The 72,089-nt window shown below is 44.4% G+C and overlaps 4 protein-coding genes across 5 annotated transcripts in view; 1 reads left to right on the top strand and 3 right to left on the bottom strand.

The window, feature by feature from the left end:
- LOC144720517 (testican-3-like) overlaps positions 1–15,788 on the top strand; it is a 221,832-nt gene extending 206,044 nt beyond the window's left edge. For both annotated transcript variants that reach the window (XM_078597284.1, XM_078597285.1), the window contains exons 7-11: positions 7,269–7,400; positions 11,789–12,040; positions 13,496–13,549; positions 14,612–14,749; positions 15,422–15,788. In XM_078597284.1, coding sequence (XP_078453410.1) covers positions 7,269–7,400; positions 11,789–12,040; positions 13,496–13,549; positions 14,612–14,749; positions 15,422–15,741 — 896 coding nt within the window. In that variant the 3' untranslated portion in view covers positions 15,742–15,788. The remainder of the gene's footprint in view (positions 1–7,268; positions 7,401–11,788; positions 12,041–13,495; positions 13,550–14,611; positions 14,750–15,421) is intronic.
- A 23,957-nt stretch (positions 15,789–39,745) lies between these two features.
- LOC144720516 (uncharacterized) lies at positions 39,746–49,010 on the bottom strand. Its single transcript, XM_078597283.1, has 4 exons — positions 48,935–49,010; positions 47,383–47,455; positions 46,459–46,531; positions 39,746–42,755 (listed from the first exon to the last, which is right to left on the bottom strand). The coding sequence occupies exon 4, from the start codon at positions 42,743–42,745 to the stop codon at positions 41,285–41,287; it is 1,461 nt and encodes a 486-aa protein (XP_078453409.1). The 5' UTR covers positions 42,746–42,755; positions 46,459–46,531; positions 47,383–47,455; positions 48,935–49,010; the 3' UTR covers positions 39,746–41,284.
- Positions 49,011–56,263: 7,253 nt separating this feature from the next.
- On the bottom strand, positions 56,264–65,856 carry LOC144720514 (uncharacterized). Its single transcript, XM_078597282.1, has 3 exons — positions 65,786–65,856; positions 65,431–65,497; positions 56,264–59,034 (listed from the first exon to the last, which is right to left on the bottom strand). Exon 3 carries the CDS (start codon positions 59,022–59,024, stop codon positions 56,688–56,690), a length of 2,337 nt encoding a protein of 778 aa, XP_078453408.1. The 5' UTR covers positions 59,025–59,034; positions 65,431–65,497; positions 65,786–65,856; the 3' UTR covers positions 56,264–56,687.
- A 3,310-nt stretch (positions 65,857–69,166) lies between these two features.
- On the bottom strand, positions 69,167–70,195 carry LOC144720743 (uncharacterized; the record flags this gene model as incomplete). The annotated part of the gene is made up of 1 exon (XM_078597771.1): positions 69,167–70,195. A coding segment is annotated over one exon (897 nt), but the record flags the coding sequence as incomplete, so codon positions are not given.
- Between the last annotated feature and the right edge of the window lie 1,894 nt (positions 70,196–72,089).

Genomic DNA, 72,089 nt, shown 5'->3' with positions numbered 1-72,089 from the left:
TCTCGACGCCGTATTTAACAACGCCGTTACAAGCAGACACCCGCATGGAAGCCGCGTCAATTTATCACGCACACAACCGGACAAACACACTCCGCAAACCAGCGAGTTAAAAAAAAAACACCCGCGATCGCAACCCGGCACACGCAAGATGGGTGAAGTTATTATTATTTTTCTTGGGGCCGGGTGCTTGTCATGTCACGACTCGCCTGGCAAACTGTGAATAGCGGAGGGCGGCAAGGTGGAGCACTGGAACAGCCCGAAGAATCTTTCATGGTGAACACGGCCTGCTCTTGCGAACCCATCCACCTCTCGCGCTCGAGCAGAAGGCTGGAACTCCCCCTCTGCAGGCGTTGATGTCGGCGGGAGCGGAATTTCGGCAGCAGGAGCGGCGTTTTGGCGGGAACCGCGCCCCGACCAGCCCTCGAGTTGGCGGGAACCGCGCCCCGACCAGCCCTCGAGTTGGCGGGAGCGGCGTTTTGGCGGGAACCGCGCCACGATCAGCCGCCGAGTTGGCGGCCCCACCGCGTGGCCCGCATGCCTGGGCCTCCCCCCGCCAGCCCCCGCAGAGACGACGGTGTCCTCTCCCCGCGGCTCCATCGCTCCGTTCCCGATGGCGGCGAAGCAGCGGTGCGATGCCAGTCCCGCCGCTCCGCGTGCAGCGCCATCTCTCTCTCTCTGTCACCGGGGCTGCCATCCCCGGGGCTGTCCGAAGGATGGTCGTCACACCATCCCGGTCGTACGAAGGCGTCCAGATGAGTTTTGTCTTTGTTTTTCATGTGCCCATTTTACTTCCCTAGGATAACACCTAGCAATATTTATATTTCCACAACTTCTGACGCCAAATGTAGTAGGTTCGAATTAGGTGCACACACACGCAGCTTGGAGGCAACACTATTTATTAAACGGTAAGTAATATAACACTGTACATAAGGTGGTGAGCACCTTCCTCAACTCACTAACACTCTGGAACACGACACAGACTGGACCAGGCAGGCAACGGCCTGCCTGGCCCAGGACGACGACTCGGGACTTGACGACCGATGATGTCTTCACTTTGGAGTACAGTACAACAGCCTTGCTCTGCGTTCACACCACGCTTATATCTGCTTTGGCGTGGCCGGCTCCGCCCAGGCGTGGCTGGCTCTCTCCAGGCCACGCCTCCCTTCCCAGGACACGCCTCACTTCCCCCACCTCTGGGAAGGTCCGGATCCCTCCAGCACGTGACCCCCCAGGCACCCCCTTGGGGCCCCCAGCCCTCGTACGGGCCAACACAGTAGTGACCGTTCTATGTCACTACAAACTTAACCCTTCGTGATTAAACGGGTACCGCTACATGGGAACTTAACAGCAGTTGCTTCATAGAAAGACTCATCCCCCATCATAGGAATGTGGATTTCCACTACAGAATGACGGAGGGCTGAACACAGTAGGTCAGTACTCACCTATCTGTTCAGTATATAAAAATGGCTCCAAAGAAGATCCTAATAATTATATAAGAATCTCTATTCTTTCACCAGTTACTAAATTATTCGAAAAAATACTCAAATCACAAATAAACTGCTGCCTAAAAAACAATATTTCCTGCACAGTAAAGTGTTATTTTCGAGAGGATTCCTGCACCACCACAGCAATGGTTGATGTATTATTTCATTTTCTCTTCAGTAACCTGGATAAGGGTCACTACTGCTGTGCACCATTCCTTGACTTGTCAAAAACCTTTGACACTGCTGATAATGATATTCTACTCACAAGACTCTATTGACCAAGTTGGTCTTTTGAGAACGGCCTGATAGGTAACTCTTAAACCACAAATATAAAAAGAACAAAGGGTGTTCCACAAGGTTCCGTGCTCAGTCCAATTCTGTTCTCCTTATATTTAAATAATCTTGGACTAAACTTAAATCACTCTGAACTAAATCTCTGTGCTGATGACACTTTCATGCCAGCATCGGGTAAATCTCCAAAAAAAGTCAAACAAAGGCTCCAACACGAGTTCTACTTAAATCAGTATCAATTGTCATCATTAAAATTGCGCCTAAATCAATACAAAATGAAGATCACGTAATTTTTTTCAAACCAAAATCCAGTTTCATGCCCTTCGCCGATTACGGATATTAGAAACAACATTATTGAACAAACGAAGTGCCTTAAGTACTTGGGTTTACTGATTGATTAAACACTTACATTTCAACCTCATATTGATCACATCTCAAATAAAATTAAATTTAAACTGGGGTTTTATACGGAAACAAACATTGTTTATCCATTTGTTTGTACCTGCAAATTGATTAAGCTATCATTCCACCACTGTTGACTACATTGACACGGCTTACAGAGCAGCTACAAATGAAACACGAAACAGACTACACCCGCTTTATCATTCAATCGTTTATTTGCACTGGATGTACCATACAGGACTCACCGTTGAGACCTCTACCTACAATTAAATCTCATATCACTAAATGCAAGAATAAAACTACATTATACCCTATTCATTCATAATATCCTTATTGGCAAATCTGCACGATACTTAGTTAACTTAAATGTCAAACCCAAGAAACCTAAGACGTCTATTTAATTGCTTTTTAACTTTTCCAAGAACAAGAATATATAACAAAGCCTTTGCCATTGCAGCACCAACGCTTTGTATGTATGTTGAACTTCTTTTACACCGTACTAGGTAGGCATCAGTATGGGTTGCTTTCCTGTAGACAGAATGGCTCTTTCATTGTTGTTTAGAGCTGGTCAGCCATGTGGCCAGATGACAAACGTGTCATCCACGTACCTCTTCCATCTGGCCACATGGCCGACCAGCTCTGAACCAATTCTTCAACCACATCAATTCCATACACCCAGCTATCAAATTCACCATGGAGGTAGAAAAGGATGGCAATCTACCCTTCTTGGATGTCCTATTCGAAAAGAGACCATATGGCTCAATGAGCCATTCTGTCTACAGGAAAGCAACCCATACTGATGCCTACCTAAAACCTGATTCCCACCACCATCCATCCCAGAATAATTCCCTCATCAAAACTCTGCACCATAGAACTCAATGTATCTCCGACCATTAACACTTAACCATTGAACTCAGACACGTACACCAAGCTCTCAAGGCGAATGGATATTCTGACTACACAATCCGCAAAGCCATCACCCCTACCATGAGGAAGGAGCCATATGATGATCCTATCAAAACCATCACCTTGCCATACATATGTAATGCGGGCGTAAACGGCCTCGCGGATATGACGTAACGGGGGGAGGGGTTAGGTCACGTGGGGGAGAGGGGAAAGCTCTTACGGGCGGTAACCGGAAGAGACGGGAGGAGAGTGTAAGAATAAAGACGGGAGGAGTCCACGCAGGGCAGAGAGTGGAGAGTGGCGCGATCGCCACAGGACGGGACTCGGCACCGTTGGCCAGCGGTGTCCGGGCACGGGGGAGACGGAGAGCAGCGGTGGGGCTGCAGAGAGAGCAGCTGAGAGACTGCACAAAGGCGGAGAGGCTAAGAGGGAAGCCAGCAGCGGAGCTGCATCGGGAGCGGGGAGAAAAGGCTACGTGAGCGACGGCAGCTGTCAAGCTGCCAAGTGGAAGGCTCTGAGCGAGGGCCGTGTGGGACAAAGTTGTAAGAACCCAAATAAAGGACAACGGAGACAGACAGTGAAAGAGTCCTTTATTACACATAGCAGGGGTAATAAAAAATATTTCCAAAATCATGTTTCTCCATCTATGTGACTTTACCAAAAGAACCAAAGAATATGAATTCTTGCAAGCACGAAAGTTTTAAGTCATGTATCGATAGTTACATTTTAATATGCAATTCTTTTTTTTATAAACTGTGTGCATGTGTTGGTGTGGTCTGGGACTGTGTTGTTGTTGTTGTTTTGTTGCCTTTCCCAAGCTTGGGGAATTGGTGTACTTATGCAGTTTTAAACTTATATACTTTATCTATAATATGTATTTTATTTTAGTAATTTGCTATCTTTTCTTATACTTTGCACTCCAACACTTTGTTGTATTGTGTTGTAACTTTCTGACCCACCCCTACTGGACATTTGTGAAAAAGAACTTCATAGCTCATCGGATTTCTCAAGGATAAATAAAGGTTCTGATTCTGATCCACGATCACTTAAACAAAAAAACATTCTGTCCTGTGGGCTTGTCAATATAAGCATGGCCACCGACTGTTTTCATCCATTCCATTTATTTTGCATGCCTCCGACAGTGATGACCAGCTTTTGTTTTCCTGCTCGTTTTTGCTTAATCAAGTGAACCAAAATGAATGAAGAAAACATTACACGAGTATTTGAGCAAGTATGAAATCATACAATGCCGTTAGAACTAATCAGGAAAATAAGTGAGCTTTAATTAATAATGCAGATGCTTTTTCTAAGCCTCAGGCTGAATTATTGAAACTTGTGTCGACCGCGGCGCCTCGAGTTGTGCTCCCATTGCAAGTTAATGATCTTCCAGCCACGCAGGGCCTGATGAATTTAATAGACTGTGGGAACAGTTCAGGGTTGAGGTCATGTTTGCTGTTGGGAGCTGGAATGATCAGCTGATTCTGTGTCGCCCCGCATCGATATGAACCCAACACCAAATTAAACAGCCAACCTGGGGTGACGATGTATTAACACTTTTCATTCTTGCGCCATCGCCCACTTTAAATCCTTCTTTGAGAAAGAAGTCTCCCATGGGTGCATATTGTGGATCATCGAGATGCATGGGGCTCGATTCATGTGTCGTTGAAGAACCTCACTTTTTGAATCAGAATCAGATTCATTATTTATACTGGATGAGTTTTGAAGCTCTTTTTCGCACTTTATTGATCGCCAGCATTGCCGTAAATGTCAACGGCCATTTTGTCACGAGTTCAAAATTATCATGATTGTCATCATTTAATATTTAAACCGCACCATCCATACCAGACATGTCCAGCTGCCAGAACAAACTGGTGTTTCAATTAATTACTCATTCAGGAAGTTAATTGCAGACTGAATACAATGTTCATAAACAATTCTATATAGACAACATGCAAATGTAAATCTGTCCTATAGAGCTCACTTGTTTTTTTTAAATAAAAGAGTGGTTTTGAAGATGATGATTTTGGCTGCATTTGGGTACTTTCTACTTCGTCGTAGATTTCTGTAAAGCTCATTATAAGCCGTAAATATTTACCCGTTTACTGCTCCATGAGCACACTTTCTCTAAATTTGAGTCAAGTTTAAAACAACTGGTTTGAACGAACATGCCAATTCTACAAATATTGTGGAGCAACATATGGAATACACATATGCTCCCAGCAAAACAGGTCTATATGATTAACCATTTTGCAGAAAAATGATGAAGGGAAGGGAGTTCTTGGTGTGTGTGAGTTAGAGAGAGCTACATTTGGATTAGAATATATGCTTAATCATGGCTGGAGATCTAACGTGGAGACATATCTTAATCTGCGCTTGACAGATTCCACTATGTAAAAGAGTACAGTTTTTTATACTTTTGTAGCATGTGCAATTACTGAGGCACACACACTGTTCGACAGAAGCAATTATTTTAATAAACAACTCACTGATCACCGGGTTCTAAACTGTCAAGTATGGCTATGCTGTCCTATACTGGTTACTATGTGTGTGTGAGTTAGCTAGCGAACGGGTCTGTAAATCACACGCTACAGAACCCACGACTTCTAGTTAACTCTACGCGAAGACGAAGAGCGGACCCCTGAAGAACGTAGCGCGAGTCCTCTTGCATCGATCCCCCAACACGAGCCCTGAATCCCCTCGGCGCTCCCCCTTTATCCCCTGCCGCCCTTGGCCACGCCCCCTCTCTGTGTCCCGACCTGAGCTCCCCGCTCCCAGTCACGTGTCCTCTCATCCTCCAATGGAGGTTCCCGGTGCTCCGTGCCCCTCCAGCCCTGTGGCTGGTGCAACAGCGTAGAGACCACATTATGTGTCTCTACACTTTCATACATAATTGATTTTAATTGATGCCAAGTGGAACGATGTGTTTTGTGCAGGGAGGTTAAATAAACAGTATGAGCAAATGGAGCATGGTGCATGTGAGGTCAGCGCCTGGTTTAAAATCGCGTGACACTAATTTGGCGCGCAGCAGGGATAAAGTAATGAATATCAATTTGGTCGTTCTGAAAATGTCATTCCTCGGGCATTTTAGGCGGATTTCCTTTTCATTACCTGCCACACAACATTAAATGTGACACACTGACAAGCACAACACTGTACACTCACCACACACAACGACAAAGTCCATTCATAGTATAGCCTACATATTCTGCTTAGACAAGTTCTGGCAGTGAAGAACACCTATTTTACGGCTGGTATTGCCCAGGAGAGCGGGTGGTGTGGCCAATGCCACACCCGGACCGCCACTGTCTTCCCAGTCCTGCTCCATAAACACAGCACTAGGTACTTATTTGAGGCCGAGTTGACCTTGGGAAGGCCAAGAACCAGTTCAGATAAATACGGGACTTAAACTAACTTCACAGGGTTCATAGCATAGTGAAAACCCCAATCTACACCACCGCTCCCCACACTGATCACACACTCACAAAAGTGTACACACCCATACGCACAACATTCACGTCTCACACACAAACACATACCACAGAAAAAACAGTCAATGGCTTTGGTAATTGAAGGGGAAGTGTTAACAGACATTTCCTCGGCTACCTTTTGAAGTGTGATTAAAACATTCCAAATTCAACACCTGAGAAATTGAAACTCGCAGATTCTGGCTCGTTGGGCTCTGATCGATTTCAGGATGTAATGGTCCTTAGAAATGTCAAAGGTCATTCACTTAACAACCGGTTGAGCCTATCTTCTCCTGGGGGCCAATAACAATTGACAGCCCTGCTTTCACGCTGCACAAAGTCAAAATATGGACATAGACTGGTGTCTTTCTCTTCTTGTCCGTGCATTTGAGGCGATTATGCCTTGCATCCAAGCTAGGTGATGGTGGTGCACATTTTCAAATACCCTGCCTTAAAAGTGTTCACACTGTGACAATTAAAAGCATATATTTTGTTATCCAACGAGCTAGAATAAACCAAATTAAGTGTAGAAATTAAATGTAATACGATACGCACTACACGGTTTAATCACAGGCTGGATTCCCCGGATTCAAACCTCTAATCTCATGGGTACTGGCTCATTGCTCTGAGCCCCCAGACCATCTCAAGGCCATTCTCATCAGAACCGTATTCTTCTCTGCCCCCCTTTCCCCGACGAAAACAATTTATCTCCCCTCACCAGACGTGTGCTCGGACCGTGAGCTGACGGACATGGCGTCACGCCTCAAGGACTGGTTCCGTGTTCTGCACCAGCAAGCGGTCACCAATGCAGCGAGAGAAACTGGGGGCCACGCGCAGCCCACGGACCCCACCGGTGAGTGCCTGTGGGGGGGGGAGGGGGGTGTTGGGGGAGAAGGGGAGTGGGGAAGGTACAACTAAATCCTTATCCATAAGGGCAAGAGGATGAATAGGTAAAGGCATCACATCAAACAGTGGCATCGTTTGGTTCGCATGGGCCCTGGTGCAAGACATAAAATGGGTCTTCCTGTATGCCTCGCCTCCCTTCTACGTACCGCAGTGCCAGTGCCCCTCCAGCCTGTGGGCATTGGCGCAGTTGCACAGCCTGCACACTCCACTGATTGTCAAAGTGTCTTTATTTTCAATGTAGTGTGGGGTGGCATTCATCTCCGTCGGTGGCCCTGAGCGAGCATCGGAGATCACACATGCCTATCAACAAGGGCCAGTCTCTCCATAAGGGAATCGCTCTTGACGTTCCCAAAAGTAGTACTTATTTGATTGAGCCTGTGGAAATGATGCATTGAGTAAATTTCTGAATTTAAATTGAACTTGAGATCTTTCCGATTGAGAGTTCAGAAGTAAATACAACAGGAGAGTCTAATTTGCAAGTGACCTTGTGCAGGTGACAAGTGGAGTGCAGACAACACGAAAATATACCTGCAGTGGGGTATTTTGGAAAATTATAATAAAATTATAATGTATGCAATCCCTCCATTCACATGAGTGTAAAAAGAGTAGAAACATTGTAGTTTTGCGCGAATGGCTCAATGCAACGAAATATGTATGAACTAAGTTTAAATGAATCTGCATTTAATGTATTGTAAATTTTGACATGTTGAATGCTCAGTGATCTAAATGCAAAAATCTTTTTTCCTTGATTATTTTGTGTTTTCTTAATGTCTCATTTACCTAAAATGTTAAAAGCTGTCATGTGCTAATTATGATTCACTCAAAAATAACACCAAAGCACAAAATTACATTTCTACCGAGGCTGAAATTTATTCCAGGACATAAAAAAACAAATATACACACTCTCTTCAAGATTAAAGTAACAAGCTGACAGCCAGTATATTAAGCGAGACTATGCTTTGTAACAAAATAAAATTGTATTGCCTGGAGCTCAGGGTCAGCACATAGCCTGTTCAACCCTCTCTGATAATTTTTCACATGTTATACATTTTTATTTGTGGGTTGTTGTGAGCTGATGTCATGACGTCTCGTGTCTGTAGGTTAACCTAAAGTCTGGAACTCTCAATTATCTTGTACCACCCTCATCCATACCTCAATATATGCCAAGTAGCCTCTCCACAACCCACCCAACAAACTATGCACTACATTTCCATGCACTAGCCTGCCCACTACCCACCCACCGCATAACCCAATCATTACAAACGACCCTAGTCACTACCTACCTACCAACCACCTTCGCAACTACTCATACACGACTTTACCCACTACCCATCACTCTGTCCACTACCGACCTACCACCCTACACACTAACCATCCACCACATTATATACCAACTTCAAGACACCACTCACCACCACCAAACACACATACCAATCATTCTACTCACAACCTATAAACCATTTTATCCACTGGCTACCCACTACTTTAACTTCTGCCTATCTGCCACATATAACACTACCCCTGCACATAATTATTAATGCACCACTTTATCCAGTACGGAATTAGCTAATGCCCAAGTTATAAGCCAGACACTCGCATAATAGATAATATGCCCAATCCGTTTTCTTATTATATAAACGTGATGCTAATACTGCATAGCTTTATGGCATTAACCTCAACGTGCCTTGGATTAAAACGATCATATGCGTTGATTATGGCAGTTTTGTTTCTTCCATGCAGCAATGCCTATTTTGCAAGAAACGGTTATATTTTTCTTCTTGGTTCTTTCGGTAAAGTCACGTAGAAGGGAAGTAATAAAATAATAAAAATAAAACATAATAAAACAATTCTCACGACGTTTCGGCCACAACGCAAGCAGCCGTCCTCAGGCGAAGAATGAGAACATTATCAAGCTAGGAGCTTATATAGGTGTTGCGAGGAGGAGCGCCTTAACAAAAGAATGTGCATATGAAGAGGCATTTAGCATACCAATGGACAATGCGTAGGAGGTGGGCGGAGGGGTTTCAAAGTCCCATTATGCCCATGCATTATGCAGGATCAACAGCACCACGGGGGGGCGCAAGGAACAGCGTTAATAAAGGAAAGGAATGCTAGTGATATGTAGCTGCATTTACCAAACAACCACGTAGAAAACCAAAGCAAAAACTACATAAAAAACTAAAATATAAACTGAAACTTACTATACTCTACAATAAGCTGAGTTACTAACAACAAATAATAAATTACAATTCTACGTCGTAAGAAGTATATAATATACTTCCATCTAAACTTTATTCTCTTAGTATATACAGTACGACGTAGAATTGTAATTTATTATTTGTTGTTAGTAACTCAGCTTATTGTAGAGTATAGTAAGTTTCAGTTTATATTTTAGTTTTTTATGTAGTTTTTGCTTTGGTTTTCTACGTGGTTGTTTGGTAAATGCAGCTACATATCACTAGCATTCCTTTCCTTTATTAACGCTGTTCCTTGCGCCCCCCCGTGGTGCTGTTGATCCTGCATAATGCATGGGCATAATGGGACTTTGAAACCCCTCCGCCCACCTCCTACGCATTGTCCATTGGTATGCTAAATTCCTCTTCATATGCACATTCTTTTGTTAAGGCGCTCCTCCTCGCAACACCTATATAAGCTCCTAGCTTGATAATGTTCTCATTCTTCGCCTGAGGACGGCTGCTTGCGTTGTGGCCGAAACGTCGTGAGAATTGTTTTATTATGTTTTATTTTTATTATTTTATTACTTCCCTTCTACGTGACTTTACCGAAAGAACCAAGAAGATGAATCCCTGCAGTCACGAAAGCTTTAAATCGAAACGGTTATATTCTTTGGGTTTTTCGGTAAAGTCACGTAGATAGGTTCAAACAAAATAACAAAAAATAACACATTTTATTTTTTTTGAACCTATCAATGTGAATTTACCAAAAGACCCAAAGAATATGAATTCCTGCAGTCACAAAAGCTTTAAGTCAAGCGACGGTTATAATTTAACAAGAAGACAGAGAGGAAATTGTACAACGAAACTAATCACTGGACACAAAATACAAAAGTGACTTTTGTAAAGGCTGGCTATTTCTCACTGCTTCTTCAAATAGAGCAGGAAATTAGATTTTTTTTATCAATACACACAGATTTGCTAATGTTATGCATCGTGGTGTTGTGCAGATGATGATCGCCATAATGAAGGAAGGTGACGTTAGCAGGCACACAGTGTCAGCCCATCGTTCACCATGCCATTGGAAACAGTAACACGAGCAAACAAACCCATGGTCTATAACACATCACAGCTGCCATCACTAATTACCAAGCATTTAATTTTATGTAACCATGTGGAATGGGTCCTGCAATGTGTGGCATTATGGGCATTTCGTTAATTACTCTGCGTAGGGAAATAACACTTCATCCCAAGCATTGATTCCAAAGTGAGTCAAACACCAACCTTCGTGTTAGCCTCAGAAATGCAAGTCCTTTGCCGGATGTGACATTTCAGGCGCTTCCCTTTCATTGAAATCAATAATTACACTATATAACACAATTTTTGTTCCTGGGTACTAAGTGTTATTTCTTAATTGCTTATGCCTAAAAAGTATTTAAAATGGATATTATTCCCCACAAGCTTTGCTTTTGTGACCAGGACTGTATGTGAACGAAAAAACACAAATTCACCCATTTTTTCATTGAAAATAGGTAAATTTCTAAATATCACTGTCCTGGTCACAAAAGCAAAGTTTGTGGGGAATAAGCCATTTTCTGTACGTTTGAGGCATAAGGAATTAGGAAATAACACTTACTACCCAGGAACAAAAATGTTTTTGTTACACAGTGTTATAATTAAACATGCATCCCCAATCATGACCGTTCCATTTTGTTGTTGTTGCAATACACATTGTAGTTTTTGTTGTAGCGCACCACACACCACTCTGTGCCATTGACCGAAAACCGAGCCAACATGAGCATCGCTTGGAGCAATGCTGCAGATCCACCTCGTGTCATAGGGTTTCCTAATGCAGAATCATCTGTATATAAGCACCTCTTAGAAGCCATACCATGTGTGGTTATGTTCGAAGTAGTGTGCTTGTATATCAGTAGTTGCCCTTTGCCTCGGCATCCCCACAAAGCAATACCTGTATGTTTTGTGAATGTGAGAACTTTCCTTATATGAGTTCACAAAACAACTGATGCCACAAGATCTCACCAATGCGTTCTACCCACTGCAAGATTCTAGCAGCTACTGCACTTTAGATAACTGACCTCCGAGATGTGCCCTTATCAAGGTGTGCTTATATCCACCTACTACTGTTCCCATACCCGCGCAGCCTTCGACACCAGCATGCTGCCCATCTGCCGGGACCACGTCGGGTGGATGTTCAACCGATTGGACTCCAACCACGACCTCTTCCTGGACCAGGGTGAGCTCAGCACCATGGGCCTTGGCCGCGGGGTCGCGGGTGGCCTGGAGTCGCCCGAGAGACACGAGCCCTGCCTCTCCACCTTCCTGGACAAGTGCGATACCTACAGCGACAGCCTGCTCTCCAACAACGAGTGGTGCTTTTGTTTCCAGCGCCAAAGTAAGTGTTGGTTGCTCATCGCCCTCTTGCCGCTGCCCAGTGTCAGTTTTTCAATCAGCCCGTGTCTAATCGCTACTGGACAAAGGCTTTCCCTATCGTTTCCCACTTTCATCACTGCCGTGCTGTTGCCTAAGTCAGTAGGTGTGCCAATGACTACAGTGGCTGCAGTGTGTTATGTCAGAATCTGGTGTGACTGTAATGAGTCTTGCCGATAACACTATGTAATACAATGTTTGTTCCTGGGTAGTAAGTGTTATTTCGTAATTGCTTATGCCTAAAAAGTATAGCAAATGGCTATTACTCTTTGTTTTTTTCGGTAAAGTCATGTAGGTAAAAAATAAAATAAATGAAAACAACTAAATTTAATCACGACGTTTCGGGCGCAACACAAGCGTCCGTCATCAGGTGGGAAAGCATGGTAGTAGGCCATGCATGGCCTACTGCCTACTGCCATGCATGGCAGCAGGCCAAGCATGGTAGTAGGCCATGCATGGCCTACTGCCTACTGCCATGCATGGCAGCAGGCCATGCTTTCCCACCTGATGACGGACGCTTGTGTTGCGCCCGAAACGTCGTGATTTAATTTAGTTGTTTTCATTTATTTTATTTTTTACCTACATGACTTTACCGAAAAAACCAAAGAGTATGAATCCTTGCAGTCACGAATGCTTCAAATAAAAAAAAATGGCTATTGTTCCCCACAAACGTTGCTTTTGTGACCAGGACAGTGATATTTTGAAATGTATCTATTTTCAATGAGAAAACAGGCGAATTTGTGTCTTTTCGTTCACAAAGTCAGAAAAAAACAACATATGAATAACATTTTACATGTATTTATACTAAAGTAATACAAAAATGACTACAAAAGATTTAGAAATGAGTAGTTTTTCGAGATTTACAATTATACTGTAAATCACTTTCACGAATCAGCCCCCAAATGTAGTCTCCCAGCAAAATGTTGCTGTAATACAGTGTTATCTTTGTGGCTGTGGCGCGTTGCTCCACGAGTTGTTGTGACTGTTATGTGGTGTGCCAGTGCCTGGCGTGGGTATCGCGTTTCATGCCAATGATCGATGTGGTTGTGGTGAATGTTGCCAATACCTATGGCAGTATTGTGGTGTGCCAGCAGCTACTGTAAATGTGCGGTCTGTTGTACCAACATCTGTTGTGGCTGCAGTATGTATCACTATGATCTGGCATGGCTCTAGTTTATTTTGGCAACAATTTCTGTGTCCGTGTCTGTGAGGGTTCCTCCAGTGTTCCATGCCACTCTCAGGTGTAGCTGTGGCAACTTGTGCCAAAGCCCGGTGGGGCTCTCTCTTGCCAGTATTCAGAGGCGTGTTGTGCCAATGCATTGTGTTCAGTGAGTGTGGACGGACACATGGCAATGCAGGTAAATAAGTGGACCCAACTTAGTGAGCGGTCGTGTTTAAATGTCCTTCTCTTGCTTTCCAGAGCCCCCGTGCCATGCGGAGAAAGAAAAACTTCAACATAGCAAGAAGCTCGTGGGTAGGACAATGCATTCACATTACAATTGCGATGATGATTGGCTGCCTGCTGTGGCATGCAATGAAGATTAAATGCTTAAATGAAGCATGTCTAGTGTTTTTTTTAATTTGAGGCCTATATTACATTCATCAAATGTAATTTGTCTTCAATTGAGTCATATTAATATTAATTCCAATGAATACTTTATTATCAGCCGCACTTGTCAAAAATGGATACGTAATGTAAATGTTCTAATATTAATTAAAAGTTTTAAATGGATCATTCTAAAGCACATGCTGAACAGTGACATTGTGGAGATTTATGTATAATGGTCGTATTGGCAACTTAATCGAATGCGCGGGAATGTTTCATTTTACGTTAAGTACATGTATGGGTTTACACATGCCCACAACGCATTCACTGCTGGGTGACAACCGCCACCCGTGCCCCCCTCTCATTTATTCTTAGTTACTCTCAATGTCACTTCTCAGCATTTGTTCCTACTCATTTGTCACTTGTTCCCCTTTGCTTGCCTCATCATCCTCCCGATACACTCATGTATATTCATGTAACTATTCTCATCCCTGTGTCATAATGCAAAACTCATGCATAGACAACCTGCAAGAAGAAAGGCACGGCACTGCCACGCGCTGCAGAGTGGCAGTGCGAATTGTTTACTGTCCGCAACCTCATAAATGTCGTGCCTCTCAATGACGGCATGTTGCTCGGCATGTGGAGCGCGTGCCCATCTGTAACGCAGGCGGATTTCTGTATGCGGAAGGGGCAATGGCCCCATTGTACTTCCAGCTCCCAAAGTATTCTAATTTTAATCTGATGGTCAGCAATGTTTAATACTCGTGAATTTTTCCATCTTTGAGTGACCACAGCGCGATGGTCTCATCACACCTTACTTGGGTCTAGTCTTTCTCTTCGCAGCAATCTCACTGTATCGCACAAATGTGTCCAATTTGGTCTCCAGAGTCTCTAGTCTCGTCCCTCCTCACGACGGTTTTTTCGGACCTCGTCTGTTGCCTGGGTCTGCACGTCCCCGTGTGTGACAGCCCGGTGTGACTTGTGCCACAGGCGGGTTCATACCCACGTGCGACGAGCAGGGCTACTACGGACCCAAGCAGTGCCATGGCAGCACAGGCCAATGCTGGTGCGTGGACCAGTATGGCAAGGAGACCCCGGGCACTCGCTTGCATGGGGAGCCCAGCTGTGGTACGTTTGATAAGGCTGTCTCTTTTTTTCCCAACAATAACAGGCGACTAATGTGCCCTGCCAAAGCGGTGGAGGTGGGTTTTACAATCGGGTAACAGTCAGTGAGAGTATTTGTACCAGTGGCTTGTTGACTAATGCTTTAACTTTCTCCCCAGTGTAACAGACAGCCTTTTCAGTTTGTTCCCACTTTTCAATCCTGATATTTAAAGCACCTCACAGATCGACTCTTGCACCACAACATGCACAGGTGTTCACCTTGGTCTGTCTGACTTTTCTATCTGGAGAACTGGAGCAACATCATTCCAGATCTTGTGACTTTAAAAAAACTAAGATGTCCTTGTAATTTTCACCGTTTCTAGACCCAAGATGTCAGGTATAAATCATAGTCTCTCTGTTCCCCTCTTCTAATGTCCCCTATATCATACAGCATCTTTAGATGCGATTACATTTAGATGTTCTCTAAACAAAAAAAATATCCTGTACTGAGCTTTCACATCTTAGCCCATTCGATTTACCACAGTTTGATATTCGTTTACACCTTGAGGCTTTCAAAAAATGTTTCCAGAAGCATGTAATCAAGGAATTCCTCGTATTGTGAGCATTGCAGAGCAATTTTCATCATCACGTCAAAATTGTACGTTATCATATTCTCACTCGGTGCAATATTGTCAGGTGAAAGAAAGACAGAGGAGATCACGGCGAGTGAGGAAGAGGAAGAGGTGGAAGGCTCTGGCGACCTGGGCAGCGGGGATGTGGCGGAATGGACGGATGATGACGATGAAGATGACGACGATGATGATGATGATGTCGACGGCAACGAAGATGATAGAAATGAGAAAGAAAATGAAGGAGTGGGTGGAAAACCAGAGGCCGAGGATCTGACCAAGATGAAAGTGGCTGGGCGGGAGAGAGAGCAAGAAAAGGAGGTGGAAGTGGAACCAGAGGAAGACCCAGATGATGAGGATGAGAGTGATGATGGCTACGTGTGGTAGATGAGCTGGGTCTAGATGTGGCGGGTGGGGGGAAGCAGCGGAGGGATGGGGGTTCAGGCGGGCAGGGCTACGTACAGTGGTAGGGGCAACATGGAAACCTTGCTTGAACACGGGCTTTGGTTGGGGAAGGGGCACAGATGAAACCCCTGCTGTTCGATGATTAATCCTGAAACACGAGCTGTCCTGGAGGCTCACCAGAGAAAGAGTTCCACACCAATCTCTAAACTCGTAGTTTGGTCGAATATTGAATACAAATTATAACACTCACATTTGATCTCCTGACACAATAAACTAAACTAACCTTTTTATTTTACCAGATTAGGTCCACTGAGCTATATAGCTCTTTTTCAGAAGCGACCTGTCCACAAATGATAGCTCAACTAAGTGGCTTATCGTGTGGAAATTTATAGCAGCCAAATACTCTAAACGCATGTTTTTGAATGTGGAGGGGAAAACAGGAGGACACGGATAAAAATCCACGCGGCCACGGGGAGAACATGAAAACTCGAAATGTCAAAGCGTCAGGGTTGGGATCGCTCCCACGACCTTTCTGTATACCAGGCGTGGTAGTTAACATCTCACCACCACGGTGCCCCACTTACAATGGGATAGGGTTTTGATCAAAAATAAATCCACCTCAGACGTACCATGACTTATTTACCAATTGTTTGCCATTATAATAATGGAAAAAAGTTTGGCCCAATACATTTTTATTTGAATTAAGGGTAAACATGATGTGAACCAATTTCTATGTGACATTAATTCGATAATGTATCATTCATGCGACTTGGTTTTACCTGTGTTGTGTGCAGTACCACAAGACAACACGGATGATAATATATTTTCATCTCTCTTCCATGATTTAGGAAAAAAATCTCCCATGATGTCTAATGGAAATTATTGACAATTGAACTAAAGAAATTACACACAGTGGGTTTGTTGTTCTATCAGGGTAATGTACGTTCATCACGAAGCAATCAGGGTAATGTACATTCATTCGCACCTTTGATTTGCACGGTTGGCTGTGTACGGTGCGAAAGAAGTTCAACATACATGAAGCAACCAACTTTGATAGTTTCAGTTGGTAGCACCATGGTCTCTGCTGTGATGTAAATCCAGGTCATATGCGCAGAGTAGGTGAAAGTTCAATCATCGTGTGGTTAAATATGACTTTAAAATATTGAGTGTTTTCACTCAGAGGAAGAGAAAACCCAACATTCATCATTTGTCAGTGGGGTAAAATTAAAAGTGACCCTAGGTCCTTATGTTTTGTCACTGGCGTGATGTTGTCGGAGAGATGTTTCTAGCTGCCTGTGAAAAGAGAGTTTGTAATGGAATTTTTGAGATGGGCAATTCCCCCATCACACGGTTTGTGATGCATCAAGAATAGCCCTCAGTGGCCACTGGTTACTCAGCTGCGTTTTGAGATTCACATATAGGGGCAACACTTCGCACACACTTACACTGCCCTCTGCGGGAAGGTGTGGAGAAAGCAGACACAAATATCCCACCAATCCTCATTTGATACCCAAACATCGCACCTGCTGTCTTTGACATTCTCCGAAGACACTGGTGTAACCATCAACCACATCATAACATCAAGAGGGTAATGTGCACATCTCCTTAATATATTGAAATAAAAAACAGCCACATTTCGATTGTGGCCATGCAACCAAATTATGGAGCATATAGTAAACAACTGTAGTCTGCGCTCCTTCAACGGAGGGATCGCATAACTACACGAACTCCTGAAGCACTATCGTGGCGAGCAGATCTCGACATTAGCATTTAGCTCCTGAACATATTTCCATCATTCGCAAGAGTATCATGTATTTTGATCTTGACTATAATTACCATTATAAAAAAACAACACCCATTGATTTTAGTATACCCTTCGGAGCAGAAAAATATACAATGGGTTAAACTTTTCAATCGCTGTGTGATGTAACCAAATGGACATGTTTCATTTACACGCTTCACCTTAATGGTAAGTTTTAAAAATTCTAAGCAAATAGAAAAGATAATACTAATCAACGGGGAAATATTTAACACTTCCAGTTTATTATTCCGTTGAAACAAAACTACATTTAAATTATAAGTTGCAAAGTTACTTTGCTCCGATATAAAATTTAAACATCAGTAAACCCTTAGGACATAATATAATCAGCACAATGCAATAACAGAGACAGCTTAATTCAGAAAAGGTGTCCCATTTGAGTCTTGTTTTTTTTCATAGATACAGTATGCACTCCCTCTCTCACTTATCAGACAGTGCACTTCCTCCACTACCCACACACGCCAGAGTTACCAAGCACCACATGCGCAATCCAGCAGGGGATTGTAGAATATATAGAGGTCATCAGAGCAGAGCTGAGGCCAAACCCAGCATTGACCACGGGGGAACTGAACACGTGCTGCAGATATGACCGCGACTTCCATAAGAAACTGCTCATTGCTTCATGTTCGTTCTTTAATTTACGATATCAATTGCATATATATACAGCGTATATATTTTATTTTCTGGGTATTGAGATTAATAAAAAGGAAATTACTGGGAAGGCTGTGAATATTATTCAGCTTTTTTGACTTTTTTGGATATTTCCTGTGGTGTTTTAGGGTTATTCACATGCTATCATAAATTTGTGCATTTTAAAACACTTTTCTGGCTGCTTTATCAGTAAGTGTACTTTTGTATTTCTAATTCTTACATGGAAGGGCATTCATGTGTCTCTGTAAGGTCTTGCTTAAAGGGAAACACTCAGTTCTTTTCTTTGCCTTTTGGGAAAAGACTCACTGCAAACACAGATGGCTTTTTAAAGATTAATATGCAATTTCCCAGGCAGGAGAAAACATTTCCCGATATTGGGTGTCACAGTACTGAATACAAAATTATCGGGCCATAAACATGTGCATTTTAAATGTAAAATGTAACAAGACATTCATGGCTCCAGTAGAGCTACTCAGTTGTTACAGAGTGTGCATACTGCTCTTATTTTCAGGGCACTTTATTTCTGCATGCACATTTTTTTTCACTTGGTTTACGCATGAAAAACCAAGTCACTATTAATATACTGTGCAAAACTGCCCCCAACATTTTGAGTGACCCTATGAAACTATATGAATTTAAATTGTTATTTTTCTCGAGAGCTGGGACTGTCACATGAATATAAACGTGTGATATTCAAACACTTAGCTTCTTTATAGACGTCGGTTTTTGTTTCAGGAAATGGAAACAACTGGCAGCTTTCCCTGGATGGAGACTCCCTTTTAATGTCATGCCAAGCTTTGGGTTTGCGGAATGTCTGCTGTCAAAAACTAAAGGCTCAAATTAATGTGTTTTGGTGGCTATTAATAATGTAAGTAGCTGCATAGTATGCTCGTAAATGTATCTAAAGAGAAAAAAACATGTAGTCCTTGAATCTCGTTAACATTATCGTTTGCTAGATTTTGGAATTGAACGACTGTGCGTGCGTTTGAGCCCTTTCACTCCATTCTGCATGGTGTTTAGCTATATAGCCATCTGTGTATGTATCCATCTCCTTACTATTCAATAGCTAAACATATATAGTAAAATAAACATTGGTCGGGCGTTTGGTTTAAACATTATTGTGTTCTTGGCCACTTTGTACGCAGAAATATGTTTTGATTAATGCTTTGGTGTGTTGTGCTGCGTAACAGCGGGTATTCTGACATCAGTGCCACATAACACTCCACAACTACAAAATTAAAACGCCTCCCCGACTTCATTGACATTGTCTTTTAAAAGGAAACATACCAGAGGGTTTACGGCTTCACTAGCATTTTTTATCACAGCGTTAAGCTGTCAAATATTTTGGCCTTTGGATATATGTGAATACAGTGGACGGATCCTAGGAATTTCATGGTAGGATGAGGTAAATAACTTGTATGTTGGAAATTAGAAGCAAGAAAGAATTGTCGATATGATCAGCAGGTCTTTCTTTGTAAAAGGTTTCAGTTTGGTGTTTTAACATCTTAACACCTGTTTGTTCCCAGAAAAAAGGGGAAAACCTATTCTCATGATCAGTAGGTTGTTATGGGTGGAACACGTGTATAGGATGGTGGAAGGCAGGCCACGGTAATAATTATAGTGATAATTAGGCATGCACCGATTCAGTGCCCCAATAGAATTGATGTCATGTTTGTATCGTCTCATTTATGTCATACTCATACATTCCTTCCTCAAGTAAAGAATTACATTTGAGGGGGAGTCCTGGAGCATCTAGAAAAGATGATTTTGTTCAAAGAATGCAGAATTATAGGATGAAAACATTAATACATTGATTGTGCAGCCATATGTTGGATAGAAAATACAATAACAACTATTAAAAGTGGATTGCAATGTTGCGATGAATTTCATGGACTATTTTAACCAGCAGCCTCATCATCAACATGTGCATGTCCCTCGGGGCGTAACACTCCCCACGAGCCGCCACCAGGCAATCCTATCCTGCGCTAGCCGCCATGCTGAATGCAAGCGAAGGCCGTGTTGTCAAAGTTCAGCCTCAATCGTGTGTGTCCATGTCAGCCATGGTCTGCCCTGGTGGCGCCTCCAGTCCCGTGGTGGGCCGTCAATGATCTTGCGCAGGGCTCTGGCGTGATCTGTTGATACGTCCGCCCGGGCAACGTGTCCGAAGATCCTAAGTTTTCTGGCTCTGACCGTTTTATGCACTGCTGGGCATCCTGTGCGAAGACGGACCTCGGCATTGGTGATGTGTTCACTGAAGTGGATGAGGACTATTGAGGAGTATCCGTCACAGGCACCACTGGTCGAAGGGATCCAGCTTCCTACTCAGGGACGTTGTCATTGACCATGCCTCTGAACCATACAGTAGTACGGGATGTATGCATCGATGTCTGTCGAGCTGTTTCATGCACTCGTGTGGGGGCCGACGCCCACCTCCCCGCTCCCCGTGAGCGGCGCGACGTCCACCCCCTCCACTCCCCCCTCCTCCTCGGCCACTTCTCGCCGGGCCCCCGACGATCGGGTGATCGGCCCCCCTGCACCAGCGCCCGCTCTGATGGACATGGCTCGCTGGCTGGCTCACCACCGCCTGGGAGTGATCCCACACTCCCCACGTACACCACCACCCCACACAAAGGCGAGCGCTAAAAATAGCCGTATGACTATGCACACCTATCCTCCGGTGGATCAGCCTTAATCCGCTGTGCAAACAGATGGTAATGCTACGCGAAAAAGTAGATGACCTGCGGCAGGACCCTGGGTGCACTTCTCGCCGTTGAGGCTATTTTGTGCAAAGACGCGCCTCACGCGCCTCACGCCCACATCACTCGCAAATTGTAGCGGCCGTAGAGATGGTACTCTGCGCGCAAACGGCAGCGAGTGGATTTAGCACACCCCGACCCCCACCTTAATCACTCACGCGCACACTCGAACAAAAGCCCGCGTAAACAATGACGGTCGTATAGATGGTAATCTACGCGCACCTCACACTCCAACCTTTTCCAAAAAATGATATTAAGAATAATACATCTGCCAATATTTTTTACTAATAATTAATCACGGTGACGCTTGGGGCACAAAGGGGGTGATGCGAACCCCCTCCCCTCAAACAGCAGCTGCCTTTCACACTCGTCACCAGGCAACGAAGTAGCCATAAAAGGTAATTTTAAAAAAACCTTGGTACAGTACACAATAAAAAAAACTAGTATCTTGCACTAAAGACGAATTACCTAAATTATCAATGGAAGGTGTATATCGGATTAATTGATAATTGGTTTTTTACCCTTTTATCTGGCAACAAAATTGACACCTATTTTACAAGGAGTCATGTTTGCATTGGCAACAATACCTGTGGTCGGAATGCAAACAAAAAGACACAACTTTGATAATGTATGCACTGTCCTTGAAATTGATTTCGTCCACACCCGAGACAGCTTTTCTTAGAGCCTAGTCTCACATGGTGTAGGACTAGATGACGCCAAAAGGCACACAACTCAAAGACAATGCACCATCAGAGTATGAGAGCTCGGTTGGGCATTTACACCATTGGAACCTCCTTTGCCAGTAGCAAAATATGATCATTGGTTTTTTATCCTTTTATCTGGCAACAAAACTGACACCTTTTTTACAAGGAGTCATGTTTGCATTGACCACAATACCTGCGGTCGGAATGCAAACAAAAAACACGACTGATAATGTATGCACTGTCCTTGAAATTGATTTCACTTTTAAATATGGGACCTAGTTCAGCAGTACTCCGTAACGCATTGGCTCGAACCTGGCCATGCTGTTAATTAATCACTGCAATGCACGGACACACGATGCCCTCTCGTGGACAAATCTATGGTTGCAGATTTTATTTGGTGAAGCTACCTTGGAAGCGGTACACGAACCCAGTTACCGTCAAGATAAAACTCCACACATTCGTCAATATCCATGATCCTTAAAAAAAACACATCACGTACAGGCAATATTTCGGGGACGACCTTCCTTCCCGTGCTTGGCCTCGTCCTATGACCAAAATGGACGCCCACTGAATAACCTAACCAAAATGGACGACAGCTAAATAACTTAACCAGCATGGATGCCCCCTAAATAACTTTGCTAAAATGGACGCCCGCTAAATAACCTAACCAACAATTACGCTGTTTATATGTGCGTATTGAAGTCGGGTCGGTAGTTCGGGGTAATGAGATGCGCCCGGGCATCGACACCGTATCAGTGAACGCGGTGCCACCAAGGAATGTTAAACCCTGTGTTGATGCGCTAACGTGTCGCTACCACGCGGTACAACTACAGTGCCACCGCGAGTTTATTTATACTGGAGGGATCCGATTTGCTTTAAAGCCCTTTTTTCACAGATGTCTAGTATGGGCGGGTTAGAACGTTTTACAACAATAAACAATACAAAAACACGATAGCAGTGCAAAAGGCCAGCTGTGGCACTGTGTGTTGTCTTTGCGGGGGGGTCCTCGATGGGTCCAGAGCATTGGCGGCTCATGACATTTTCACTAGGTGGGGCTGTTGTGAGTGACCTCTGAAAATATGGTGTTCTAATTAAGAAAAACCTCATCACGTTATTGGCCTTCCCGTGAAAGTGATATAACGTGGCTGGCGTCTTGTGCTGGTCAATAATGCACACTTCCACCAGATGGCAGACGGAACCAGGTATTGAATACATTGTAACCACGTATTGAATACCTCGTGCTACTGAAAATATCCACCAGAGGACAACACACAAAACGTCCAGCGCTGGTAAAAGTTGATAAACGAAACTCCGAGACCAAATCTTTCTTTCATCACGGATTTTTAAGCAACGTACTATTGCAGCGACGTCCCAAGCTGGCCTACAAGTTTAAAACATTGAAGATTTAGTGAAAATCGTTGCTGAGATCAATACCATAAACAGTAAGATTTGTTATTTCCGAGAAACACTCTATATGTATTATTTTCCCATTCATGACGGGAAAAACACGTGAATGGTCGGTAATTTGACGGGCATTTCTAGACAGATTTCGACGGTCTGAGTGAAGGGTATGTAAAAACAGATACCCCTCTCCACAATTGCATGCAATTCTCGGACGACAAACGGCCGGAAATGCTTGAAAATTTACACTGATAAAGCGTATATGTTTTTTAGGGTTAGGGTTGTGGAACGTTACACAGAATCCTGCATATTATTTGCTGATGTGGGCGGGGCAAGCACCTCAATGGGTGCAGCGATAGCACATTAACATAAGCACATTACCCATAGTTGCTATGGCAGCCACACACGATATAACCGAAAACAAAAAAACCTCGGGCTAGGGGTCCCTGTGTTGGCGACAACGAGACAAGCGGAATGTGGTAGACGTTGTTTATGGGTCGGTCTCTCTATTAATGATATTACCGCCATCCCCCACACAGATTTATAGGCCAAGTCACTCTGAGCTGGAGGCCTTACATGTGTTTTCCTAATATACAAGGTTCAATGTTGATCGAAAATGTGGCGGTCCTCAGCAGAAGTATGGGAATGGCCACAGTTAAGGGAGGTGGGGAGGGGTGGAACAGCAGAGTCGCAGTCACGTGATTTACGCTGGTGATTGCCGCACAACCCCTCCCCATCGGAAGTGTATCAGGGAGCTAGGGCCCGAAGCGGGCGTAAACCAAGAAGAGGAGGAACAGGGCATGAGTGGGATAGTTTGGAGGAGGACGCGCTGGAAAGTGTGGACGAACTTTATGGGGTTTTGTGCCACTGCGCCATGCACACCAGGTAGAGCCACCCCAGAAACTTAATTTATGCCCAGCCAAACCCAAGGTGAGAGATTAAATGTTACACAATCTGTGTCATCTTAAATTTCGATTTAAAGCTTTCGTGACTGCAGGGATTCATATTCTTGGTTCTGTCGGTAAAGTCACGTAGAAGGGAAGTAATAAAATAATAAAAATAAAATCATGAGAGATTCGTTCATGAGGCGATCCACATATACAAACACAGAGACAATTTTAACCGAGAAGATGGATTCTGGCTTAGCAATCATTGGAAGGACGTAATAAACCATTTCGGATCTTAACTGATTGTGTTCACGTTTACGGTGACTTTCAGACCGCGTTCCACTCACTGGCATTGTATTCTCCGCAGGGAATGGATTCTTTGCTCCGCTGCAAGTTTTCCCACCACGACTCACCCATTGACACGACGGTCAATGGTACAGCATATAATAACAAATAGTATAACATTTATATGCTTAATACAATGTACAAAGTAATATATAGTATCGTAATTGTATAGTAAACATATAGCAGTGTGATACACATTAGGGTGGGTAGAATAATACATAGTGTTATATTGAAATGTATAAGGTTAGGTGGTTTATAGCAATACAGTATATAATTTAATGTTGGGTTTATCTATGGTAGTATATAGTACGGTGTATGCTCGTGTGATGTAAGAGAATACAGTTTAGATGGAAGCATATTATATAATTTTTACGACGTAGAATTGTAATGTATTACTTGCTATTAGTAACTCAGCTTATTGTAGAGTATAGTAAGTATACTGATGGTGCTATGCAGTTTATACTTTAGTTTTTTATGTAGTTTATACTTTAGTTTTCTACGTGGTTGTTTAGTAACTGCAGCTACATACTATTAACATTCCTTTCCTTTGTTAATGCTACTCCCTGCACCCTCCCTTGGTGCTGCTGATCCTGCATAATGCATGGGCATAATATGACTATGAAACCCCCCCACCCACCTCCTACGCATTTCCCATGAATATGCTAAATTCCTCTTCATATGCACATTCCTTTTGTTAAGGCGCTCTTCCACCTCCAACCCAGCTTATAAATAAGCTCCTAGCTTGGTAGTGTCTCATTCTTCACCTGAAGACGGCTGCTTGCGTTGCAGCCGAAACGTCGTGAGAATTTGTTTTATTATGTTTTATTTTTGTTATTTTATTACTTCCCTTCTACGTGACTTTACCGAAAGAACCAAGAAGATAACCTAACCATCATGGACACTAGCTCAACAACTTAACCCACTAGGTGCTGTAGCGCCACCGTGTGGTCACGTGGTACAACTGCAGTGCCTGGCGCGGTGACACCTGCAGGTGTCACTGTGCGGCGTCTTCACGGCTTCATCGCAGCCAACCCGCATTTGGACTAACGCCAGGATGCCGCAGCAGCAGCGACTCACAACTGCGGGGAACGCGCGGGGTGACGTCTGACAGCGGGAACTGCTGGCGAACTGTGTTGGCCTACACTGCACATGTCCACCACATAGCAGACTTCACGAATTGAATGCTTGTGGTAGTAAATCTTGACTTGTGGTACTGCACTTGTCCACCAGAGGGTACACGTAACACGTCAACCGCCGGGGAAAAAAAACTATACTCTGCGGCTAATTTGCATTGCAATTCTTTATTTCTTCACGGATTTTCAAGTAACAAACTATTGCATTGACATCCCAAGCTGTCCTATACGTTTACACCGTTGAATATTTGGTGAACATCGGTGCTGAAATAGTGAAACGCACTGCATTCCCAAACAGTGTGCTTCAAATCGGCAAAAATCACAGCCATCATTGACTTCAATGCAAAATGCCGCCCCGGTTCCACACGTCACACAACAAGCAAGTGGTGTATGCCCTTCGACTCTACTCGACAGAGTCGCGCTATATACAGTTCAACTCATCTCGCTGAGACGCATTTAAAGGCATATCAATTAGGGTTTGGGATTAGGGTTAGGAATTAGGTTTAGAGTTATGGGTTAGGATTAGGGGTTCGGGTTAGGATTACGGGTTAAGGTTATGGTTAGAGTCATGGTTAGCGGTTTAGGTTAGGGTTAGGAGTTAAGTTTAGGGTTAGGGGCTAGGGTTTAGGTTTAGGGGTTAGGGTTATGGCTGAGGGTTAGGGTTGGGGTAGTTAGGATTAGGGCACCTATGCAGTTTTTTGCCAAAATCATCCAAATTTTCATCGCTACACCTTCCAAGAAAAAGTTAATTCCTCCCTTTTGTTTAGCATTAGTATGCTATATATTGCATTAAAAGTACGATATTTCACCATGAACATTTCATGTAAAAAAGAAGCAAATCAGCATTATAACCTATGCCGTTTTTGGCCAATATTGGCCAATTTTTTACAGCTTTCTTTTTCAACAAAAGTGCAATCCTCGGTGTTGTTTAGCCTTATATATCCTATATATTACGTAAAACAGTTGGAAATTTCACTATGAATTTTTCAACTAAAAAAAAGAAAATAGGCATACTAACCTATGCCGTTTTTGGCCACAATTGTCCAAATTTTTACAGCTTTATTTTTGGACGAAAGTTTATTCCTCTATTGTATTTACCCTTAGTATGCTATGTATTAGATTAAAAGGGGAAAATTTCACGATGAAATTTTACGTCCCACAAAAACAAAATCGCCATGCTAACCTATGCCGTATTTGGCCACAATTGGCCAAATTTTTACAGCTTTATTTTTGGAAAAAAGTGAATTCATCCATTGTATTTACCATTAGTATGCTATGTATTAGATTAAAAGTGGAAAACTTTGCGATTAAATGTTCACGTCCCAAAAAAAACCCGACATACTAACCTCTGCTGTTTATGGCCAAAATAAGCCAAATTCCCATGGCTTTATTTTTCAACAACAAGTGCATTCCTCCATTGTGTTTGCTGTAGTATTCTACATATTACGTACAAAATTAAAAATTTCACGATAAATTTCTCAACTCACAGAAAATCGGCACACCTTTTTTAGCCAAAAAGCAAATTGGCATAGTAATCTATGCCGTTTTGGACAAAATTGTGTTAGGGTTTGGGTGAAGGTTAGGGGTTAAGGTAAGAGGTTAGAGGAAGAGGTTGGGGGTTAGGGCAAGGGGGTTGGGGTTAGGGTGAATGTTAGGGGTTGGGGGTAGGGGTTAGGGTTTAGGGTTAGGGTCATTTAGGGTTAGGGCTTAGGGTTAGCGTTAGAGTTTAGGGTTAGGGTTTAGGGTTAGGGCTAGGGGATGAGGTTCAAGGTTTAGGGTTAGGGGTTAGGGGTTAGGGTTAGGGCTAGGGCTAGGGGATGAGGTTCAGAGTTTAGGGTTAGGGTTAAGATTAGGGTTAGGGGCTAGGGTTTAGGTTTAGGGGTTAGGGTTATGGCTGAGGATTAAGGTTGGGGTAGTTAGGATTAGGGCACATATGCAGTTTTATGCCAAAATCATCCAAATTTTCATAGCTACATTTTCCAAGAAAAGTGAATTCCTCCCTTTTGTTTAGCATTAGTATGTTATATATTGCATTAAAAGTAGGATATTTCACCATGAACATTTCATGTAAAAAAGAAGCAAATGGGCATTCTAACCTATGCCGTTTTTGGCCAATATTGGCCAAATTTTTACAGCTTTTTTTTTCAACAAAATTGCAATCCTCGGAGTTGTTTAGCCTTATATATCCTATATATTACGTAAAAAAGTTGGAAATTTCACCATGAAATTTTCAAGTAAAAAAAAGAAAATCGGCATATTAACCTATGCCGTTTTTGGCCAATATTGGTCAAACTTTCACAGCTTTGTTTTTGGACAATAGTTAATTCCTCTATTGTATTTAGCCTTATTATGCTATGTATTAGATTAAAAGTGGAACATTTTACGATGAATTTTTTACGTCCCACAAAAAGAAAATCGGCTTATTTGGCCACAATTGGCCAAATTTTTACAGTTTTATTTTTGGACAAAAGTTTATTCATCCATTGTATTTACCCTTAGTATGCTATGTATTAGATTAAAAGTGGAAAATTTTAGGACTAAATGTTCACGTCCCAAAAAAAACGACATACTAACCTCTGCTGTTATTGTCCAAAATTAGCCAAATTCCCATAGCTTTATTTTTCAACAAAAAGTGCATTCCTCCATTGTGTCTGCTGTAGTATTCTACATATTACGTACAAAATAAAAAAAATTCACGATAAATTTCTCAACTCACAGAAAATCGGCACACCTTTTTTAGCCAAAAAGCAAATTGGCATAGTAATCTATGCCGTTTTTGGACAAAATTGTGTTAGGGTTTGGGTGAAGGTTAGGGGTTAAGGTAAGAGGTTAGAGGAAGAGGTTGGGGGTCAGGGCAAGGGGTTTGGGGTTAGGGGTTAGGGTGAATGTTAGGGGTTGGGGGTAGAGGTTAGGGTTTAGGGTTAGGGTCATTTAGGGTTAGGGCTTAGGGTTAGCGTTAGAGTTTTGGGTTAGGGGTTAGGGTTAGAGGTTAGGGTTAGGGCTAGGGGATGAGGTTCAGGGATTAGGGTTAGGGGTTAGGGGTTATGGTTAGGGTAGGATTTGGGGAGGATTAGGGTCAATGTTAGGTTTAGTGTTAGGGGTTATGGTTAGGGGTTATGGTTATGGGTTAGGGTTAGGGGATGTACGGTAAGTACGGTGTGAAAGAAGTTCAGCATACACACGAACATGGACACTCGCTAAATAACCTAACCAACATGGACACTCGCTAAATAACCTAACCATCATGGACACTCGCTAAATAACCTAACCAACATGGACACTCGCTAAATAACCTAACCAACATGGACACTTGCTAAATAACCTAACCATCATGGACACTCGCTAAATAACCTAACCAACATGGACACTCGCTAAATAACCTAACCAACATGGGCACTCGCCAAATAACCAAACCAACATGGACACTCGCTAAATAATCTAACGATCATGGACACTCGCTAAATAACCTAACCAAAATGGGCACTCGCTAAATAACCTAACCAACATGGACACTTGCTAAATACCCTAACCATCATGGACAATCGCTAAATAACCTAACCATCATGGACACTCGCTAAATAACCTAACCAACATGGACACTCGCTAAATAACCTAATCAACAAGGACACTCGCTAAATAACCTAACCATCATGGACACTCGCTAAATAACTGAACCATCATGGACACTCGCTAAATAACCTAACCATGGACACTCGCTAAATAACTTAACCATCATGGACACTCGCTAAATAACCTAACCATCATTGACACTCGCTAAATAACCTAACCATCATGGACAATCGCTAAATAACCTAACCATTATTGACACTCGCTAAATAACCTAACCAACATGGACACTTGCTCAACAACTAAACCAACATGGTGCTGTACCGCCACCGTGTGGTCACGTGGTAGCACTGCAGTGCCTGGCGCGGTGACAGCAGCAGTGGCGCTGTGCGGCGTCTTCACGGCTTCATCGCCGCCAACCCAGCTTGGGACTAACGCCAGGACGCCGCAGCAGCAGCGACTCACAACTGCGGGGAACGCGCGGGGTGACGCCTGACAGCGGCAACTGCTGGCGATCTGTGTTGGCCTACACTGCACATGTCCACCGCATAGCAGACTTCACCACGAATTGAAAGCTTGTGGTAGTAAATCTTGACTTGTGGTACTGCACTTGTCCACCAGAGGGCACACGTAACACGTCAAGCGCCGGGAAAAAAACTATACTCTGTGGCCGATTTGCATTGAAATTCTTTATTTCTTCATGGATTTTCAAGTAACAAACTATTGCATTGACATCCCAAGCTGTCCTATACGTTTACACCGTTGCATATTTGGTGAACATCGGTGCTGAAATAGTGAAAGGCACTGCATTCCCAAACAGTGCGCTTCAAATCGGCAACAATCACAGCCATCATTGACTTCAATGCAAAATGCCGCCCCGGTTCCACAAGTCACACAACAAGCAAGTGGTGTATGCCCTTCGACTCTACTCGACAGAGTCGCGCCATATACAATTCAACTCATCTCGCTGAGACGCGTTTAAAGGCATATAAATTAGGGTTTGGGATTATGATTAGCAATTAGGGCTAGGGGTTAGGATTAGGGGTTAGGGTTAGGGTTATGGGTTAGGGTTAGGGTGCGGGTTAGAATTATGGTTAGGGATTTAGGTTAGGGTTATGGGTTAAGTTTAGGGTTAGGGGCTAGGGTTTAGGTTTAGGGGTTATGGTTATGGCTGAGGGTTAGGGAAGTTAGGTTTAGGGCACCTATGCAGTTTTTTGCCAAAATCATCCAAATTTTCATAGCTACATTTTCCAAGAAAAAGTGAATTCCTCCCTTTTGTTTAGCATTAGTGTAGTGACAGAGAAAGGTCACTACTGTGTCGGCCCGTACGAAGGCTGGGGGCCCCAAAGGGGGTGCCTGGGGGGTCACGTGGTGGAGGGATCCGGACCCTCCCAGAGGTGGGGGAAGTGAGGCGTGTCCTGGGAAGGGAGGCGTGGCCTGAAGAGAGCCAGCCACGCCGGGGCGGAGCCAGCCACGCCAAACCAAATATAAGCGTGGTGTGAACGCAGAGCGAGGCTGCTGTTGTACTGTACTCCAAGGTGAAGACATCTTCGGTCGTCAAGTCCCGAGTCGTCGTCCTGGGCCAGGCAGGCCGTTGCCTGCCTGGTCCAGTCTGTGTCGTGTTCCAGAGTGTTAGTGAGTTGAGGAAGGTGGTCACCACCTCATGTAGAGTGTTATATTATTTACCGTTTAATAAATAGTGTTGCCTCCAAGTTGTGTGTGTGTGCACCTAATTTGAACCTACTACATTAGTATGCTATATATTGCATTAAAGGTAGGATTTTTCACCATGAACATGTCATGTAAAAAAGAAGCAAATCGGCATACTAACCTATGCCGTTTTTGGCCAATATGGGCCAAATTTTTACAGCTTTCTTTTTCAACAAAAGTGCAATCCTCTGGGTTGTTTAGCCTTATATATCCGATATATTACGTAAAAAAGTTGGAAATTCCACCATGAAATTTTCAAGTAAATAAAGAAAATCGGCATACTAATCTAGGCCATTTTTGGCCAATAGTGGCCAAACTTTCACAGCTTTATTTTTGAACAATAGTTCATTCTGCTATTGTATTTAGCCTTATTATGCTATGTATTAGATTAAAAGGGGAAAATTTCACGATGAAATGTTTACGTCCCACAAAAAGAAAATCGGCATACTAACCTATGCCGTTTTTGGTCAATAGTGGCCAAATTTTTACAGCTTTCTTTTTCAACAAAAGTTAATTCCTCCCTTTGTTTAGCATTAGTATGCTATATATTGCATTAAAAGTAGGATATTTCACCATGAACATTTCATGTTAAAAAGAAGCAAATCGGCATACTAACCGATGCCGTTTTTGGCCAACATTGGCCAAATTTTTACAGCTTTCTTTTTCAACAAAAGTGAATTCCTCCCTTTTGTTGAGCATTAGTATGCTATATATTGCATTAAAAGTAGGATATTTCACCATGAACATTTAATGTAAAAAAGAAGCAAATTGGCATACTAACCTATGCCGTTTTTGGCCAAAATTGGCCACATTTTTACAGCCTTTTTTTTCAACAAAAGTGCAATCCTCGGGGTTGTTTAGCCTTATATATCCTATATATTACGTAAAAAAGTTGGAAATTTCGCCATAAAATGTCAAGTAAAAAAGAGAAAATCGGCATACTAACCTATGCCGTTTTTGGTCAATAGTGGCCAAATTTTTACAGCTTTCTTTTTCAACAAAAGTTAATTCCTCCCTTTTGTTTAGCATTAGTATGTTATAGATTGCATTAATAAGTATAACCCGTAAAAACAAAGTTTTTCACTATAAATCCTTTATATGCGTGGCAGCGAACTTAATATAAAGGATTTAAAAATATATTCGCCTGTGGAGGACGCAGGGATGGATCCCGCGACCTTTGGCATGGGAAGCGAGGGCACTACCAACTGCGCTACTCCGCCACGGCCTGTGGAGGGGTTACGCTCTGGGCTCTTATACTGTGACGTTCAGCCAAAGCCAAGAATGAGTTCTATTTGAATATATGTAAAATAAAAAATTTTGCCTAAAAAGTGTAAAATTTTGGGAATTTTTTTTCACGAACATTGTCTGTCACAACGAGTCTGTGTGGAAAATGTCAGCTCGATTGGATCACGGGAAGTGGGTTAAAAAACGACCGAAATATTTGCACGGTCGTAAGCAAACAAGCACGCAAGCAAGCACGCAAGCAAGCAAGCATGCGAACTTAATATAAAGGATTTAAAAATAGGATCTTTCACCATGAACATTTCATGTAAAAAAGAAGCAAATCGGCATACTAACCTATGCCATTTTTGGCCAATATTGGCCAAATTTTTACAGCTTTCTTTTTCAACAAAAGTGCAATCCTCGGGGTTGTTTAGCCTTACATATCCGATATATTACGTTAAAAAGTTGGAAATTTCACCATGAAATTTTCAAGTAAATAAAGAAAATCGGCATACTAATCTATGCCGTTTTTGGCCAATAGTGGCCAAACTTTCACAGCTTTTTTTTGGACAATAGTTCATTCCTCTATTGTGTTTGGCCTTATTATGCTATGTATTAGATTAAAAGGGGAAAATTTCACGATGAAATGTTTACGTCCCACAAAAAAGAAAATCGGCATACTAACCTATGCCGTTTTTGGCCAATATTGGCCAAATTTTTACAGCTTTCTTTTTCAACAAAAGTTAATTCCTGCCTTTTGTTTAGCATTAGTATGTTATATATTGCATTAAAAGTAGGATATTTCACCATGAACATTTCATGTAAAAAAGAAGCAAATCGGCATACTAACCTATGCCGTTTTTGGCCACATTTGGCCAAATTTTTACAGCTTTATTTTTGGAAAAAAGTTAATTCATCCATTGTATTTACCATTAGTATGCTATGTATTAGATTAAAAGTGGAAAATTTTGCGATTAAATGTTCACGTCCCAAAAAAAAAACCCGACATACTAACCTCTGCTGTTTATGGCCAAAATGAGCCAAATTCCCATAGCTTTATTTTACAACAACAAGTGCATTCCTCCATTGTGTTTGCTGTAGTATTCTACATGTTACGTACAAAATTAAAAATTTCACGATACATTTTTCAACTCACAGAAAATCGGCACACTTTTTTTAGCCAAAAAGCAAATTGGCATACTAATCTATGCCGTTTTTGGACAAAATTGTGTTAGGGTTTGGGTGAAGGTTAGGGGTTAAGGTAAGAGGTTAGAAGAAGAGGTTGGAGGTTAGGGCAAGGGGGTTGGGGTTAGGGGTTAGGGTGAATGTTAGAGGTTGGGGTAGGAGTTAGGGTTTAGGGTTAGGGTCATTTAGGGTTAGGGGTTAGGGTTAGCGTTAGAGTTTAGGGTTAGGGGTTAGGGTTAAAGGTTAGGGTTAGGGCTAGGAGATGAGGTTCAGGGTTATGGGTTAGGGGTTAGAGGTTAGGGTTAGGGCTAGGGCTAGGGGATGAGATTCAGGGTTTAGGGTTAAGGTTAGGGGTTAATTTTAGGGTTAGGGGCTAGGGTTTAAGTTTAGGGGTTAGGGTTATGGCTGAGGGTTAGGGTTGGGGTAGTCAGGATTAGGGCACCTATGCAGTTTTATGCCAAAATCATCCAAATTTTCATATCTACATTTTCCAAAGAAAAAGTGAATTCCTCCCTTTTGTTTAGCATTAGTATGCTATATATTGCATTAAAAGTAGGATATTTCACCATGAATATTTCATGTAAAAAAAAGCAAAACGGCATACTAACCTATGCCGTTTTTGGCCAATATTGGCCAAATTTTTACAGCTTTCTTTTTCAACAAAAGTGCAATCCTTGGAGTTGTTTAGCCTTATATATCCGATAGATTACGTAAAAAAGTTGGAAATTTCACCATGAAATTTTTAAGTAAAAAAAGAAAATCGGCATACTAACCTATGCCGTTTTTGGCCAATAGTGGCCAAACTTTCACAGCTTTATTTTTGGACAATAGTTCATTCCTCTATTGTATTTAGCCTTATTATGTTATGTATTAGATTAAAAGGGGAAAATTTTACGATGAAAATTTTACGTTCCACAAAAAGAAAATCGGCATACTAACCTCTGCCGTTTTTGGCCACAATTAGCCACATTTTTACAGCTTTCTTTTTCCACAAAAGTTCATTCATCCATTGTATTTACCCTTAGTATGCTATGTATTAGATTAAAAGTGGAAAATTTTAGGACTAAATGTTCACGTCCCAAAAAAACCGACATACTAACCTCTGCTGTTTATGGCCAAAATGAGCCAAATTCCCATAGCTTTATTTTACAACAACAAGTGCATTCCTCCATTGTGTTTGCTGTAGTATTCTACATATTACGTACAAAATAAAACATTTCACGGTACATTTTTCAACTCACAGAAAATCGGCACACCTGTTTTAGCCAAAAAGCAAATTGGCATACTAATCTATGCCGTTTTTGGACAAAATTGTGTTTGGGTTTGGGTGAAGGTTAGGGGTTAAGGTAAGAGGTTAGAGGAAGAGATTAGGGGTTAGGGCAAGGGGTTTGGGGTTAGGGGTTAAGGTGAATGTTAGGGGTTGGGGGTAGGGGTTAGGGTTTAAGATTAGGGTCATTTAGGGTTAAGGGTTAGGGTTAACGTTAGAGTTTAGGGTTAGGGGTTAGGGTTAGAGGTTAGGGCTAGGGGATGAGGTTCAGAGTTTAGGGTTAGGGTTAGAGGTTAGGGCTAGGGGATGAGGTTCAGGGTTTAGGGTTAGGGGTTAGGGTTAGAGGTTAGGGTTCGGGGATGAGGTTCAGGGTTTAGGGTTAGGGTTAGGGGTTACGGTTAGGGGTTATGGTTAGGGTAGGATTTGGTGGGGATTAGGGTCAATGTTATGTTTAGTGTTAGGGGTTAGGGTTAGGGGTTATGGTTAGGGGTTATGGTTATGGGTTAGGGGTTAGGGTTAGGGGATGTACGGTATATACGGTGTGAAAGAAGTTCAACATACACACGGACATGGACACTCGCTAAATAACCTAACCATCATGGACACTCGCTAAATAACCTAACCATCATGGATACTCGCCAAATAACCTAACCAACATGGACACTCGCCAAATAACCTAACCAACATGGACACTCGCTAAATAACCTAACCAACATGGACACTCGCTAAATGACCTAACCATCATGGACACTCGCTAAATAACCTAACCAACATGGGCACTCGCTAAATGACCTAACCATCATGGACACTCGCTAAATAACCTAATCATCATGGACACTCGCTAAATAACCTAACCATCATGGACACTCGCCAAATAACCTAACCAACATGGACACTCGCTAAATAACCTAACCAACATGGACACTCGCTAAATAACCTAACCATCATGGGCACTCGCTAAATGACCTAACCATCATGGACACTCGCCAAATAACCTAACCAACATGGACACTCGCTAAATAACCTAACCAACATGGACACTCGCTAAATAACCTAACCAACATGGGCACTCGCTAAATGACCTAACCATCATGGACACTCGCTAAATAACCTAATCATCATGGACACTCGCTAAATAACCTAACCAGCATGGACACTCGCCAAATAACCTAACCAACATGGACACTCGCTAAATAACCTAACCAACATGGACACTCGCTAAATAACCTAACCAACATGGGCACTCGCTAAATGACCTAACCATCATGGACACTCGCTAAATAACCTAATCATCATGGACACTCGCTAAATAACCTAACCATCATGGACACTCGCCAAATAACCTAACCAACATGGACACTCGCCAAATAACCTAACCAACATGAACACTCGCTAAATAACCTAACCAACATGGACACTCGCTAAATAACCTAACCAACATGGACACTCGCTAAATAACCTAACCATCATGGACACTCGCCAAATAACCTAACCAACATGGACACTCGCCAAATAACCTAACCAACATGGACACTCGCCAAATAACCTAACCAACATGGACACTCGCTAAATAACCTAACCAACATGGACACTCGCTAAATAACCTAACCAACATGGACACTCGCTAAATAACCTAACCATCATGGACACTCGCCAAATAACCTAACCAACATGGACACTCGCCAAATAACCTAACCAACATGGACACTCGCTAAATAACCTAACCAACATGGACACTCGCCAAATAACCTAACCAACATGGACACTCGCTAAATAACCTAACCATTATGGATACTAGCTAAATAACCTAACCAACATGGACACTCGCTAAATAACCTAACAAACATAGACACTCGCTAAATAACCTAACCATCATGAACACTCGCTAAATAACCTAACCAACATGGACACTTGCTAAATAACCTAACCATCATGGACACTCGCTAAATGACCTAACCATCATGATTTAAAGATTTCGTAACTGCAGGGATTCATCTTCTTGGTTCTTTCGGTAAAGTCACGTAGAAGGGAAATCATAAAATAATAAAAATAAAACATAATAAAATACAATTCTCACGACGTTTCGGCCACGACGCAAACAGCTGTCCTCAGGTGAAGAACAGGTCTGTCGGAAAGACAGCGTCTGAATGAGCACCACCAGGCTTGGCAGCGTATATTTAAGCTGGGTTAAAGGGGGAAGGGCGCCTTGACAAATGAATTTGCATATCAAGAGGCATTTTGCATATTTATTGGAAATGCAGGTATGTGATTAGTCACTACTTGTGGAATGCGTAGGAGGTGGGGGGGGGGTTCAAAGTCATATTATGCCCGTGCAGTATGCAGGATTAGCAGCAACAAAGGGAGAGAGTAGGGGTAGCATTAATAAAGGGAAGGAATGTTAATAGTATGGAGTTGCAGCAGATAAACTACCACGTAAAAAAAAACTAAAATATAAACTACATCAGTATCATCAATATACTAAATATACTCTCCAATAAGCTGAGCTTCTTCTTCTTCTTGTTCGTCCATCAAAGTTGATGATGACCAAGGCACGTTTGTCATTATGTTGGGTTTTGATGAGTGCGCAAATGGCTGAAGAGGCCAATCCGAGCCCGGAATTCCCTGTGGCACACTGGACAGGTCAGGGAGGATGCAGAGCTCTGAGGTGCAGCCACACGTCCTTCCTTGGTAGATTTGCGCTGCTGCCTCTTCAAGATAGCACAGGAGCGTCTCCTACTCTCACAGAGGACTGCACCGTCCTGTACTTTTCTTCTCCAGGCAGGTCGGTCCTGTGCTAGGGATTCCCAGCTTTTAAGGTCGAATCCAAAGCTCTTCAAGGAAGCTTTCAGGGTGTCCTTGTAGCGCTTTTTGGGGCCACCTTGTGCTCGCTTGCCATTCCTCAGCTCGCCAAAGAAGACTTGTTTTGGAAGTCTCGCGTAGGGCATTCTGGTCACGTGGCCAGTCCATCTAAGCTGTTCCTTCGCAAGCAAGGTGTAGATGCTGGGGATATTTGCCTTGCTGAGGACTTCCGTGTCAGGGATTCTGTCTTGCCACTTGATCCTCAGCAGTTTCCTCAGACAGCTCAAGTGGAAATGATTCAATTTCTTGGCATGGCGCTGGTAAACTGTCCAGGCTTCGCACCCATACAGAAGAGTTGGTAAGACAACAGCCCGGTAGACCTTCAGTTTTGTCTCCTGCTTGATGCCAGTCCTTTCCCATACCGAGTCACGTAGACGTCCAAAGGCTGCACTGGCCTTAACAATCCTGATGTTAACTTCATCATCTATGTGCACAGCGCGAGATAGTGTACTACCAAGGTAAGTAAACTTGTCAACGGCTGAAAGCTTCTGCCCATTCACAAAGATGGTAAGCTGAGCTACTAACAGTAAGTCATACATTACAATTGTATGTCGCAAAAAATATAATATGCCTCCAGCTAAACGTTTTTCTCTTACATCACACGGGTCTACCCCGTACTATATACTGCCATAGACAAACCCAACATTGAATTATATACTGTATTACTATACACCACCCTATACCTTAGACTATACCTTGTAATATTACACTATGTATTATTCTACCTACCCTACTGTATACCACACTGCTGTATATTCACTATACAATTACGATACTATATATTACTTTATACATTGTATAAAACATTACACTTTTATACTATTTATTATTATACAATCTGCTATACACTATACCATTGACCGTCACGTGAAAGGTACTAAGAGGAAGCAACGAAATATGTCAATGGGAGGACATCCTCCACGGAGCTCAATAACAAAATACAAACGTGGACGTCAACTTTTCTGATGTTATCTTCAAACAGGCCCTCATCCTCCTTCACGACAAACTGCACTCCATTGCTGGAAAATACTACACTATGCTTTACAGCTTCTTACATTTATTTAGGAAAATTAACCAAAGCTGATGGATGCACAAATAGAAGCATACACGGAAATCTTGGAAGACATTGAGACTACAAATCGAGTCATTTGTATCCTTGATGCACCTGCCAGTACTGGGAAGACCTTTGTTTTAAAACTGCTACTCGCAAATGCTCGCCAGAGAGAGAGAATTGCTCTAGCTGTGGCATCATCGGGGATTGCTGTGTAAGTCGGTGTGAGTCGATGTGTGTCAGTCGCTGTGTGTGTGTGTGTCTGTGTGTCAGTTGATGTGTGTATGTACGTCGATGTGTATGTGTTAGTCCATGTGTGTGTTAGTCCATGTTTGTGTAAGCCAATGTGTTTGTGAGTCGATATGTGTAACTCTATATGTGTGTATCTAAAGTCCATGTCTGTGTGAGTCCGTATGTGTGTGTAGGCCAATGTGTGTGTGTCTATGTGTAGAGGAGTAATATGGGGATGTGACGTCATGCTCGCTGTCCAGTACGATGACGTCATGGGATGTGACGTCATGCTTGCTGGGCGAGGCGATGACGTCATGTCTCCTCTAGGTACTTAAGGGGGACCCCGTGACGAAAGTAGGGTCACTTTGGGAGCCCGGGATAGAGAGCGGTTGAAGAGCCAGCCAGGGGTAGAGCTCAGGGAGTCTGGAGACAAGCCGGCCGTAGTGATAGAAGGTGCTGCTCTCCCTGGTCGGTGTTGGCTGAACCCCCGATCCGACTCGAGGGAGAGAGCCCTGGAGCTAGCCGAGCTAGGAACAGACAGAGTGAAGGTTCGTGTGAAGAAACCTAGTGAAGGACCCCTACCCCTGGGGAAGTTATCCGAAACGCTTAATAAATAACTGGCGCAAGCCCTTAACTGAAGACCTGCCTCCGCATCGTCATTTGCACCTCAATATTTGTATGCGAGTCCATGTGTGTGTGTAAATCGATGTGTGTGTGTTCGAGTCGCTGTAGGTGTGTACATCGATTTGTGTAACTCCATGTGTGTATCTAAAGCGAATGTCTGTGTGTGTGAGTCGATGTGTTTGTGTGTGTGGGTCGATGTTTGTGTGTCTAAGTCCATGTGTGTGTCTTTCGGCCGGGCAACACCAGGTACTTTCCACTAGTACTCTTATATAAGCGCACTTAATCTATCTGTGATGAACGCTGCACTTTCCATCGTTTTCATGCAGGGGGCGCTGTAAACCTACGCGCCCCCTGCATGAACGACGGAGGCACAGAGACAGACGGTCGATCGCGTTGGAATTGATCGGCAGACGGCAGTCTTCTGGCACGGCCAGCTCTGTGTCGCCTCATCTCAATCCCGCGATCCCAACCAGGTGAAAGTCCGCATCAAACCGAATCCCCGGCAAGGCCATCTACTTAACGACTAGAGAAAATTCACACGAAATGTCGTTTTCAATGAAGTCTTCCAGATGTAAAATGATATAAGCTTTTATTGAAGAAACACAATTTAAAACATAATACAATTCAAAGTTATTTCAATTCAAAACTTCTAAACGGAGCATTGGGAGTTGGCGTGGATGCGTCGCTCGTGTGCAATTTTCTTCGTGACTTTCCTGGCCCAAGGCAGTAAATGGTTGTGAGGGGCACCGCAGGCGGTCAGGCTTGCTTCAACCCATGGTTGTGAACATCCAGACGTTAATTGGCAAGGACCATTTCTTGTCCTAGTTCGCCAACATATACGACGTCATGCAAAATTCTAATGAGTGTTGTTGTGCAGAATGTATCTACTAGATGTGCTCAGCCTTGTAACCAAATACAAATCTGTACCAAAAATGCATTCCAAATGTGCTCTTAAAATTACCTCCTTGCTATGAAGCAGATCAGCAGACACGACATCTTTCATTTATCGATCTCTCCACGAAACAAAGGAATGTTTTACATAAACTATATCAAGCACAGACTTCTGGGAGTGCGTCAATGATTCAGTGCAAGCCACCTGTGGACCCTTATTGGTGCACAGCGTCTCAAGAGCAGCCGGGCTTGCTTCAACCGATAGCTTCAAACATCCAGACGTTAATCAGTAAGACGCATTTCTAGTCTTAGTTAGACGAAATGTGTCAACACGTAATACAAAATTATAATTCGTGTTGTTGAGAATGTATCTCCTCTACGTGTAACTTTTGAGTGGTATGCCTTATAACTGATAAACGATCCGAGTGTGCTCCCTATTTCAAAGACAATGAGTTGCTCCAGAGGGAGATGCTTCCTGAAAACACAAAAGTACCCTTTGACCTATATCAAAATAACAATGAGTCTCTTATAGACAAAATGGTACATGTACGCACACAATCAGACAAGTATTCATTCAAAATTAGTGACAGGCATATTAACAAAATTGAAAGACTGCACTGAAATATACTGCATTAGGTTACATCGCATTAACAAGAAGCTAATTTTAAAAAATACGCACCGTCTGCTTAACAGTGTATGTACAACATACTAATGCACCATTCAAAACGAGTCGGCCATTGCATGCTGGCGTCTGGATCAAAATTGAGCAAATTCTAAACATTACCTACAAACTCCACAACTGAGATGCCACATCAACCATCGCCCCCTATTGACAGGCTCTTGTCCACATGCAGGCCGGTGCAGGGCCACCACCTTGTGCCACACGGGCAGCTGCCACTTGGGATGCCCTTCGAGTGTTTGAGACAAGATACGATACAAAACTCAGAGTTGCCAGAGGCGATTAAGCAAGCACCATATAAATGCAATTATGATAACATAGTGAATGCTTGGGGGCTTATTGGCTCTCGCTCCTAGTTAGAGATCTACCCAACACACAGGTCCACAAAGACTGGCCGCTCTTACCCTGCAGGTTGACCTAGGAACCGAGTGTTAAACTTCACATTATTGTCATTAAAGGCCTGTGACAAAGGTGCATCTATTGGAGCGACATCGTTTCAGGCTTACACATCTACCGGGTCTCCATTCGACTTTGTACTGTCTCAGAGGAAGTCCACCCACACCTCCACTTCCACAAACTGCTGGGAGTTGCCTCGCTCTGCCTCACAGTCAGAATTCTCCTCCTGCTTCACATTGCCTGCATCGATGTGGAGGTCAGATTTTGGAGTTGAATCTTCATCTTCACATTTTACATTCTCTTCTTCGCTCTTCACCATCACTTCTTCACATTTCACCTTCACCTCTTCATATTTCACCTTGACACCTTTAAAAGTGTCCAAGCTGGGATTTTCTTCCGGTTCTTGTTTCATGAGGGATGGGCTCATTGCGGAACTTTGACTTTCACAAGTTGATTTCAGACTCTGCTCCTTGTGGATATTATGATGATTGTGTGTTCTCTGGTGTACATAAAGATGTGATGACCATGCAAACGCCTTCCCACACACACTGCACCTGAAGGGTTTCTCTCCCGTGTGTGTTCTCTGGTGTGATACAAGACCAGATGAATCTGAAAACGCCTTCCCACACACACTGCACTTGAAGGGTTTATCTCCCGTGTGTATTCTCTTGTGTGTTACAAGAGCAGATGACTGTGCAAACGCCTTCCCACACACACTGCACTTGAAGGGTTTCTCTCCCGTGTGTGTTCTCTGGTGTTTTACAAGAGTAGATGAAAGTGCAAACGCCTTCCCACACACACTGCACTTGAAGGGTTTCTCTCCCGTGTGTGTTCTCTGGTGTTCTACAAGAGAAATTGAGTGTGCAAACGCCTTCCCACACAAACTGCCCTTGAAATGTTTCTCTCTCGTGTGTGTTCTCTGGTGTATTACAAGAGAATATGATTCTGCAAACGCCTTCCCACACACACTGCACCTGAAAGGCTTATCTCCCGTGTGTATTCTCTGGTGTCTTACAAGAATAGATGACTGTGAAAACGCCTTCCCACACACACTGCACTTGAAGGGTTTCTCTCCCGTGTGTGTCCTCTGGTGTCTTTGAAGATGTGGTGACTGTCCAAACGCCTTCCCACACACACTGCACTTGAAGGGTTTCTCTCCCGTGTGTGTTCTCTGGTGTGTTATAAGAACAGATTGATATAAAAATGCCTTCCCACACACGCTGCACTTGAAGCGTTTCTCTCCCGTGTGTGTTCTCTGGTGTTCTACAAGACCAGATGACTGTGCAAACGCCTGCCCACACACACTGCACTTGAAGGCTTTCTCTCCCGTGTGTGTTCTCTGGTGGCCTACAAGAGAAGATGACTGTGCAAACGCCTTCCCACACACACTGCACTTAAAAGGTTTCTCTCCTGTGTGAGTTCTCTGGTGTATTACAAGATGAGATGATTGCATAAACGCCTTCCCACACACACTGCACTTAAAAGGTTTCTCTCCTGTGTGAGTTCTCTGGTGCCGTGTCAAATTTGCAGTAGAATTCGTGCTGTATGCACACCGATCGCATTGTTTTCTTGTCGTACCGAGCTGCGCCGAGTGTCTTTGCTCCATCAGACCAATTCTGCAGAAGAAGCAACAGCCGCAGACAGAAAAAAAGAATATTCACACCATCTACACATCAGTACAGAGGCACAGAGGAATGCATATACAGTCACACGTGACTTACACGTCTATATTTCGATTTAAAGCTTTCGTGACTGCAGGGATTCATCTTCTTGGTTCTTTCGGTAAAGTCACGTAGAAGGGAAGTAATAAAATAATAATAATAAAACATAATAAAATAATTCTCACGACGTTTCGGCCACAACACAAGCAGCCGTCCTCAGGTGAAGACCAGGTCTGTCGAGGCGACAGCATCTAAAAGAAAACACCACCACGCTTGGAGCGTCTATTTAAGCTGGGTTGGAAGGGGGTGAAAAATGCGCATTGACAAAGGAATCTGCATATTAAGAGGAATTTAGCATATTTATGGAAAATGCAGGAATGCGATTAGTGCTACTTGTGAAATGCGTAGGAGGTGGGCGGGGGGTTTTCAAAGTCATATTATGCCCGTGCATTATGCAGGATTAGCAGCATCAAAGGAAGGGGATAGGGGTAGCATTAATAAAGGGAAGGAATGTTAATAGTATGTAGCTGCAGTAACTAAACAACAACGTAAAAAGCTAAAGTATAAACTACATAGCATTAAATTGTATACTGTATTACTATACACTACCCTATGTCTTAGAATAATACATAGTGTAATATTACACTATGTATTATTCTACCCACCCAACTGTATACCACACTGCTGTATATTCACTATACAATTTCGATGCTATATATTACCTTATACATCGTATTAAACATTACACTTTAAAACTATTTATTATTATACACTATACCATTGACCGTCACGTGAAAGGTACTAAGAGGAAGCAACGAAATATGTCAATGGGAGAGTGGTGGTAGGAAGCTTGCAGCGGAGCAAAGAATCAATTCCCATCTATTTAAGCTGGGGTTTCCCCCCCCTTCCAACCCAGCTTAAATAGACGCTCCAAGCGTGGTGGTGTTTTCTTTTAGACGCTGTCGCCTCGACAGACCTGGTCTTCACCTGAGGACGGCTGCTTGTGTTGTGGCCGAAACGTCGTGATAATTATTTTATTATGTTTTATTTTTTATTATTTTATTACTTCCCTTCTACGTGACTTTACCGAAAGAACCAAGAAGATTACGCGTCTATACTTATTAATATATTTATGATATATTAAAAAATCTTGCCCAAAATTCATCACACAGGCTGTTATGGCACACAATGAGATGGCAAATGGTCATAAACACGCCTGGAAGCCCTCGTATCGTCAAAATGAACGTTAACCCAAAATTCAGAGCACACAATTTCGGCTGTCTGGCTTCAAAATAAATATTTACGAAAGCTAAATTCAGCTGACATAGCAAAGGGTGTTGAAAATAATACTATTTGTGTTATGCACAAAATGCATAAATTAATGTTCAATCGCAACTGAGAGGTGTGAAGCCAGGCACAGATGTCCTAGAATGCTGGGATGAACAGTTCCGACTTCAGATGCACGTGTGCTGTGATAACTTCCTGACTCCATTCTTGCAAAGAGTTCCAGAGGAAAAACTAAAATAAACTACTGTTTTGATATAACCTCTGTGCTCAATAGTTAATAGACTTTACTGCAAATACAAACTTGACAATGTCACACTCAGAGGTGGAGCCAGGATTTTCAGGTAGGGGGGGAAACCCCTCCAGCAATGAAAAATTACAGGAATTGTTAGTAAATAAGGAGTTGTTAGTAAGTAAGGAGTTGTTAGTAAGAAAGGAGTTGTTAGTAAGAAAGGACTTGTCCCTTGCTTTTCATTCGACGCGTGTGATCGTCATCGCGCTCCCTGAACGTGTTGATACCTTCAGGAAAGAAAAATAGACTTTTCTATTTTGGGTGGGGGGGGGGAAATGACCATGACGTATGTGGCGTCAACCCGCAACACACCTGAGTGAAGCGCTCTGCAATGCTTACCCCCCTACCACATGGCTCTTCGCGCGCCGTACTTCTACAGCTGTTCACAGCGTGCCGGGAGATTTTAGGTGGCGCTTCGCTCCTGGCCGATTAAGTCATTGGCTTCTTGGAGTTTCAATACAAATCCGTGCAAAGAACGTGTACAACTGCTATCTTAAATATAAAGCAGAAACTACAGATGTTTGTTTGTGTGAAGCAGCAAAAACTCTCCAACGCTGAGCTCTGGCGTCAAGAAATTTGCACAGCTCACGCCGTCTGGAATTTCTAAGTGAACACGACTATTTTCCGCTCGCCAAGTCATTCCCTTTCGGAGTGGCAAAAATCGACCTGACGCAGAAGTGGGTAAAGGTTGAATTTCCTTGAGTGAAAACATCCGATTTAGGTAAATTTATTTGTTTCGGCTTCTTTCTTGCAAGCATCAATTTTTTCAGTGTTTTTCAGTGAATTATGAGGGAATATGAAATTAATCCAAGACAAGAATCCAAGTCCCGGGCAAAGCCGGGTAGTGAAGCTAGTTACTAATAAACCCCAATGATCCTATCGAAATTAGGGATTTTCGATCGGATCATTGGGGGGACACGTGCCACCCCACCCCCACTGGCTCCACCACTGTCACGCACTGGCACGGTTCACATGTGGTGGTGTGTCCAGACCCACGCCTGGCCACCTTCACCTGCTCAGTATTAATGCTTCCTCACTCCACCAAGTAATTCATTGAGGATCAATCAACACAGCCGAGGCTGTGTGTCTCTCTCTCCGCATGGTCGTGTGGATTTCCTTCCTGATCCCCGGGTTTCCCCTCCACATGTAGAGAGTGAACACCGCCACGCGTCTAGAGTGAACTCCGCCACGCGTCTAGAGTGAACACCACCACGCATCTAGAGTGAACACCGCCACGCATCCAGAGTGAACACCGCCACGCATCCAGAGTGAACAACGCCACGCGTCCAGAATGAACACCACCACGCGTCCAGAGTGAACACCACCACGCGTCCAGAGTGAACACCACCACGCATCCAGAGTGAACACCACCAAGCGTCTAGAGTGAACACAACAAAGCGTCCAGAGTGAACACCGCCACGCATCTAGAGTGAACACCGCCACGCGTCCAGAGTGAACACCGCCACGCGTCCAGAGTGAACACCACCACGCGTCCAGAGTGAACACCACCACGCGTCCAGAGTGAACACCACCACGCATCCAGAGTGAACACCACCAAGCGTCTAGAGTGAACACAACAAAGCGTCCAGAGTGAACACCGCCACGCATCTAGAGTGAACACCGCCACGCGTCCAGAGTGAACACCGCCACGCGTCCAGAGTGAACACCGCCACGCGTCCAGAGTGAACACCGCCACGCGTCTAGAGTGAACACCGCCACGTGTCTAGAGTGAACACCGCCACGCGTCTAGAGTGAACACCGCCACGCATCTAGAGTGAACACCGCCACGCGTCCAGAGTGAACACCGCCACGCGGCCAGAGTGAACACCGCCACGCGTCCAGAGTGAACACCGCCACGCGTCCAGAGTGAACACCGCCACGCGTCCAGAGTGAACACCGCCACGCGTCCAGAGTGAACACCGCCACGCGTCTAGAGTGAACACCGCCACGCATCTAGAGTGAACACCGCCACGCGTCCAGAGTGAACACCGCCACGCGTCTAGAGTGAACACCGCCACGCGTCCAGAGTGAACATCACCACGCGTCCAGAGTGAACACCACCACGCTGTTGACGAGCCTCACCTTGTTGTTATTGTTGTTGTGGGCAGGTCGCTTCTGAAAACAAGAGCGGTACAGCAGCTCAAGCGGGTGTGGCCTGGTAAAAAAATGGAAAAAAAACTGTGAATATTTAAAATAAAACAAAGTTACAAAGTAGCGAGCCAGGTGGAGAGAAATTTAAACATAAGCAAGATTACTCTTTGATTCTTTCGGTAAAGACACGTAGAAAAAAATAAAAATAAAAATAATAGTTTCCATTTCATTTATTTGGTATAGCCCTGTGAGCCATTCGGCTCTTGAATCGGATGCAACCACAACAAACAAAAAACATGAACGAGAAAACATCGTTGGGGGGGACACGTGCCACCCCACCCCCACTGGCTCCACCACTGTCACACACTGGCACGGTTCACAGGTGGTGGTGTGTCCAGACCCACGCCTGGCCACCTTCACCTGCTCAGTATTAATGCTTCCTCACTCCACCAAGCAATTCATTGAGGATCAATCAACACAGCCGAGGCTGTGTGTCTCTCTCTCCGCGTGGTCGTGTGGATTTCCTTCCCGATCCCCGGGTTTCCCCTCCACATGTAGAGAGTGAACACCGCCACGCGTCTAGAGTGAACACCGCCACGCGTCTAGAGTGAACACCGCCACACGTCTAGAGTGAACACCGCCACACGTCTAGAGTGAACACCGCCACACGTCTAGAGTGAACACCGCTCTACGTCTAGAGTGAACACCGCTATACGTCTAGAGTGAACACCGCCACGCGTCTAGAGTGAACACCGCCACACGTCTAGAGTGAACACCGCCACGCGTCTAGAGTGAACACCGCCACGCGTCTAGAGTGAACACCGCCACACGTCTAGAGTGAACACCGCCACGTGTCTAGAGTGAACACCGCCACACGTCTAGAGTGAACACCACCACGCTGTTGACAAGCCTCACCTTGTTGTTATTGTTGTTGTGGGCAGGTCGCTTCTGAAAACAAGAGCGGTACAGCAGCTCAAGCGGGCGTGGCCTGGTAGAAAATGAAAAAACAGTGAATATTTAAAATAAAACAAAGTTACAAAGTAGCGAGACAGGTGCAGAGAAATTTAAACTTAAGCAAGATATTCTTTGGTTCTTTCGGAAAAGTCACGTAGAAAGAAATAATAAATTAAATAATTGCATGCGACGTTTCAATTGAAAACACAAGCAATCATCATCAGGTAGAAATAAAAAAGGAAACAAACCTAGTAAACGTATAAATGTAATGCAATACAACACAGAGAGTCGGCTAACAAAAGCCAACACCCCACCTGGTTGATAACGTTCTTCCAAAGATTGCTCAATTTGAGAGAGACAAAACACAGACACGGAGACACATAGACAGAGATGACACAGACACACAGAGAGACACACATAGGCACACAGAGAAACACACACATAGACACACAGAGAGAGAGACACACACATAGACACACAGAGAGAGAGACACACATAGACACACAGAGAGAGATGACACAGAGAGACACACAGAGAGAGACACACATAGGCACACAGAGAAACAACGCCTCTGTGTCGAGGCCTTAAATAGAGAGAGAGGGGGGGTAGAGAGGGGGGGTAGAGAACTTAGCATGTCAATGCAAGGCCGTAGCCATGGAGTCAACATTGGGGGGAACCAAATCTTCCAGGGGGTCTGGGGCCCCCACTAGAAAAATATCTAAATTAAAAAACTCTTTTCCTGCCATTTCCTCCCTAAAATATATATTTTTAAATTCACTAACACATGGGATGGATTTTTTTTTATTTGATACAATAATGTCTCATAGTGTATTGTATTACATTGCTCTGTTTTTTCTTTGTTACCTTTTATTGTTTCATAGCATGTATTGGCAGAGATTAGGGATTCATGAAGTACAACGCAATCATATGAACATAAATCTATGCATTGTTATATGAAGACAAGTCTAGATTTTGTGGCCAAAGTTTAGCAAATTGTTGTTTTTATTAACATAGCATCGCAATTATTATTTACAAATATTTTTGATAGCAATATATTGGGGGGGGGGGACATTTTGAGCATATTTGATTATAATTATTTTAACATATTATAGTTATTATATATTATAATTATTATAACATTATAATTACGGCTTTGTGTCAATGAGAGATTTGGAGGTTTGGTGACTGCACTTCATCAAACAAACTTAATAAAATTAGAAATGTAATGCAATGCAACACAGAGAGTCGGTCAACACACAACTGACGCATGGCCTGGCTGATCGCGTTCTTCCACAGATTGATCAACTAAGCGAGAGAATTGAAGCAAACGCCATCAGGCGAGGGCAGGAGGCAAGGCCCCGTGTTGTAAGTTCCGACCTGGACATCGCTTCCATGCTCGCTGCTACTCAATTGACATCCCTACGAGAGAGAGAGCGAGGCTCTACCTCGGTAAACAACAACCACCACAACAACCACCACAACCACCACCACAACCGCGATGAGAATTTCTCACCGTGGATTTCAGTTCCCGCGCGGAGCGGCAACTTTCCGTTACCTCGTGACGTCACGCGGCAGCAGGAGGTGACATGACGTCACTTGCGTGGTAAAAGACACTCCCCTCCCACAATGAGCGGCTCTGTAACTTAGATAAATTATGTTAATGAGCCTGGCCCAATCGTGGAGGGATGGAGCGTGGGTGCCGAACCGGTCACAACGAACTCGAGACGGCTTTGACGAATAAATTATGTTAATGAGCCACCAATCACTGGGTGTGGCTTTGCCCAAATAAGGATAGTACTTGAACAGATAACGAAAATGACCCCAGGCAGAGGTGACGTCACACTCAGCGCGTGGGGTGGGGTGAATACCTTGGTGACATGACGTCACTAGCGAGGAACACCTCCCGCTGGCGTTTCACGCCGATGAGGTAATGCTGAGTGGTGACGTCACAAAGCGGGGTTGGAGTTTAAGTTGATTTAGATTCATTTTCCATTACTCCCTCCCTTGAACAGAGACCCCTTGGGAGTGTGAGCTCAGCAACAACAATGTGGACATTATTGTATGTGTGTGTTCACACAGTGTGTGTGTGTACACTGTGTGTGTGTACACTGTGTGTGTACACACTGTGTGTGTACACACACTGTGTGTGTACGTACACTGTGTGTGTGTACATTGTGTGTGCACACTGTGTGTGTGTGTGCACACTGTGTGTGAGTGTACGCACTGTGTGTGTACGTGTACACTGTGTGTGTACACTGTGTGTGTACACTGTGCGTGTGTACATTGTGTGTACACACTGTGTGTGTGTGTACACTGTGTGTGTGTGTACACTGTGGGGGGCACAGTAATCTCAGTCAGTCGACCAATGGCATCTTTTCACCAATTTATTTTCCAACTTTTTCATTTTATTTATTATTTTATATATTATTGTTCGTTTTCTATCTGCGTAACTTTACCAAAAGAACCAATACTATGGTAGTGCATTCTCTGTTTTTTTTCAGAGGTTCAAGGTTTAAATCCGACAGGCACACCTGGCTACCCCAGTAACATTCGCAAAAATATGCGCAGTCTGCTTAACGGCAAATGTAAAACAAAGCGTCGTGTCATTCACAACGCACAGGTCACTGCATGTTGGTGTCACGGTCAACATTGGGGTAATGCCAAACATTATCCAGAAACTACACAATGGAGATGGCGCGTCAATGATCGCCCCCTACCGACAGACTCGTGTCCACGTGCAGGTCCGTGCAGGGCTACCACCTTGTGCCACACAGGGGCAGCTGCCACTTAGGGGGGGGGGCACCTTTAGATCGTTTGAGATGAGATTCGATAGAAACACTGAGTTGCTGAGGCAATTAGGCAAGCGACTTATGAGTGAATGCTTGGGAGCTTCATCGTCTCTCGCTCCTGCCGACAGATGCACCCAGCCGACAGCTCCACAGATACCAGCCGCTCCTACTCTGCAGGGACAGCTACGCATGGTTCGAAATAAGTTCTAGATACACACAGACTCACACAGAGATCCATAGATTATCACCGTTGGTTACGTATGGTGCAAAAGACGTTCACCATACACACAGAGACCTATAGATGAGCACGGTTGGCTATGTATGGTGTGAAATCAGTTCCAGTCGCGTGTAGTCGTGGAAGTTGAACAGCTGCGTGTTGCTAGTTGCTACTGACAGTAGTTGAATATGGTTGGATATACGCAGTTAGAGACAACAACCGCTATTCGCCACTAAGTGGCGGTGACGTCACCACGACGCTTGTGCCAGGCCACGTGCACCTTGAGGCCATGCGAAATGTCGAACGCCCACCGGCAGGTCACGGAGCAGACCCAGCAGGGGCGGTTTCTTCATTAGGGCGATTGGGCGACGCACCACCAAATTGGGAAAGGGACTTTTTCAATCACATTAACAATCTAATTCAACCACAGAGTTACGCTAGCCGTTACTGTGCCTCTGGATATAGTCCAATCAGCGTCATGTCACGTTCTGTGGAGTACCGCCTCTTTTTGGGCGATTTCCCTCCAGCTGAGAATCGCCCCGAGTGGCCCCATAGACTTACATTCAAAGATGTTTTTTTTCGAACGGCGGGCGCTGCAAAGCATTTTCTATGGCTTCCGGGAGGGCTCGCACTAACGTGCTTACGTCATCATACGTGCTTACGTCATCATACGTAAGCACGTTTCAGTCAACAATATTATTTGTCGCCACCTAGTGGAATCTTTAATAAAAGAAACTGAGTGGATTGTAATAATAGTGAGTATAGAAACAAACAAGGAGATGTATTGTAAGAGTCACTTTATTTTTCATTAATATTAAAGAAGTGAAGTTGCCTTTACATGCTTAAGCTGTTAATTTATCCATTGCATGGGTGGACCTTATCCTTATCAATCATCCAGCCATTTGCCCCCCCTGAGAGATTTTGCAGGAGCCGCCACTGAGACCCAGGTGCCACGGGTCGACTGAGATGACTGGCTGATGCACCACCTGTGCCCCCTACTGTGCCAACTTGCTGTGCTTTAGCCAACCAACGCTCCGCTCGTTGTTGTGAGCGTCGCTCCTCCACCCTCCGTTGTTGTTGGAGGGCGACTGCCTTGGGATGAACTGTGTAGACTCGTCCTAAGCCATCAGATTCACCGTCAGCAGCTCGTCGCTTCCATTTTTTTAGCAGTCCATGTATAGTAGGAGAGAACTTAATGGTAGAGCAGGTTGGCAGCAAATGGGTCACTTGGGCACAAAACCAAGAACGCCATCAGGGTGGTATCTAGTGGAGCCAGGGCCTGTTGTTGGGCATTTCCTTTGGTGACGTAGATGCGTTGACCATTTTGAGGTGAAGTGCCAAATGGACGACTGTGGGGGAACGGTCATGGATGGGGAAGCCAAGAATACAGCAAATGGCCTCATTGTTGCTGATGTATCTTCCTTGGAAAGAAAGTTTGAGCTCATGCACACTTTGCCCCTCTCTTTTGTAATGCAAAGACAGCCATGTCAGGGCCTTTGTTGATGTATTGGCAAACATATTTGATGGCTTTTTTTTAGAATAGCAGAATTTCACATTAAAGTGGGGAACGATCCACCGGTTGTGAACTTTCATTAGCGAGTTAGTGGCAGGTCTGAGCGTTGTCTGAAATCCACCATGCTCAGTATTTCTGTGACGATATCGAGGATAGCCATCATGGGCCGACTGAGTGTCTTGCAAGTAGTTCCGTGGATACCTCTTGGTACACCTGTGGTCTTGCATACATGTGTAATGCGGGCGTAAACGACCTTCCGGATGTGACGTCATGGGGGGAGGAGTTACGTCACGTGGGGGAGAGGGTTCAGAGCTAAAAGGGGAGAAACCGGAAGAGGAGGGGAGGTTGTTGGAGACTGGGAGAGAGTAAGGCCACGCAGGGCGAAGGCTGGGGAGAGTGGCGAGATCGCCACACACACAGAGTACGGATAGGGCACCGTCGGCCAGCGGTGACCGACCCCGGAGAAGCGGGGAGCAGCGGTAAGGCTGCAGCGAGGGCAGCTGAGAGGCTGCACGAAGAGAACAGCAGCGGGACTGCTTCGGAGAAGAGAGAGCAGCGGTGGGGCTGCAACGAGGGCAGCTGGAGAAGCTGCACGAGGAGATTAGCAGTGAGGCTGCTACGGGAAAGTGGAAGAGCCGTGTGGGAAAAGTATACGAACCCGAATAAAGGACACCAAACCAGATACCGTGGTCGAGTCCTTTATTACACATGGCGCATTTGGATAGAACTGGGCACATGGGCCATGGACCATTTGGTTGCAGACCACATAGAAAAAGGGCAGGGTCTGGATGGGGGTGAGATAGCTCAGCATTGATAAATGTGTCAATGTGACTTGCATCAATTGTTTCCCTCATCCATAGCGAAATGTGAGCACGAGGTGGACGACGTTTTTGCCACCCAATGGTGTGCAAGCTACTGTTTGTCTATCCAAAGACGCCACCTTCGTTAGTCATAATAAGCATCTCATAAACTTTGAGTTTTTAGACCCTAGCTAACATGTCTTGTCTGTCTGGTGGCTTTTGGATTGGATAAAGGTAAACCTGCAACTCCTTTCATTTGAGATTGCAAGTGAAGGTGATGAATCACGAAGGAATAGAAGTTTCTTTAGAGACAGTTTTGTGAGGATGTCTTTGTCCTGCAGCTTTGTAATTGGAGGAATCTTGACGTGGTACCCATCTTGGCCTTGCGACAGGAAAATGTGTTATTGTAGGGCATCGTATGCTCTTTCAGTGTCAGGAAATTGTGCGATGGTGTTTTCTTGGTATGGAAGAACAATGTCTCTCTCACAATGTTCCTCACCCACCGTAAGAAAGCAAGGTCAACAATATTTGGGGCATTGAACCTCCCTGCGTGCTCCCCGCTTAGGTGGAAAGGTGCGGTACGGAAACATTTAAATGCGTGATATTCCCACGAATGTCACAAAACGATAGACGAAATTCAATGGGCTGTAGCTAAAAAAGTCCAACGTATTTAGCAGTATAACATATTAATCGGCAACGCAGTACTACAAATCAGTAAATATCGTGACGTGCGCAATCGAAACAATAGAAATGCATTGAAGAAATAAGATGAAATACGTTTACATTAAAGAGCAGCAGTACGTACAGGTAAGTTGAGAAGCAGACGACAGTCTAGATTATAGACTGGCAGTACGCCGACTCAATGACACAAGCATTGCTACAGTCGACATAAAAAGCTGTCAATACGGTCAGCAGCTGAAAAAGCAGGATACAGTCGACATGAAAGGCTGGCAGTACACTGAGTGAGGTAAAGAAGCAGGCAACAGATTATAGACTGGCATACTCAATGCCCAAAAGCAAAATTAGCAGTGTAGATAACATGTAGTTTTTGCGACCAATATTATTTATAATAAACATTTTTGGGTCAGATCGCGTTATTATTTACGTGTCATAACCCTCCACCACCCGACACGGCCAATCAGCAAAAAAGACAAAAAGTTCACCATGGGAACCTCATTTGCCAGTAAAAATATGATAATTGTTTTTTTACCCTTCTATCGGGCAACAAAACTGACACCTTTCCACAAGGAGTCATGTTTGCATAGACCACAATACCTGCAGTCATAATACAAGCAAAAGACATAACTCTGATAATGTGCACTGGCCTTGAAGTTGATTGGTCCACACCCGAGACAGCTTTCCTTAGAGCCTAGTCTCACATGGGTTGGACCAGATGACGCCAAAAGGCAAAAAGTTCCCTACTTCAGCCCACCGGTGTGTTGAAGAGTGAATCCACAACATTTACAATTTTTGAGTAGTACGACTTTTCGCTAGTAATTACATCCAGCATCATCGGGCAATTCGCCAGAATGGTGCCAATGCACCGAAGTTAATTAACGAGCAGGCAGCAGGCAACAGCACGGACTGGCAGTGCACCGTCTCAGCTTCATAGAAACACAGCTAAACAAGAACATATTTAGCAACCAAATAGTGCAATATTAGTTTTCTACACACAAACATTTTTATTGTAATATTTGGCAACTTATTTGTTTCATAATAGTAAACAATAAACCTGAGTTCTTAGCGAAAGATTAAATAAAATTGTACTTCACATTGCCGTGGTGAGGCCTAGTCCAATGCAGAGCCCGCGGCCTCGCCGAGATTGCCAAGCCGGAGGAGGTGACACATTGCCAGGCTGGGGGCTGGGCCGCTCTCCCCACCCGCACTGCAATAATGCCATCTAAGTGCTCTAATATTAATATCTACGGACTTTATAGCAGTAACTGCATGCATTGGGGTGGGAGACATAAGACTAAAGAATGAACCTCAGCATTGTGTGTATATTTTTTAAGCATTGTTAACGCGAATGAGATTTGTATCGATCGTGTGTGCGTTGCTAGGAGTGCAATTGCGTGAACACAGACAGACAAAAATGACATTTATATATAACGCACTACTTTAACTGTGATGAACGCTGCACTGTCATTTTCATGCAGGGGGCGCTGTAAACCTACGTGCCCCCTGCATGAACGACGGAGGCGCAAGGACAGACGTTCGATCACGTTGGAATCGATCTGCAGACGGCGGTCTTCTCGCACGGCCAACTCTGTCACCTTACCTCGATTCCACGATCCCAACCAGGTGAAAGTCTGCATCGAACCGAACCCCCCGGCAAGGCCATTTACCTCACGACGAGACAAAATTCACACCAAATGTCGTTTTCAATTAAGTCTTACAGATGTAAAATGATATAAGCTTTTAATGAATACAATTATCTATTTAAAAAATAACAGTTCAAAGATGTTTCATTTTAAAACTTCAAAACGGAGCATCGGGAGCTTGCGTGGATGCGTCGTTCGTGTGCAATTTTTTTCGTGACTTTCCTGGCCGAAAGCCGTAAATGGTTGAGGGGCACCACAGGCCGTCCGGCTTGCTTCAACCCATGGTTGTGAACATCCAGACGTTAATCGGCAAGGACCATTTCTTGTCCAAGTTCGCCAACATATATGACATGAAGCAAAATTATGAGTGTTGTTGTGGAGAATGTATCTACTAGATGTGCTCTGCCTTGTAACCAAATACAAATCTGTACCAAAAATGCATTTCAAATATGCTCTTAAAATTACCTCCTTGCAATGAAGCAGATCAGCAGACACGACATCTTTCATTTATCGATCTCTCCACGAAACAAAGGAATGTTTTACACAAACTAGAACTAGCACAGACTTCTGGGAGTGCACCATTGATTCAGTGCAAGCCACCTGTGCACCCCGATTGGTGCACAGAGTCTCAACAACAGCCGGGCATGCTTCAACCGATAGTTACGGACATCCAGACGTTAATCAGCAAGGAGCATTTCTAGTCCGAGTTAAACAAAATCTACGTCAACACGTAATGCAAAATTATAATTCGTGTTGTAGAGAATGTATCTCCTCTACGTGTAACTTTTGAGTGGTATGCCTTGTAACTGATGAACAATCCAAATGTGCTCCCTATTTCAAAGACAATGAGTTGCTCCAGAGGGAGATGCTTCCTGAAAACACTAAAGTACCCTTTGACCTATATCACAAGAACAAGGAGTCTCACCTGATATGCACAGGTTACTTGCAAAACACACACTTTATCCTAACATCAGTTATTCAATGTTTGACCCTTAAAGACAAAATAGTACATGTACGCACACAATCAGACAAGTATGCATTCTAAATTATTGACAATCATTTTTACAAAGTTAAATTACTGCACTGAAATATGCTGCATCAGGTTACATCGTATTAACAAGATAAACAAAAAACAATGTCTGCTTAACAGTGTATATACAACGTACTATTGCGCCATTCAAAACAAGTAGGCCATTGCATGTTTAATGTAGCAAATTCTAAAAACATTACCTACAAATTCCACAACCAAGATGCCACATCAACCATCGCCCCCTACTGACAGGCTCTTGTCCACATGAAGTCCCGTGCAGGGCCACCACCTTGTGCCACACAAGGGCAGCTGCTACTTGGGGATGTTTCGAGTGTTTGAAATGAGATACGATACAAAACTCCGAGTTGTCGAGGCGATTAAGCAAGCACCATATAAATGCAATTCATAACATAGTGAATGCGTGGGAGCTTTTTGGCTCCCGCTCCTGGTTAGAGATCAACGCAACCCACAGGTCCACAAAGACTGGCCGCTCTTACCCTGCAGGGTGAACCTAGGAATTGAGTGTTCAACTTCACATTCTCGTCATTCAAGGCCTGTGACAAAGGTGCATCTATTGGAGCGATATTGTCTCTGGCTTACACATCTACCGGGTCTCCATTTGACTTTGTATTGTCTCGGAGGAAGTCCACCCACACCTCCACTTCCACAAACTGCTGGGAGTTGCCTCGCTCTGCTTCACAGTCAGAATTCTCCTCCTGCTTCACGTTGCCTCTATCGATGTGGAGGTCAGATTTTGGAGTTGACTCTTCATCTTCACATTTTACCTTCACTTCTTCGCTCTTCACCATCACTTCTTCAAATTTCACCTTCACCTCATATTTCACATTGACACCTTTAAAAGCGTCCAAGCTGGGATTTTCTTCCGGTTCTTGTTTCATGAGGGATGGGCTCATTACGGCACTTTGACTTTCACAAGCTGATATCAGACTCCGCTCCTTGTGGATATTATGATGCTTGTGTGTTCTCTGGTGTTTTTTAAGAGTCGATGAACTTGCAAACGCCTTCCCACACACACTGCACTTGCAGGGTTTCTCTCCCGTGTGTGTTCTCTGGTGTGGTACAAGAGCAGATGACTGTGCAAACGCCTTCCCACACACACTGCACTTGAAGGGTTTCTCTCCCGTGTGTGTTCTCTGGTGTGCTACAAGAGCAGATGACATTGCAAACGCCTTCCCACACACACTGCACTTGAAGGGTTTCTCTCCCGAGTGTGTTCTCTGGTGTGCTACAAGAGCAGATAACTGTGCAAACGCCTTTCCACACACACTGCATTTGAAGGGTTTTTCTCCCGTGTGTGTTCTCTTGTGTGTTGCAAGAGTAGATGAAAGTGCAAACGCCTTCCCACACACACTGCACTTGAAGGGTTTCTCTCCCGTGTGTGTTCTCTGGTGTTTTACACGATGAGATGAATCTAAAAACGCCTTCCCACACACACTGCACTTGAAGGGTTTTTCTCCCGTGTGTGTTCTCTGGTGTGTTACAAGAGTATATAATTGTGCAAACGCCTGCCCACACACACTGCACTTGAAGGGTTTTTCTCCCGTGTGTGTTCTCTGGTGTTTTACAAGAGTAGATGACTTTGTAAACGCCTTCCCACACACACTGCACTTGAAGGGTTTCTCTCCCGTGTGTGTTCTCTGGTGTTCTACAAGAACATATGACTGTGCAAACGCCTTCCCACACACACTGCACTTGAAGGGTTTTTCTCCCGTGTGTGTTCTCTGGTGTGTTGCAAGAGTAGATGAAAGTGCAAACGCCTTCCCACATACACTGCACTTGAAGGGTTTCTCTCCCGTGTGTGTTCTCTGGTGTTTTACAAGATGAGCTGAATCTGAAAACGCCTTCCCACACACACTGCACTTGCAGGGTTTCTCTCCCGTGTGTGTTCTCTGGTGTTCTACAAGAGTAGATGACTTTGCAAACGACTTCCCACACACACTGCACTTGAAGGGTTTCTCTCCCGTGTGTGTTCTCTGGTGTACTACAAGAGCAGATGACTTTGCAAACGCCTTCCCACATACACTGCACTTGAAGGGTTTCTCTCCCGTGTGTGTTCTCTGGTGTGCTACAAGAGTAGATGAATCTGAAAACGCCTTCCCACACACACTGCACTTGCAGGGTTTCTCTCCCGTGTGTGTTCTCTGGTGTGGTACAAGAGCAGATGACTTTGCAAACGCCTTCCCACACACACTGCACTTGAAGGGTTTCTCTCCCGTGTGTGTTCTCTGGTGTGCTACAAGAGCAGATGACATTGCAAATGCCTTCCCACACACACTGCACTTGAAGGGTTTCTCTCCCGAGTGTGTTCTCTGGTGTGCTACAAGAGCAGATAACTGTGCAAACGCCTTCCCACACACACTGCATTTGAAGGGTTTTTCTCCCGTGTGTGTTCTCTTGTGTGTTGCAAGAGTAGATGAAAGTGCAAACGCCTTCCCACACACACTGCACTTGAAGGGTTTCTCTCCCGTGTGTGTTCTCTGGTGTTTTACGAGATCTGATGAATCTGAAAACGCCTTCCCACACACACTGCACTTGAAGGGTTTTTCTCCCGTGTGTGTTCTCTGGTGTGTTACAAGAGTATATAATTGTGCAAACGCCTTCCCACACACACTGCACTTGAAGGGTTTTTCTCCCGTGTGTGTTCTCTGGTGTTTTACAAGAGTAGATGACTTTGCAAACGCCTTCCCACACACACTGCACTTGAAGGGTTTTTCTCCCGTGTGTGTTCTCTGGTGTGTTGCAAGAGTAGATGAAAGTGCAAACGCCTTCCCACACACACTGCACTTGAAGGGTTTCTCTCCCATGTGTGTTCTCTGGTGCTGTGTCAAATGTTCAGGACAATTCGTGCTGTATGAACACCGGTCGCATTGTTGCCTTGTCGCACCGAGCTGCGCCGAGTGCCTTTGCTCCATCAGACCAATTCTGCAGAGGAAAGTACAGAGGAAGCGTCAGTTGCAGACAGAAAACAAAATATCTACACGTCAGTAGAGGCACAGAGGAATGCATATACACAGTCACACGTGACTTACACGTCTATACTTATTTATATATTCATGATATAGTGAAAAAGCTTCCAAAATTCATCACGCGGGCTGTTATGGCACACAATGAGAGGGCAAATGGTCACAAATTTCGGCTGTCTGGCTACAAAAGGAATATTTATGAAAGCTAAATTCAGTTGACATAGCAAAAGGTGTTGAAAATAATACTATTTGTGTTATGCAGAAATTCATAAATTCATGTTCAATCGCAACTTAGGTGTGTTGTATATATAGACCTTTTCCAAAAATATATATTAAGAATAATTCGACCCATTTTTTCCCTTAAATAATTAATAAATGAAACCAACACTCAACTCCGCTACCCCTCAAGCCACACCAAGCATCTGGAGGTCATTAAACAACAAACTTCGGGGCAAAGAGGGGTTCGCGACTATCTGGAAATCTCCAGGCTGGCAGATGACCATATGACATGACCTCCCCGGACGTTTTGGACAGTTCACAAACAAATCTCCAGAGCACATAGCAGAGACAAACGGACGTTACAACTCACATTTTCTTTCACGGCAAAAGTTTGAAACTCGTCAAAAATAACAAATCGACGTTATAGACTGCAGTCTATACGAGCGGCTTTATACTGGTAGGAACGAAGTGGACCAGACACCAATAGATTATATCGTCCGTCCGTTTGTCCATTTGTCCGTCCGTCCGTCCGTGTAGCAACATCGCCCCCTACTGCAAACACTTGGCATGACCCTACAAAAACCTTGAGACTCAGTGATGCTATCCAGGCTAAACAAGTGTAACATTCCCTTATAATTCCCTCAGATAGCTTTTAATTAAAACATTTAAATTAATGAGGCTTTCCTGGCTAAACACGTGTAACATTCCTTATAATTCCCTGAGATAGCTTTTAATTAAAACTTTGAAATTAAATAAAAAAAACTCACAGCGCCCTAAAGCCTACAGCTAGGCCTAAATCCTAGAACTAGGCCTGAAACTCTCCCTTTGTATCGTACCCCCGCGTGTGTGAAAGGGAGTTAATGTTTCACAATGTTACATTCCCTGATTTTTTTAAATAGAAACATTTAAATTTCAAGCTTTTACATTAATAATTAAAACATTTAAATTAAATATTAACTCACAGCGACCTAACGCCTACAGTTAGGCCTAAAGCCTAGAAATAGGCCTCAAAGTCTCCTTTCGTATCGTCCGATTAGGTGTAGCAACATCGCCCCCTACTGCAAACACTTGGCAGGACCCTACAAAAACCTACAGTGGGGCTTTCATGGCTAAACAAGTGTAATAATACATTATGTTTATATTCTTTGATATTCGTTCCTACCAGCCCACCCCGCAGGGTCCTGTTTATTATTTATTTTATTTCACCCTTATTCAACTCGTATATCATTTTGTATTGTATCTTTCTATCCATGTAACTTCACCAAGAGAACCAAGGAATGTGCATTCTGGTAGACAAGAAAGTGAGCGCTTGGTTATATCTCCAGCCTTGGGATATCAAAATATAACTCAAAATAAAACACCGATCCCTGGTGACACAGACTTACAACAAAGCTTGGCAAACCCCTCGGAATAATGGTAACAACGAGGGGCATTACGAATCTTGGTTAAACATGAACCAAATAATAACCACGAGATATTAGACCCGGGGTAACTCATAAGAGGTACAAGAAATAGGTCCAACACACACAAGACCAGATAATATGTATTCCATGGAATCAAAGCCTCCCCGGCCACCTTTGTCTTCCAACAATTTGACACAAACACATGGCAGCCACAATTACGTATGAAGGGTGTCTGGCCTTGAGCTAACAAACACAACGAAGGGGGGGGGGATGCCAACAAGCATAAACTTAGACGGAAAACAGCCCGTCCGGGGTCATCAAGGGAAGGGGGGGGGGGCATTCAGGCGCGGCCGCGGAGAGAGGACGGTGACAGAGGGCATCTGTTTTTTTTCTCTCGCAAGAGACGCACAGAGAGGGGAGGGAATTTCAGATATAACGAACGACACAGATCATGCAATTCAGTCTTGCAAAGGGGCAAACTCCGGGGCATGGCCTCGAGATCAACCATGGGTGTCGTGTCTCGTGGAGCGAAGGGACGATGTGTGTTAAGAGCTGAGTTCGGCATGAACTGACAGAGTATCGCTGAAAGTTTATTCTACATTCATCCTGATGTTTTGAGTCGCTTGTGGAATCGAGGGTTTGCGATAAGTTGTATTGTACCAAGCTATCAGAGTTGCGTAAGAGGTGTGCTAATACAATTTACAAGTTTTGAGAGTCAGTGATCCAGCCAGCGATGAGCAGCTCACAGCAGCAGCCCTCTTAGAAGAAGGGTGGAGAGCACGAAAGTTGAGCAACGACAAGGCGAAGCCCGGAAGTGAGGGCGGGAGAGGTAACACAATGCCAGTGCAAAACTGGCAGCTGCACGCCAAGGGCGAAAGCAAGGAGAGAGAAAGGAGAGAGCACGGAGCAGTGGAAAGAGCCTGAGCCAGCGCAAGCCCTGAAGTAAGGGCGGGTGTCCGTGTGAAGCTGGCAGCTGCACGATCAAGGAGAGAGCACGGAGCAGTGGAAAGAGCCTGACCAGCCGCCCGTGAGCAAGAGTGTCAGCGCCAGCGAGAGCGCCGTGGGTTCGACCCACACACACACACCGACCAGCACCAGCTGGGAACCAATGCCAGAGTGAGGAGCGGCGACCAGCAGACAAGCTGCGCACGCTATCTGATGACGGAATCATCGCACACCGCCGACGGCGAGCATCACGCCAACTCAACCAGCAGTGAAGAGGGCTGCAACGCCAAGAGGAAGAGTGCCGTGTGTTTAATACACACACACACGTACACACAGCTGCACACACGTACACACAGCTACACACACACACAGCTACACACACACACTCAGCTACACACACACACTCAGCTACACACACACACACGTACACACAGCTACACACACACATACACTCAGCTACACACACACACACGTACACACAGCTACACACACACACGTACACTCAGCTACACACACACACGTACACACAGCTACACACACACACGTACACACAGCTACACACACACACGTACACACAGCTACACACACACACGTATACACAGCTACACACACACGTACACACAGCTACACACACACACACAGCTACACACACGTACACACGTACACACAGCTACACACACACACACACGTACACACAGCTACACACACACACGTACACACAGCTACACACACAGCTACACACACGTACACACAGCTACACACACACGTACACACAGCTACACACACACGTACACACAGCTACACACACGTACACACAGCTACACACACGTACACACAGCTACACACACACACGCCGTCCCAGCGGCCCTGCTGGGAATCCCGAGGTATTTTCAGCACAAGGACTGCCGTACCGCGTAATCCGCCAAGTCAACAAGTGGAAAAGAAGACACACGCACACAACACGCATATCGGGACGAATAAGATGAAAAGCATTTACTGCCCATTGAGTTACGTGGATACGGTCGTTCAGAAGTATTTTTGTCATTCCTTTTCGATGATTGCATAATCTTGCCAATGAATTAATTGACGTATACTTTTGCTTTCGGGAAATGTTTTTTTATTGCCGTTCGTATGAATATCGTCGCATGCATGTATAAGGACGTTTTCCTATCGCCGTATATGCTCGCGTTACTCTGAGGAATTAATCGAATGTTCTGTTACCCAGTAAACAACGTAATCATTGAGGGTTAAATGTACGGATCAATGAGAACATCTCCAGGGGTACTGTGTTGACAATTCCAAGCATAAGAGTTCGAATATTAAAGTTTTATGTTATTGGTTAGAAATTTAAATTTCTTAACACAAAAGAGTCCGAGTGGTGCCTTCCTAAGTTCATGCGTAATGATCTCAATTATGAGAACTGTATCCTGCGGTGAGATTTGAATTTGGAGACACGAAGACACAATCAGTAAATGTTAAAACGAGACTAATTGTTTCTAGATTTGAAGCTTTCGTGACTGCAATGATTCATATTCTCAGGTTTTTTCGGTAAAGTCACGTAGGTAAAACATTAAAAGTAATGAAAGTAAAATAAAACAAAACAAAAATAAAATTCACGACGTTTCGGAGGCAACACAAGTCTCCGTCATCAGGTGGGACCGTCACAGCCAGATTAGCTGCATCAAGTGAAGCAATGATTCAAGATGTAATCCCTTATAAGCAAGTTGAAGGGGGGGGAGGAGAGGGGGGGGGGGGAGTTCATCAGAATGTGGTAGCCAATGAATGGAAACGTATCGGGAGGGAGGGGGGGTGGGAGGGGGAGGGAGCCAACAAAAAATTTGGCGACGGCTTGGACGCGGCTGCTGCGCACGCCAACACAATGGACAGAGAGGGGGGAGGGGAGGTCTGATACACATGATAGAACAAAGGAACGAAAATGCCCATGTTTATACCAATGCAGGCTGAAAAATGAAGAGAGTACTGTTAAAAATAACTGGGGATGTTAACACTCGGTGAAGTAAATTAAAATAGTGCCTGTCAGATAAGATGGTCCAAAAAGTGTAATTAAGTCTTTTTTGCGTGGTTAATAACATCTTTCCAGTGATTACTGAGTTTGTACCCATCATCACGGTTGAAATTATGTCTGTGTTTGTATATTTGTATGGCTTCGTGTACAAACCTTTGATGGTAGCCAGGAGGCTTGCAGAGAACCTTGGTCTCGGAAAAGACAATTTCATGAGAGCCCGCCGAGTTGTAGCAATGATCGGCAACGGCCGAAGAATCACGGCAGAACTGATTCTTCGGCCGTTGCCGATCATTGCTACAACTCGGCGGGCTCTCATGAAATTGTCTTTTCCGAGACCAAGGTTCTCTGCAAGCCTCCTGGCTACCATCAAAGGTTTGTACACGAAGCCATACAAATATACAAACACAGACATAATTTCAACCGTGATGATGGGTACAAACTCAGTAATCACTGGAAAGATGTTATTAACCACGCAAAAAAGACTTAATTACACTTTTTGGACCATCTTATCTGACAGGCACTATTTTAATTTACTTCACCGAGTGTTAACATCCCCAGTTATTTTTAACAGTACTCTCTTCATTTTTCAGCCTGCATTGGTATAAACATGGGCATTTTCGTTCCTTTGTTCTATCATGTGTATCAGACCTCCCCTCCCCCCCTCTCTGTCCATTGTGTTGGCGTGCGCAGCAGCCGCGTCCAAGCCGTCGCCAAATTTTTTGTTGGCTCCCTCCCCCTCCCACCCCCCTCCCTCCCGATACGTTTCCATTCATTGGCTACCACATTCTGATGAACTCCCCCCCCCCTCTCCTCCCCCCCTTCAACTTGCTTATAAGGGATTACATCTTGAATCATTGCTTCACTTGATGCAGCTAATCTGGCTGTGACGGTCCCACCTGATGACAGAGACTTGTGTTGCCTCCGAAACGTCGTGAATTTTATTTTTGTTTTATTTTACTTTCATTACTTTTAATGTTTTACCTACGTGACTTTACCGAAAAAACCTGAGAATATGAGACTAATTGTATTATCCCGAGTGATAATACGACCCTAGACAACGAAGATAAGCGTAATTATCATAACTGCATACATTAGCATAATTGCATACAGTTGCATAACTTAATAGGATCACCTCCCTAATTAGCATAATTTCGGATAATTACACATTTTTCCTATTTACATTTAATTTTTATTATTTTTAATTAATTTTTCAAGGCCCAACATATACAACAGGTGTGAAGCCAGACAGGCTCACGATGTCCTTGAATGCTGGAATGAACAGATCTGACTTCACCTGCATGTGTGTGCTGTGTTAACTTCTTGACTGTTTCCATTCTTACAAAGAGCTCCAGAGGAAAACAAAAAACAAACTACAGCTTTGATATAACCTCCCTGTTCAATAGAGTTAATAGACTTTACTGCAAACACAAACTTTACACTGTCACACACTGGCATGGCTCACAGGTGGTGGTGTATTAATGCTTCCTTACTCCACCAAGAAATTCATTGAGGATCAATCAACATCGCCGAGGCTGCGTCTCTCTCCCCGTGGTGTTAACTACCTCTCCTGGTATACAGGAAGTCGTGGGTTCGATCCCGACCCTGACCCCCGGTTGTCCCCATCTCGACATGCAGAGAGTGAACACCACCACACGTCTAGAGTGAACACCACCACACGTCTAGAGTGAACACCGCCAAGCGTCTAGAGTGAACACCGCCACGTGTCTAGAGTGAACACTGCCACGCTGTTGACGAGCCTCACCTTGTTGTTGTTGTGGGCAGGTCGCTTCTGAAAACAAGCGCGGTATAGCAGCTCAAGCGGGCTTGGCCTGGAATAAAAAAAGAAAAACTAAGAATATTAAAAGTAAAACAAAGTTACAAAGTGGCGAGCCGTGTGAAGACAAATTAAACTTGAGCGAGAGAATTGAAGCAAACGCGATCAGGCGAGGGCAGGAGGCAAGGCCCCGCGTTGTAAAATTCCAACTTGGACATCGCTTCCATGCTCGCTGCTACTCAAATAACATCCCTACGAGAGAGAGAGCGAGGCTCTACCTCGGTAAACAACAACCACCACAACAACAACAACCACCACAACAACCGCGATGAGAATTTCTCACCTCGGATTTCAGGGCGAGCGCTGAGCGGCAACTTCCTGTTACATCGTGACGTCACGAGGCAGGAGGTGACATGACGTCACTTGCAGGAAAAGACACTCTCCTCCCACAACGAGCGGCTCTGTAACTTAAATAAATTATGTTAATGAGCCGCCAGTCACCGGGCGTAGCTTTGCCCAAATAAGGATTGGCACTGGAACAGCTATCGGCAGCGGCCGAGCGGAGGTGACGTCATGCTCAAGAGCGCGTGAGTTGGGTGGGGTGAATACCTTGGTGACATGACGTCACTAGCGAGGCACACCTCCCCCTGGCGTTTGACGCCGATGAGGTCACGCTGAGCGGCGACGTCAGAGGGCGGGGTCAGAGTTCAAGTTTGTTGACAGAAGGGGAGCGGCAGTGACGTGGTGAGCGCTGCGCTCCGCACCGACCAGCCGAGTTCCATTCCCGCTCGTGGCCAACACCGCCAGTGACGACTTTCTGAGCCGGTCCTGAGCCTCCCCTACGTCGACTCAGCCTCAAACGAGTCCCCGGTGCGGTGTGTCAACATCGCCACTGGGGAGAGAAAGGCGGCCGGGCGTGGTGCTGGCCACCCACCCCCTCGTGTGCCGTCCCACCCTTAATAGGTGCTCGCTAACAGCACTTGCCCCTACAGTCTGTTAAGGCTATACGGGGGGGTCTTTGTCTTTGTGTGTTGGGAGCAAGTTTGAGTGGCGTGTAGCCGTGGGAGTTGAACGGGCGCCTGCTGCTACTGACAGTCGTTGACTGCGGTTGGACAGACGCTGATAGACAGACACAGACAGACAAGACAGGCGGACAGACACAGACAAGAGGAACACAGAGACACAGAGACGACATAGACAGAGACAGGCAGAGAGACACAGGCAGAGAGACACACAGAGGCAAACAGAGAGACAGACGGACAGAGATGTTGAATCGAACACACTGAACTCGATCCATTGAAAGTTTCCTCGATCTTTGCCCATCCCCGGAAGTCGTTCTAGTTTCTATTTATTTCCCTGTGTGGTGTGTAGTGTAAGCAATGTGGGATATCAATGTACACAGATACGAACAAGATCAGCAGACGTCTTTCATTTATCAGTCTCTCCGCGAAACAAAGGAATGTTTTACACAAAATATAACTACTGCAGCATTCAGTGCAAGTCAACTGTGGACCGGTTTTGGTGTACAATTTATACATAAATATATAAGCACACGACTTCATTTATCTGTGACGAACGCTGCACTTTCCATCGCTTTCATGCAGGGGGCACTGCAAACCTACGCGCCCCCTGCATGAACGACGGAGGCGCAGGGACAGACGTTCGATCACGTTGGAATCGATCTGCAGACGGCGGTCTTCTCTCAACCAGGTGAAAGTCCGCATCAAACAGAATCCGCGGCAAGGCAATCTACTTAACGACGAGAGAAAATTCACACGAAATGTCGTTTTCAATTAAGTCTTCCAGATGTAAAATGATATAAGCTTTTAAAGAAGAAATACAATTATCTAATGCAAAACATAATACAATTCAAAGTTGTTTCATTTTGAAACTTCAAAACGGAGCATCGGGTGCTTGCGTGAATGCATCGTTCGTGTGCATTTTTCGTGACTTTCCTAGCCCAAGGCCGTAAATGGTTGTGAGGGGGCTGTAGGCAGTCCGGCTTGCTTCAACCCCATGGTTGTGAACATCCAGACGTTAATCGGCAAGGACCATTTATTGTCCTAGTTCGCCAACATATAAGACGTCATGCAAAATTCTAATGAGTGTTGTTGTGGAGAATGTATCTACTAGATGTGCTCTGCCTTGTAACCGAATACAAATCTGTACCAAAAATGCATTTCAAATATGCTCTTAAAATTACCTCCTTGCTATGAAGCAGATCAGCAGACACGACATCTTTCATTTATCGATCTCTCCACGAAACAAAGGAATGTTTTACACAAACTATAACTAGCACAGACTTCTGGGAGCGCGTCATTGATTCAGTGCAAGCCACCTGGGGACCCTTATTGGTGCACAGCGTCTCAAGAGCAGCCGGGCTTGCTTCAACCGATAGCTTCAAACATCCAGACGTTAATCAGTAAGGAGCATTTCTAGCCCTAGTTAGACGAAATTTGTGTCAACACGTAATACCAAATTATAATTCAAGTTGTAGAGAATGTATCTACACTACGTGTAACTTCTGAATGGTTTGCCTTGTAATTGATGAATGATCCGAGTGTGCTCCCTATTTCAAAGACATTGAGTTGCTCCAGAGGGAGATGCTTCCTGAAAACACAAAAGTACCCTTTGACCTGTATCACAAGAACAATGAGTCTCACCTGAGTGATCTGTACAGGTTACTTGCAAAACACACACTGTGTCCTAACATGACTCATTCAATGTTTGACCCTTATCAGAGGTGGGACAAAGTCATTGTTATGCAAGTCCAAGTCGAGTCGCAAGTCATCAAATTCATGACTCGAGTCTGACTCGAGTCCAAGTCACATGACTCGAGTCCACATCTCATAGGTGGGACAAAGTCATTGTTATGCAAGTCCAAGTCGAGTCGCAAGTCATCAAATTCATGACTCGAGTCTGACTCGAGTCCAAGTCACATGACTCGAGTCCACACCTCTGACCCTTATAGACAAAATGGTACATGTACGCACACCATCAGACAAGTATTCATTCTAAATTCGTGACAGGCATATTAACAAAATTGAATTACTGCACTGAAATATACTGCATTAGGTTACATCCTATTAACAAGAAGCTAATTTTAAAAAATACGCACCGTCTGCTTAACAGTGTATGTACAACATACTAATGCACCATTCAAAACGAGTCGGCCATTGCATGCTGGCATCTGGGTAAAAATTTAGCAAACTCTAAACATTACCTACAAACTTCACAACTGAGATGCCACATCAACCATCGCCCCCTACTGACAGGCTCTTGTCCACATGCAAGCCGGTGCAGGGCCACCACCTTGTGCTACACAGGGGCAGCTACTACTTGGGGATGCTCTTGGAGTGTTTGAGACGAGATACGATGAAAACTCCGAATTGCCGAGGCAATTAAGCAAGCACAATATAAATGCAATTGATAACAGTGAATGCTTGGGAGCTTATTGGCTCTCGCTCCTGGTTAGAGATCTACCCAACACACAGGTCCACAAAGACTGGCCGCTCTTACCCTGCAGGTTGAACCTAGGAACTGAGTGTTCAACTTCACATTCTTGTCATTAAAGGCCTGTGACAAAGGTGCATCTATTGGAGCGGCATCGTCTAAGGCAGTGGTTCTTAACCTTGTTGGAGGTACTGAACCCCACCAGTTTCATATGCGCATTCACAGAACCCTTCTTAATTGGAAAAATAAAATTATTTTTTCAAATTCAAAACATAGGTACATGTTTTACTGGTGCACAATCATGAGTCAGGTGTGTGTCTTAACCTCCGCCGAACCCCTGAGACTGACTCACGGAACCCCTGGGGTTCGATCGAACCCAGGTTAAGAACCACTGGTCAAAGGCTTACGCATCTCCCGGGTCTCCATTTGACTTTGTATTGTCTCGGAGGAAGTCCACCCATACCTCCACTTCCACAAACTGCTGGGAGTCGCCTCGCTCTGCCTCACAGACAGAATTTTCCTCCTGCTTCACGTTGCCTCCATCGATGCGAAGGTCCCATTTGGGAGTTGAATCTTCATCTTCACATTTTACCTTCACTTCTTTGCTCTTCACCATCACGTCTTCACATTTCACATTCACCTCTTCATATTTCACCTCGTTACCTTTAAAAGTGTCCAAGCTGGGATTTTCTTCCGGTTCTTGTTTGATGAGCGATGGGCTCATTGCAGCACTTTGACTTTCACAAGCTGATTTCACACTCCACTCCTGGTGGATCTTCTGATGCTTGTGTGTTCTCTGGTGTCTTTGAAGATGTGGTGACCATGCAAACGCCTTCCCACACACACTGCACTCGAAGGGTTTTTCTCCCGTGTGTGTTCTCTGGTGTGCTACAAGTGCAGATGACTGTGAAAATGCCTTCCCACACACACTGCACTTGAAGGGTTTCTCTCCCATGTGTGTTCTCTGGTGTGCTACAAGAGCAGATGAACGTGCAAACACCTTCCCACACACACTGCACTTGCAGGGTTTCTCTCCCATGTGTGTTCTCTTGTGTTTTACAAGAGTAGATGAATCTGAAAACGCCTTCCCACACACACTGCACTTGAAGGGTTTCTCTCCCGTGTGTGTTCTCTTGTGTGTCACAAGAGCAGATGACTGTGCAAACGCCTTCCCACACACACTGCACTTGAAGGGTTTCTCTCCCGTGTGTGTTCTCTGGTGTGCTACAAGAGCAGATGACTGTGCAAACGCCTTCCCACGCACACTGCACTTGAAGGGTTTCTCTCTCTTGTGTGTTCTCTGGTGTGTTACAAGATCATATGACTGTGCAAACGCCCTCCCACACACACTGCACTTGAAGGGTTTCTCTCCTGTGTGAGTTCTCTGTTGTGTTACAAGATCATATGACTGTGCAAACGCCCTCCCACACACACTGCACTTGAAGGGTTTCTCTCCTGTGTGAGTTCTCTGGTGCCGTGTCAAATGTTCAGGACGATCCGTGCTGTATGCACACTGGTCGCATTGATGCCTTTTTGCACCGAGCTGCGCCGAGTGCCTTTGCTCCATGAGACCAATTCTGCAGAGGCAGTGACAGCTGCAGACAGAAACAAAGAATATCCACACCATCTACACGTCAGTATCGAGGCACAGAGGAATGCATATGTAGGGGTGTTAGAGAGAGAGCCCGTTATGCATGGCAGCCTATGGTAAACAAACACAGTAGGCGGGGCTACATGTGTGCACAAGCAGGTGCCCTCTGCGACGTCCGCGCCAGACACCCTGGGGGGTCGATTCGGTCGTTATGATCCCCCGGGGCCCCACCCCTCAGGGAGGGGTTGGGTATAAAAGGGGAATGTATCGAAGGGCTCGGGAGTGATGTTTAGCTAAAGAAGAGGAGGCGGAAGACGTCTGAGATAGAGCCCTGGACTCCCCCTGGTACGTCGTCCTTATCAGGACCGCGCAGGCTCGAGCCAGTGGCGTGGTACCAGAGCCAGAGCCAGTGCTGGTCTGGACTCTGGGTACCGGGCCCGACTGACCAGTGTCGGGCCAAGATAGTGTTGTATCCTAGCCTTCTTCCATAATTGATATATAATGAATGAAAACACACCAAAGCGCAGCAAACTGCAAAACACCAGGTGTTGTTAAGTAATGAACGGGAGGAGGGCTAGGATGGCAGAATTGCAACCTTACTTCAAGGAAAGATAAGGCCTGATAAACGGGCACATGTCACCCGTGCAGGCGGCAGAGACAGTGGGAGAGTCAGCCAGACATAGTTAAGGCAAAAAGCCCAACCATCTATGACCTCAGCACATGGGCGAATAATGGGGCAGTGTCAACTCGAAGGCAATGAAAGGAAGCAGAGGCGCCTTTGTCTAAATCACAACCACAGAAAGCCAGGAATCATCACTGATTGTGTGTTTAGGGATTCCGAGCTAATTGGAACACGTGCACACAGGGAGGAGAAATACGCCTTGTTGTCCTGCAGCTGAGGGAGCAAACCCAAAAAGGCCAAGGAATTAAATTATTAAATAAGTGGGTCAGCTCAAGGCTGTGTACACAGGGGGGGGGGAGCTGATTTAAACAACCCTGCACGTCTGAACGTGAAGGGGCCTTTGACCTGAAATTAAGAATAACACTCCCAGAGCAGAAGGTTGGATGGCCACAGTGAGACGAATAAGAGCGTTGTATATCTCAAGGATGCAGACTCAGCTGAATAACAAGGCTGCGGGGGTCACCAGAAGTTCGCGTTCGCCTAGTTAAGACGAAAAGCTCAATTATTCTGTATTGCTATTAAAGTAACGTTAAAGTCGGAATTTAACAACAGGATAGGCTAAAGTTATTGATATTCACACCCACTCCAATTAAACCAGGCCACAAGTTACGCCTACTGAACCATCACCATCATTAAGTCAATATGAAATGTTATTTCCATCTATACAACTCAACCCGAAGCATATGACAATCAGAACCTTCCTAAGTCAAAATTGAATCGCACCCAGACAGGAGCGAATAGTCGATATAAGGTTGAAGAGGGAAGGAAATTAAGAGCACGGCGAACTGCAAACGTAAGCAAAAAAGCCGGGAACGACACCAACCCAGCGACCCACCAGCCCAACAACAGCGAGTCGGGCTTCGACAGGCCATAAAAGTAGAAATAATAACTCCCGGGGTCAGGGGACATCAGGAGAAGCAG

Source organism: Lampetra planeri, chromosome 9 (genome assembly GCF_965212315.1).
Source record: "Lampetra planeri chromosome 9, kcLamPlan1.2.h2, whole genome shotgun sequence".
In the NCBI taxonomy this organism is placed as follows: domain Eukaryota; kingdom Metazoa; phylum Chordata; class Hyperoartia; order Petromyzontiformes; family Petromyzontidae; genus Lampetra; species Lampetra planeri.
The sequence above is the reverse complement of the archived record's forward strand: the minus strand, read 5'-3'. Positions and strand labels throughout refer to the sequence as shown.

What these genes read in the sequence shown, in the direction of transcription:
- LOC144720516 (XM_078597283.1), bottom strand. Translation starts at nt 42,745, where the DNA reads ATGGAGCAAAGACACTCGGCGCAGCTCGGTACGACAAGAAAACAATGC.
- LOC144720514 (XM_078597282.1), bottom strand. Translation starts at nt 59,024, where the DNA reads ATGGAGCAAAGGCACTCGGCGCAGCTCGGTGCGACAAGGCAACAATGC.